Here is a 72,089-nt window from a genome sequence, read left to right on the forward strand (position 1 = left end):
GCCTTTGCAAGTAAAATAATATAATGGATATAAGTATGAATTCAATTGTCCAATTTACTTGCAACAATTTTTTCATAGTTAAATTAATTTGATAATTTATTAACTATTTAATAATTATTGCAATCTGACAAAAAGACCCAATTAAAAATCTAATGTAGAGATATAATTAGATTTCTTCTTAAAATAAATTGACATGATGAAGGGAAATCACTTAATAAAAATATAAATTATATGTCAAGAATTGAGATAAATGATATGAGGCTTTTCAAACAGACCTAGTTAAAACAATTAGATATATGTCAAAACAAACAAGTCTATTAGAATCGATAATTTACTAAGATGAGTTATAGATTTTGGTATCAATACCATATACTGCAGGAACAGACTCAGGTTTTAGCCAATGGGTGCAATCGTCCCTCGAAAATAATAAGTTCTCTTAATATGCTCGATTTAAAAAAATCAAAAAATAAGCCTCTAATGTCAATCTGTGTGCATAAATTGTTAATTTTCCTACCGTAGACATTATGTTTTTGTTTATCTCTTTTATACAAGAAATCAACAAGTAAAATGTACTTTTTAGATTACTCCAATACACATGTGGTGCACTACTTCTCATTTTGGGAGCGCCGTCTCTCACACTCACTTGGATAGTTGATTTCTCATTGTATTTTAGAATTTACAATTATCATTTTTTACGTTCAAGATCTCATATTTTACCATAAAGGCAATTTTCATAATTTACTATTAATTCATACACACGTACTTTATCTTTTAATAAAGGTCTTTTGTTATAAATTTTGGTATTTTCAAATTTAAAATAATTTATGATTTTTTTTATTTTGATAAAATTAAAATTATATATATATATATATATATATATATATATATATATATTATATTTGTGTGCACGCTTTATTGCTAAATTCTTAGGTTAGTATTTAGATGAAATTTAAAAACTTCCTATTCATACTCAAAATATTTTTGTCCCTTATCATTTTCTACTTTCTTCCCAATCATACTAGATTATATCTTAAAATTAATCGACATCATGTAAAGTTGTTTGATACCTATAAATTATATAAAAATTGTGACACACAATTTATAACTTCCCAAAGAGATCCAATTTATTCAAATAGTTAAATAATCTAATCAATAATTAAAAAAACTAACAAATTGATTTAACTTTTTAATTTCTGTACTTGTTTCTTATTTTTCTCCAATCAAACACTCACAAAATTATCATATTTTTTCATCTATTTCTCTCATTCTTATTCTCATTTTGTATTTCTACTTCTCAAATTTTTCTCATTCTTTCTCTCAAAATTTTTCAACTTCTTCTTTAATTTGCTTTCATTCAATGGATCCGAATCAAAATTCATTCAATATGAATCCTGTATTTAATATTATGTCACGTTATCAACAACCCACAAATCCAAATTTTTAAAATTCTTCAAATTTATCCAACCTACAAAATAATCCGAATATAGCAGATTTTCAATATCCTACACTCTCATTTCATCCATATCAATTTTACATGTATCCATCACTACCAATTAACCCTTCCATGGATCGAGAATCTTCAATGGGTACTAGTGACGTCCAATGTAACGAAAAAGAGCACGATACACCATCCGACTTTGCATCAAAGTCTCAAATTCCACCATTTTCACCCAAATTGAGTTGGATATATTGTGGTCAACCAAGAAGGAGGAGGAGAAGAAGCATCCAAAAGACAACAAAGATCATGCTTTTTTGCAAAGGAAGATGGATGTCTGGCCAACGCATGACTAAATATTTTGAAGAGTTCAATTGAGGGGATCCAAAAAAGGTTAACTTTTTGGACAAATATCGAAGATAATTGCAATAAATATCATGAGCAACATTTGAAGAAGAAAGATTGATCACAACTAAAATATCGACAACAAAAGATCAATGAAAGATATAAGCAATTTTTAACATGCTACAAACAAACTTGTCAAAGAAAAAAGAATTGTGGCTCCAAGTCTGACATCATATGAGATGCACATGCGATTTATTTGCAAGATACAAAGGCAAGTTTCTAATTAGAAAATTGTTGGCATATATTGAGGAACCAACCTAAATGATTGACACAATTTGAACAATTTAGTAAGAGAACAAAGGTTTTTGCTTATGGAGCATATTCATCCTCTTCTAATCCGGATACGCTGCCAAGTAACGATCCAACATCACCTATCATGGATCGTCCAATAGGGACAAAAGTAAGCAACAAAGAGGGTTGTAAAAGAAAAAACAAAGGCAAAATCTTTTGATGTTGTTGATTTCACATTTATGAAAGAGTTTTTTAAGACCAAATCAAAACCATTAGAAGATCAAGTTGAGGAATAAAGAGTCCGACATGCAAATTCTCTATAAGAATACTATTGATATGACCGTCGCACAACTAAAGAATTAAATCTTGTGAACAATATTATAGACAAATATGGATTTTAGTAATTGTGCTATTTATTGTAATGTAACTTTTATTAATTATGTTGTTGATTGGGGACGTCATCATCAAATTCAAGCGGATCTTATAAGTATATTTGAGAATGTGTTGGATGGAATAATCAATAAAATTAGTTGTTATTTTAAATATACTTTTGTTATTTTAATTAGTGTATTTGATGTCGTGCTATTTGTGTGAGATTAACTATTTTTATTATTTTAAGTAAAATATAATTTAATTATATTTTTATTTTTATTGTGCCAAAAAATATTTTAAATAATAATAGACTAAAAATTACAATTAAAAAATAAATAAAATAATTATAAATTAATAAATAAGTTAATAATAAAATATGATAGATTTAAGTTTTTTTTTGAGACCTTAGAAATATCCAAAGAAAGTTACTCCATTATAGACATTTAGTACTTAAAAGTACTTATATTGGAAAAAAATAAAATAAATAACGTATACAAACGAATCCCATTAAAAATAACTTTATAGAGTTATTTCATTATAGATGGTCTTTAGTTTCCAACATCTTTTGTGTTAAGTTTATTATTCTCTTTCTCTCTCTCGTCCATCACGTGAGCTACTTTTTGGAGAGAGAGAAAAAAGGACACGCAGTTCTAGAGAGGGACCCCATTGCAGAGAAGAAAGAGCCAAATCAAACAAGGTTCCCTCAACCTCAACTCTAAAGCAAGCACCATTCTCTCTCTCTCGTGTCCAATAAATAATAATATCTTTCTCGGTGTAGTAGCATCATTTGTAAGAGAAGGGAAAAGCGGGAAAAGAGAAAAAACAGAGGGTTTTGTTTCTCTTTTGCAGTTGCACTCTTGCGTTGCAGGCAGGGGCATCTGTTTCCCGTTCTGCTCCGAGCGACCAAGTGAGTGAGTGAGTGAGTGTCATATATATATACATAGTGCGTTCGAGAAATGCAGCAGCACCTGATGCAGATGCAGCCCATGATGGCTGCCTACTACCCCAACAACGTCACCACTGATCACATTCAACAGGTCCTTTACTTTCTTCCTTCATCCATTCTCCAACCCTTTTCTTTCTTCTTCTTCTTCATATTCACGCTTCTTTCATTCTACTTTCCTTCGCGTTCGTTCATGTCCCTGCTCAGGGGAACCTTTTTTTTTTTTCGTCTCTGCGCCCTTGTGCTCTGTGGGTCTTACTGTGCCACTTTTAGCAGTACTTACCGCTCCATCATAATACCCTCTTCCTCTTTTTATTCTTTGTCAGTTTCTGCGATGTTCGCGCAAATGCTCTCTCTATTTTTTCTGTTTGCTTTTTGGAAATTTCGTAACATGTGTTGTTGTTCTCTTCAGACTATTATCTCATTAACGTAAATCCCTGTCTTTATAACTTCACAGGCCTCTTCTCAGCATTTATTAAGCTTAACTAGACTCTTTCTTGGGGCCCCTTTCTTAAGTTTGTGTTTTGTTTTAATTACTTTTTCCAGAGAAAAACAACTAAAAAGGTTCTTCTTTCATCATATCCACTGTTCTGGTGGCACCCCACTTTTAGACTTGGTGGTGTGTTGTTGTTTTCTTTATTCGTTTCATTGAGTTATTAAAGTGTTGTTGGGTATGAAGTTATTACTAGCTTCTCGGAAGTGTTGTCCTTGCAATTTTTGTAGATTGGTACAGGCATGTACGTGTCTGGCTTCTGTGTTTTAGTTTAACTCCTCCATTGTGTGGGGACAGTTTTGAAGGATTTTAAGTTGAATAAATGGTTTGATTACTTCCTGACACTGACACACATTAACATTAATGTAAGATGAGAGGAAGGAATTTGCATGCCGGAAAATGCTAGTAATATTTTTCATCTCGGTTGCATTGTTGGAACATAAATAATTGACACTAATGAATCTTATACTATGGTATACAACTGTTTTTATCCTTTTTTTTTTTTGCATACATACATTTAAAAAATACACCCTAAAATATTTTTGACTATTTTCAACCAACGAAGATATTTTCTGAAATTTATTAAGATCACCATGAATCATAGTGACTTTTAAGGGAAGACAGTCCTTCTTTTTGTTGCTTTTCACACCTCACATTTACTAGGCATCTCTCATATAACCATTTTTCTCTCTCTTTACATGCAGTACCTGGATGAGAACAAGTCCTTGATTCTGAAGATTGTTGAAAGCCAGAATTCTGGCAAGCTGAGCGAGTGTGCCGAGTAAGATTTAGACTTAATTGCAACATCATCTTTTGAAAATTTTGTTTTTCATATCTTAATTTGGTAACAGTGATGACCCCTTCTGGTGGCTAGTTGGAAGGGTTATTGACATTTTGATGCTAGTTTCAGATCATATCTAGATTCCATCTAATGGTGAATGTCTTTGGCAACTAGACACGATACTACACCATACAATTTCCTGATCCCATCATCATCATATCTATATGCTACACCATACACATTATGTGATATAATAATGTGTGAGAACTTAGAAGAATAATATGGCTGATTTAGTGTTATATAATAACTGTAAGGTATAGAAAACTTACAAAATTACTTATATCAATTCCTGTTGTAACGTGAATTTTAATTTTAGTTTTCTGAGAGATCTATACCTTTGGAACATACAAATGAACCTAACACAATAGTTTAATCCAAAATCTTAAGACTTAAATTTATGAGTTATTTTCTCACTTATATGATGCTAAACTTTTTCATTCCTACCCAATATAGGACGACTTCACCTTGTATTTCAACAGATAGTTTACACGCAATTCTACTGTTTGTTGTTATAAACTACTCAACCAGTCAATCTAATGATAAATCAAAGGTAATCCATGTCTACAGTACTTAAAAAATTTGGATACCAATAGTTTTATACAATTATGAAGGAAAGTTGCAAAACATGATGACTTGATGCAAAAAAGTTGTAGCTTTATGTATGTATATTTGACATCCCGTTTGATTGAAAGGTCAATCATTCATAGAAAGGTTGTAACCCTTTTTGGTAACTGCATCATTCATTTTTTTGTTGTCAATGCAGTTGGAAGGCGACAGAGGATGCTCATAATAGATTAACTTTTTTCTTTGGGGGGGGGGGGGGGTATGAAAAAGTTTCTTCTAGAAATCAAAATTCTCCTTGCTTGCCTTGAGATAGAAAGCCGAAACAATTATTGGATTTTGCCCTTAACATCTTAGCATCAGATTCTCGCTCCTCTTCTGTTCCTTTTGCTGTGGTCCTAAAACATCATAATGATCCTCTTGTCATTATTTCAGGAACCAATCAAGGCTGCAGAGAAATCTCATGTACCTAGCTGCAATAGCTGATTCTCAACCACAACCATCTCCATTGGCTGGTCAGGTACATGCCTATTTTCATAATAGTAATCACTATAACTATACAAGTAATCACTTTGAAAGCACTAACTTGAGAAGATGTTGGATACATTTTAATCAATGAAATATTGCAATGATACATAACATAAGCTTCATTTAACATCATACTCTTGGGGATATCACTACAGTATCCTTCTAGTGGACTTGTGCAGCAGGGAGCACACTACATGCAGGCTCAACAGGCTCAGCAGATGTCACAACAACAGCTAATGGCTTCGCGCTCCTCGCTCCTGTACTCCCAACAGCCTTTCTCAGTGCTTCAACAGCAGCAAGGCATGCACAGCCAACTTGGCATGAGCTCCAGTGGAAGTCAAGGCCTCCACATGCTGCAAAGTGAAGCCACTAATGTTGGAGGCAATGCAACCATAGGAACCGGAGGAGGGTTTCCGGACTTTGTACGCATTGGTAGTGGCAAGCAAGATATTGGAATCTCTGGTGAAGGCAGAGGAGGAAACTCTAGTGGCCACTCTGGTGATGGTGGTGAGACACTTAATTACCTGAAAGCTGCTGGTGATGGAAACTGAACTAGCCAGGGAGAATGGTAAAAGTTTCCTTGGCCTTTAGCCGTTTATTGAGTGAATTATGAGAATTAGGCAATGGAGATTAAGTAGGGAAGGGAAGGAGGAAAGGGAAAAGTTGCTGCTTAGATATCTTGTTTGTTAATCTTGTGCTAAAGGCAAACTGCCTTAACGTTTCTGTAGTACTAGTAACTAGTAAGTAACATGATGCATGCTTTATTTTTCTTGTGTAAAGTTCTAGTCATAAATGTCAGGGTCACAAGTTCCTTCCCTTTCTGTTCTGTTTCTGTATGCACACTTGTTGGCCAAGAGGGTTATTTGGTGAACGATGACAGATGTAATTTTGACGATGTTCCTGCTTTAAGGAGTTTGATGCATCAAAGTTCAATTACAAGCTAAACCCATTATGAAATAATGGTAAGGACACACTCTTTCTTTTATTGAATGAAATTAATTGAAAACCACTAAATTTTTTGAAATTCACATTCTGTTTCCTAAATCTCTTTCAAGATTTTGTTGATTATAATAAATTTTACTAATAAAAAGTGTTAGAATATGTTAAAAAGCGTATTGTTAACTCTTTTGCGAACTATAATTATTGATTATTGATTTTGCAACATGGTAGTTCGTGGTTGGTACTGCATAGCACTTTTCATTTTTTAATTAAGCAAATTTTAAATAATATAAATCAAAAGAAAAATATTTGAATTTATATATGACTAATTAATTTATTAAATCAAAAGAAAAATGTGCATATAAATCATATAAATTAAGATATCCTTCTTATGTAAGATAGTAGTATTTTTTAGATGTCAATTTTAATATAGTTAATAAAGAAAAAAAATTCAAGTGATTATATTTTTATAATACCTATTTACAATTTTTTTTGAAATATTCTTGTATGCAAATTATTAGCTAGCAACGTTCATGACTATATGTAAAAGAATAATGTTTATTAGTTATTGAGCTTCTCAATTAAAGGCTTATGTTCCATTAATAGCTATTGAGCTTCTCAACTATAGTAAATAAACAATCATAAAAGTTTTTAATAATGATTAACACCACAATTTTTAGTTTTTTACACGAAGTTCAAAGATACCTGATTGATGTGGTCATGTAAAATTTCATGAGTATTCATTGTTTAAAATTTTCTTAAGTAAAAAATAATCATATCATAAATTAGATTAATTTCTAATCTAACGAGTTTATGAACATTTATGATTTCTAATCCAATCAAGTTAAAAAAATTATCTATTTCTTTTATACGAAGTTAACTAGATTAGTTTTTTTTTTATATAAATTAATGGGTTTTTTTTCTTCTATAATTTTTTTCTCATGGAAAAAATAGATAAATAAAGTTGATGGATATGGTCCATACTTCTTATATAAAATTCACTCAACTTAATAAAGTTATTACAACTTAACAAATTACCAACTAAATAAAAATAGTTAGAGAATACATACATATATGGACGAATTAAAATATATATATATATATATATATATAAAGTAACTTGAATATTAGGTAGCTATAAAAAAATAAAAAATATATTTTTTCCTCTTTAAATATATCAAAGTTTAGATTTATCTTTGTAAAATTTTGTCTATATTTTTTTCCTCATAAAATCATAATGTTATTTTTTAGTTGAAAGTTAAATCCCGATTCATATGAACCTAAACCTTAAAACCTACATGACATTTTTTAATATTTATATATTAAAATATAATTTTTGATGGTTTTACAACCCTCACAAATAGCAGAAAAAATAAAAAAACAAGCAAAAATCAAAATACAATTTGTGAAGCTTAAAAACCTGTCACAAATTGCAGATTTTTTTTTTCAAACACCATAACAGCACAGTACCATCACCGTCAAACACCATAACAGACCCAGATAAAGAAACTTGCAAAACCCTCCTACTCAATTCCTGAAACAACAAGTTTTTTGGCACGTTTTAGGCAATGGTAGTAATTTGGTGAGCAAACTACAACCTCCACAAGAGAAAAACAAACTTAAACAAATTCCTGATGAGAAACTTCATCACAATTATGATTAATTTCGAAACACAGAAGCAACGCGTGAAAAAACAAAGGACATGAGCTCTGCGTTTGTTAACATAACTCATAGGCTTGAATCTGATGGTTCTGTGCACATAACTCACATTATTCTAAACATATGTAGCTTAAATTGTATCTAAAAAATGTGACACATATATAATTTATATGGTAGATATTTCAAAGCTAAAGAAAATAAAATATGCCAGAATCGAAGCCTCTTCAGTCTTCCCTAACACCATCAAACACAATAATAAACTCAGATCAAATACTATCGCCACCTCATCGTTCTCCAGCGGAGACGAGGAGCCGCTACCGCTACCGCTGCCGCCGCCGCCTGAAACCTTCTTCCTCCGCCGCGTCTTCCTCTTCCGCATCAAGCTCACTGAGCTCTGCACCTTGCTTCTCTCCCTTGTCCCTCCCTCATCCGAGTGAGCCAATGAGTCGACTCGGACGAGTCGTCATCAATCCATCACCATAAACCACGCAACACCGCCACCGCTTCTCCTCCCCTTACCCGTCACCACAGACAGCGCACATAACAGAAAACACAAATGAACATCAAATAAACAAAGGAGATCGAGAGAGAGGAAAGCGAAATAGAAAAAAAAAGGAGATCGGTGTCGTTCTGTTTCTTTTCCCCCTTGCTCTTTTTTATTTCCTCCTCCTTGTACGAATTTCTTCCTTCCTCCGCTTCTCCCATCGTCGGAATTTCTTTCCCTGACTGTCGCCTTCGACCTTCAATCGTGCCCAAGAGAAAGAGAAAGAGCCTATACGTGTCCATTTTTTATTGGATAGACATTATACACGTAGGTTCTGACTCATCCAAATTCCGGAACATTGTGACTTTATAATGAAGAAATTCCAACTTTTGTATATTTACATTTTAGTTTAGAAAAAATAATATATGGATATTTAAAACATTTAAAACACCAGGGAGGGGAGTGAGAAGAAATTCCGTTAGACACATAGTTAATTAGGAGCCACGAGTTGGCGCGAAAGCAAAGGGAAGAAGAAGAAGGTGCCGAAGTTGAAGGGCGTGGCGAAGAATGTCTCTTCATGGATCCAAACCCTTGCTCACTTCTTCCATTTCCCTCTCTGTTCATCTTCCCCCAAAAACTAATCAATGTCGTCGTTCCTGTCATCTCACTTTCACACCATTTTCCCACTTTCTTAACGCCTTTCATTCAAATCTCAGCAATAACGCTCCCATCAGATCCCTAACTCATTTTCTTCTCTTTATGAACCTTCTCGTTGAGGTCTCCCTCACCTCCCACTTTACACCGCAATAATGGTACGTTTCTCTCGCCATTTTCACTTTACTTTTTGTATTTATTTATTATGCGATGCGATTTTCTTTCTGTATAGTCGCTTGCACAATCAATGGAAGCCTCTTGTTATTTTTATCTTTTTCCATTCAAAATAATAATAAGATCTCGTTTACGCAATTACGTGCGTTGGAATTGAAAATACTTACGTGAAAGATTGAATGAAACTATGAACTGGATACTGGAGAGAAGTTGTTAGGGATCATCATACTTTGAAGTCAAGTGATTCTTTGTAATGCACACACAGCTGTTTTATGTAGTGACCCTCCTCCATGATCAATGCGCATTGGAATTTCGGAGGAGTATGGGAAAAGGGATTGGAGTTCACTGGTAAAATCAATCCGACAAAACTTATATGCAGTTCCTTAGGTGCTTTTGGGGTTGTTCTCAAATCAGAATTGGAGTTTTACCTTGGGAGTCTATGGTGACATTTAATGTTGGGGAGTATTTAGTATACGGATTATTGAGATGAAACTCCAATTCTAATTGGAGAACAACGTTAAAAACACCGAAGGAACTGTATCCAAGTTTTGTTCAAATCTAAAAGCAAATGATTTATTTGGGAGATGTGGCATTCAAATTAAGTTGGGCAACTCAGGCAGCATTGTCAGAGAATAATGATGCCAACAGTGGATAAATTATGAAACAGAAAGTGATGAATCATGAAATGCAAAGCAGACAAACCACACTTGGTTCGTTCTGTATATAGAGTGGATGGATTTTAGCAATGGGTAGAAGAAATATAGATTTAGTAGGCATATCAAGTTTCAAAACAATATTGAGCTCAGAGTCCTGAGTTGTGGGTTGTGACTCGCATTTGTTTATACTTATACATGAACTTCCACTTTTGAAGAGCATCAGTATACTTGTAGTCTTGTAGATCCTGATTTCATGTGGTATTTGCAATTTTTTCAAGATTCAAAAACTCAAAATATCTCTCAGTCAATAATACATTAGAAAAGGATGTATTAGGAAAGAAATATGATATCTTGCCATGCAGCAGCAAACTGTGATTAAACTGATTTTTCTACAATGTGGTATCCAGTTGGTTGGTAGGCCAATATTCCTGAGAATTATGGTAAAACATTCTGATTTATTTTATTTGGCTGTTAGTATTACAGATTTACAGGCACTGTCTAACTAGGCATGTTTTAGTTTAGTTTGGAATTTATAGATCTTACTAGACGCATGTCATGGGACAAACTTATGTACAATTCTTGTTAGCTTTTCTTGAAGACAAGATAATATAAAAATACATATTCAGAACCTTAATGAAATCTTACATAGATCATTGTAATAAAAATAATGATTCCATATCTCCATCTGCAGGGTACTCCAGTGAATATTGTTGTGGGTTCTCATGTCTGGATTGAAGACCCAGAGGTATCTTGGATTGATGGACAGGTATTAAAAATAAATGGAAAGGATGCTGAAATTGAAGCTACCAATGGAAAAAAGGTTTGTAGACTGTCAGAGTGCCAGTTACTTGGTTCCCTATTTTATAGTATTAGATTTTTTGCCTTTTTATATCCAATCTTTTTGAGAAGAAGATTGATAGGTTTACGACCAACTGTAGTCATTGATGGGCAGTACCCTATCTTGAAAAATAAGACTTTCATTCTAGAATCAATCCATACTGTGTTGGATAGCTAAACATTTGACATAGGCTTATCGTATGACAACAGTTAATACAGAAGAAAGATAAAATAATAATGACTGGTAATAATTTACCTCTCATTTAGGGGATGTGAAATGTTGCTTGGAGGAGGGGATTGTTCCCATCCTTTTTTTCCCCTTTAATTTTTTTTCTTCTTCCCATGTAGCTTTTTTTCTAAAACAAAATTAATTTGCCCCCTTCAATAAAGTAATTTTCATATTAGGTCCCCCATCTTATTTATTCTAGCTTTGTCCCCAGTCTCCTTTGTGATCATCCTAGGTTTATATACATAGCAACTACTTACATGGTTATCAACTAAAATAAGAAAAAGAACTGCTGGAGTGCTGGTCAGCTGTATCTGAGCTTCAAGTAGATTATGGAATGAGTAAAGAAGGACAAAGAAAACACTAAAAAGTAAAAAGGGAAGAGATCCGTAAACAAGAGTTCTTTCTTTCATTATTGAATGTCCCTGCTTGGGATTCAAGTCATCATTATGATCTATAGAAAATTATTTAATTAAGGTTTATTGTCCTGAAAATCCAGTGTCGAGGTCATTGGAGTCTTGAACAAATTTACTACTGTCTTTCTTCATTGTATTCCTGCTTTATCTTAACTCATTAAACTCTGCAGTAAGCAAATTATTATTTTAATTGCTTACTTCATTTCTTAATGCAGCACTTGTTCTTTCTCATGCATGTATTGCTAACTGGAAAATGTGCAAAATGTTGCAGTAACTTATTAAGCCAAAGATTAAATCTGAATTATTTACCTGTAATTGCTATTTTAAGGTTGTTGCAAATTTATCAAAAATATATCCTAAGGATATGGAAGCTCCTCCTGGTGGAGTGGATGATATGACAAAACTTTCCTATTTGCACGAGCCTGGAGTCCTGCAGAACTTAAAAGCTAGATATGAATTGAATGAAATATATGTAAGGCTTTCTTCCCTTTAATGAGATGAGATTCAGCATATTTTATCAGTGAAAAAGTTGTTACCTATTGTTTTGGCAGACTTATACTGGAAATATTCTGATTGCAATAAATCCATTCCAAAGACTACCTCATATTTATGGTGCGCACATGATGCAACAATACAAGGGAGCACCATTTGGAGAATTAAGTCCTCATGTGTTTGCAGTTGCTGATGTTGCATATAGGTAATCCTAATTTTTTCGTAAGATCCAAGTTTCATTTCTCTAAGTGAAGCAAATATTAAATTGATGATTTTATTAATATCAGGGCGATGATTAACGAAAAGAAAAGCAATTCAATTCTAGTCAGTGGGGAAAGTGGAGCTGGGAAAACTGAAACTACAAAAATGCTTATGCAATACCTTGCCTTCTTAGGTGGTAGGGCTGGTACTGAAGGGCGAACAGTTGAGCAACAAGTTCTTGAAGTATGATCCAATTAATTACACTTATTTTTGAATTCTAACAGAATTCCCGCCCCCCTCCCAATGAATAACATTCCATTTTCTTATCTTTTAATATGAACTCATTCAAGATTTCTTTATTAACTGATCTGAGTGCAGTCAAATCCAGTACTGGAAGCATTTGGGAATGCTAAAACTGTCAGGAATAACAATTCTAGGTGAGTCTCTCTTATATGTGGTAAATAAAGGATTCTGTGGGTTTTATTCTCTATGATTTCTGGTATGTAAGTTAACTTTTTATAAGTCTTCCTGACATGTGGGCAACAAAGAATTCCTTGTGCTTCATTCTTACCGCTAGTCTGAAATTATAGATTAACTTTGTTTCCAGTTTTGTTTCATTTCATTAACTTAATAGCACATTATATTGTCAAAAGTCATTCCGATATTAAGAAGGGCAGTTAGAATGATGTCTTTCTTTATCAAATTTTCATTCCAAAAAGGAATTTCTCTTTTTGCTAACATAAACTGCTACATGATACTTAATGTCTAAGCTAATACCAAAGAGTTGGTTTCAAATTCTCCTAGTGTTAATGGTGCAGCCGTTTTGGTAAATTTGTTGAGATCCAATTCGATAAAAGTGGAAGAATATCAGGAGCAGCCATCCGAACATATCTTCTAGAGAGATCTCGGGTTTGCCAAATTAATGATCCTGAAAGGAACTACCATTGCTTTTATCTTCTTTGTGCTGCACCACAGGAGGTGGATTTCTGGCTACGATCTACTTATTATTGATTCTTTTAATTATATGAACTCATTGAAAATTCTGCTAACAGGAAATTGAGAAATACAAATTAGGAAATCCTAGATCATTTCACTACCTTAACCAGTCAAAATGCTATGAACTGGCTGATGTAAGTGATGCTCGTGAATATCTTGCCACCCGGAGAGCTATGGATATTGTTGGGATAAGCCAAAAAGATCAGGTATTTCTTCCACAAGTATGAATGCAGCCAGCTTTTTTCTTGCTAGAATATAGAATGATTGTTCTCTCCCTCTCTGTTTTGCCCTGCTGTCTTGTTCTCAGGAAGCCATTTTCAGAGTTGTTGCTTCAATTCTTCATATTGGTAATATTGAATTTACCAAGGGAAAAGACATTGATTCATCAGTTCCAAAAGATGACAAATCCAAATTCCACCTGAAAACAACTGCTGAGCTTCTCATGTATGGGCATTGTTGTATTATTACTCATGTCTGTATGATTTATAGTTTCCTTAAGATAATTGTCAATATTGGATCAGGTGTGATGCTGATGCCTTGGAAGACGCATTATGTAAGCGTGTCATGATCACCCCTGAAGAAGTTATAAAACGGAGCCTTGACCCCCAAAGTGCAGCAATCAGTAGAGATGGATTAGCAAAAACAATCTATTCTCGGCTATTTGACTGGTAAGATACTAAAAATGGAAACAAATTCATTTTAAAGACCTTTAAAATCTCTAATTAGTGTCACAAATATTGAATATGAGGATACAGGGTTCTGATTTTTATTCCTGGATCATTTATGTGTTTACTAACAGGTTGGTGGACAAGATTAATAATTCCATTGGACAAGACCCCAATTCTAAATCTTTGATTGGGGTCCTTGATATCTATGGTTTCGAAAGCTTTAAATCTAACAGGTAATATATAGTTTTGAAGAATAAACATATATATCCATAAGTATGTCCACAAGAGGGCATTACTGGAGATATTGAAAGCAACTACTTCTACTTATTCTCAAGTTTCAATCTTTTGTAACTTATTTTCAGTTTGTCATGCTCTGCAGTTTTGAGCAATTTTGCATTAATTTCACAAATGAGAAGTTGCAGCAACATTTCAATCAGGCAAAGTCTAAGAACAAATTATGCACTTCAAGTTTGTTTGCTATTTCCATTATTAATATGATGGTGATGATGAATTTCAGCACGTGTTTAAAATGGAACAAGAAGAATATACAAAGGAGCAGATCAACTGGAGCTACATTGAATTTGTTGACAACCAAGATGTTTTGGACCTTATTGAGAAGGTTTTCTTTCTCTCCTTTTTCCTACTTTCTTCAAGGAATTGAGTATAATTTATTCATTTTTAGTTGGAAGCCTTCAACATAGATGGTCAAAACCTTAATGAAACTGAAAGGTAGTGTGCGTTTGATATGCTTAAAGATGATATTTACATTGCTGTTGTTTTTAATCATCCAATATAGGTTCATCCCACAGTCTATTTAGTGTGACTATACCCTGCCTATTAATAATGAATTTTCAATTGATCCCAATCCTCCCAGGTTGACAAAAAATACAGAACAACTACATACATGTAGAAAGGAAGAGAAGCAGGGGAACAGGAACTTGTGATGAAAATAAAATTGATTAATGAGTTTAATTCTTGCTTCTTTTGGAATTGAACCACAAGACCTTTATTGTGTCTAATATACACAATCTGATATTTTGGGTTTTAGATGAATATAAATTTACAATCAAGCAAGTTCCATTTCTGAGTAGTGAGTAGTCTTCCACCAAGTTATTATTTTGGGCCCATTTTACAGCCTAATTCAATCCCTAGTTAGGCTTTTTCTGCCTTTTGTTCTTGTACTATTCTTTTACATTGATTTTGCTTTTGCAGAAACCTGGAGGAATCATTGCTCTCCTCGATGAAGCTTGGTAAATAATTGTTATTTTTCCCATGAACTACTTCCTTTTCACAGCTTGCTTGATGATTTTAACTTTCTACATCTACTTTAGGTTGGTAAAAGTAGACATGATCTAGTTTTTGTCTGGTTTCTTCAAATCCAAAGCTCCTTGTTGTCAATGGAATTGATTAGCAGAATATTAGTTATTAATTGACACAAATTGCAGAATATTTGTTATTATTGGCACAAATTTGCTGGTCATTCAAAACTACATATCTTACATGATTATACAACTGTAATTATCTCCTTAATTAGTGATCCCAGCTTTAGGATAACATTTATTGCAAATTGACTATTTAATGCATAGATGTAGAAATCAAATTGTATGAGCACTATTTAAAGCAGAATTCTCCACAGGAGAACACATAAATTTTTCATCTGCAACTTTCTTAGCTAATATGGTATTAGTCTAGGTTGCAATCCTATCATAGTTCTGTCCAAAATTCCTGGCCTCTTGGTTTTGCAAGACTATCCAGTTCTTGCTCCTTGTTCTTTTGTGATTTCTCTCTCGTGATTACCTTTTTTTTCCCCTTAACCTTATGTCTAGTGACAAGTATGATGTCTTATTCATTTGCCTTAATGGCAAAAATCATTTTGCCTGGGCATTCCAGTTCCAGATATTTGTCAAAGGTAAGAACCTTTGGGGTCATGTTGATGGCACTAGTTCTGCTCCTAACAAAGAAAACCAGCCGAACGAATATGCTGCGTGGGAAGTCAAGGATGGCCAAGTCATGGCATGGATCATAGGCTTTGTTGATCCTCATATTGTTCTCAATCTCTGACCATTCAGCACTGCAGCCAAGAAGATGTGGGCCTATCTCAAGAAGATTTATAACCAGAATAATACTGCTAGAAGGTTCTAGCTGGAACATGAAATTGCCATATTTCAATAGGATAGTCTCTCAAATTTTGAATTCTATTCTCAATTCATGAATCGTTGGACTGAATACACTAACATTGTCTATGAAGATTTGTCAAATGAAGGTCAAATTGCAGTGCAACAAGTTCATGAGACTACAAAAAGAGATCAATTTCTTATGGAATTGAGATCGTACTTTGAGGGTATTTGGTCCAATCTCATGAATAGAGCTCAATCAGCTTCTTTGTGAAAAACAACGTCTCCTAACTTAAGCATCCATTGAACAACAAAAATCTGACTCTTTTCCAGTTGCATATGCTGCACAAAGAAAACCTAAACGTCGAGACTTGAGTGCTATCCAATGCTTCTATTGCAAAGAACTTGGACATTTTGCTTCACACTGTCCTAAAAAGTTTTGCAATTACTGCAAAAAGGATGACCATATCATTAAAGAATGCCCCATAAGATCACCAAGGAAAATTGAAACAGCCTTTACTGCTGCGGCTGGTCCTTCTACCGCTAGTGGTTTGAAAAGTTTCACCAATAGGCACCGAGAATATGGTTTGAAAAGTTTCGCACAACACTACTTGGTTTTTCCTTCATACAAAGCTAGTATGATCTGTCACTTTTCATACAAAGGAGCTTAAAAGTAATTGTCATACTTCTTGTTTATGTGGACGATATTGTGATCACCGGATCTGATCAAGAGGCTATCAATACAATCAAGAGACTATTGCATTTAACTTTCTGCATGAAAGACCTTGGCCAATTCACTTATTTCTTGGGATTAGAAGTACACTTTCGATAGCAAGACATTTTCGTCAATCAACACAAATATATTCAAGATCTAATTCAATTAGTTGGTCTCACTAATTCTGTTCCTGTTGACACTCCAATAGAAATTAATCTGAAATTGCGACGAGATGGTGACCTTCTACTAGACCCAACTTTCTATCGTATGCTGGTTGGAAGTCTTATTTACCTAACCATCACTAGACCAAACATCTCATTTGTTGTTCACACAGTTAGCAAATTCATGCAATTTCATCGGCATTTGCATCTTTCAGCAGTACACCATATTATTAAGTATCTACTTGGTACTTCTAGTCGTGGGCTTTTCTTCCCTACTGGTGCATCAACACAACTTCAAGCATACAGTGATTCTGATTGGGCTGGATGTCCAGACACACGGAAATCCACTACTGGCTGGTGTATGTTCTTCGGGAAAGCTCCAATCTCTTGGAAATGCAATAAACAAGACTCAGTCTCCAAATCATCCACTGAAGCAGAATACTGCACCATGTCTACTTCATGCTGAGAGATTATTTGGTTACGTGGTCTCCTTTCAGAGCTTGGTTTTTCGCAAGCAAAACCAACTCCAATGCATACTGACAATACAAGTGCCATTCAAATTGCCACAAATCTTGTTTACTATGAAAGAAAGGACATAGAGGTTGATTGTCACTCAATCCGGGAGGTGTATGACCATCGAGTTATCACCTTGCCTCATGTTTCTACATTTGTTCAACTTGTTGATATTCTCACAAAATCCTTGACACGTCAGCGCAATAATTTCCTAATCAGCAAATTGATGCCTTTAGACTTACCAACATCAATTTGAGGGGGGGTGTCAATGGAATTGATTAGCAAAATATTAGTTATTAATTGGCACAAATTGTAGAATATTTGTTATTATTGACACATTTGTTGGCCATTCAAAACAACAGATCTTACATTATTATGCAGCTATAATTATATACTTAATTAGTTATTCCAACTGTAGGATAGCATTTATTGCAGATTGGCTATTTAATGCACAAATGTAGAAATCAAATTGTATGAGCATTATTTAATGCAGAATTCTCCAATGGAGAACACAGTTTTTCATCTGCAACTTTCTTAGTCTAATACTTGTTACATAACATACTGAATCTATGTCCATCGTTCTTGCCTTTACCCTCTCCCTTTGTCTTTCAGCATGTTTCCGAAGTCAACTCATGAAACATTTGCAAATAAGCTTTATCAAACATTTAAGAATCACAAGCGCTTTATTAAGCCAAAACTGTCTCGAACAGATTTCACAATTGCTCATTATGCTGGGGAGGTACGACTAATCTCATAGCATTAGCTGCTGCTTAAATGCGATATCTTTGCTTATTCAAATTTACCCTCCTAAATCTGCAGGTATTATACCAGTCTGACCAATTCTTAGACAAAAACAAGGATTATGTGGTTCCTGAACATCAAGATTTATTGAGTGCTTCCAAATGTTATTTTGTATCTGGCCTTTTTCCTCCACTTCCAGAAGAGACATCAAAATCTTCCAAATTTTCTTCAATTGGTTCTCGTTTTAAGGTATCATTCTTTTTCAAGTCTTTATTGGTAAACTTTAGGACTTTGACTAAAAATTCAAATAATGAATATATGAACAAGCTCACCTCACAACCTACAAAAACTGAACTGCATTCTTACAATCAAGAAGCTAATGAAATTTTGAATGGTGCAGCTACAACTACAAAGCCTGATGGAGACATTAAATTCTACAGAACCCCATTACATTAGATGTGTGAAACCAAACAACCAACTTAAGCCTGCAATTTTTGAGAATGTCAATATTATGCAACAACTTCGCTGTGGTGTGAGTATGCTTTTATGTTCTTCCTTTATTTCATTCTTTGGAAGATGGTTTATACAAAAGTATATTCATAGTTTCATCAAGTCTTCACCCCTTCTTCAGCTGTTCCTAACTCTTGTTCCTATAGGGTGTTTTGGAGGCAATCAGAATCAGTTGTGCTGGCTACCCTACTCGCCGTGCTTTCTTTGAATTTATAAACAGATTTGGCATCCTTGCTACAGAGGCCATGGAAGCAAAGTAAGCACTCTTTTAGTTTATCTTCTATGCCTGGGAGGAAGAAAAGTTTTGGCTTGATATGCTCAAATATTTCGTACCAAACTTGGGGATGGTGCTAATATGTCAAAATTTTCACCTGTGAGTAGCTGTGATGAAAAGGCTGGTTGCCAAAAGATTCTGGAAAAGATGGGGCTTCATGGATATCAGGTAATTTGAAATATTTCACCAGCATAATTATTGCTCGTGTTCTTGCTCAGTTGTCCATAACTCTGTTATAAAGCTCTTAAGGCCTTAGCAACAACTATAACCCATGCACATTGCAGCATGAATTTATAACAGCTCTTTCAGACTTAATGATCTAATATCAACAGGGAACTTGTATGGTCTTATAACTTGCATATGTGTATAATATTTATGCCGTGCTCATATGTTCACAAAATTCATTTGGTTGGCTTCAAATGTTGTAGATTGGAAAAACAAAGGTATTCTTGAGAGCAGGTCAGATGGCTGAACTAGATGCACGGAGAGCTCAAGTACTTGGTAATGCAGCAAAAGTTATCCAACGGTGCGTACGAACTCATCAAGCTCGTAAACATTATCTTGCATTGCGAAAGAAGAGCATATATGTGCAGTCTCGGTGGAGAGGTAAAGTTTTTCAAAAGTGAAATAACCTGATTAGAGTATGCTGTCAAGTTTTCATAGAGCATGACTTCCCTGGTTAGAATAATGTATCTCAGATCTGTAGGAGATCTCATTACTTAATAACTCTCCTTTTTCTATATTAAGATATATGATATATTATCTGTAGGAAGACTTGCATGTAAACTCTATGAGCACTTGAGAAGGGAGGCTGCTGCTAGGAAAATTCAAAAGAATGTACGCAGATATGAATCTAGGAAAGCCTATAAAGAACTTCATGTGTCAGCACTTACACTGCAAACAGCTATAAGGGCCGTTGCTGCCCGCAAGAAATTCAGATTTAAGAAGCAAACTAAAGCTTCCATTATTATTCAGGTTTTGGTCAAGTACTATATGATTTGGATTATCCTCTAGGGAAATCAGTATTCAGTATTTCAAATTCCCTCTCAAAAAATTGCAGGCTCGGTGGCAGTGCCACAAAGCTGCCTTATATCATAAGAGGCTTAAGAAAGGTGCAATAGTTACACAATGCAGATGGAGGGGGCGCATAGCCAGGAAAGAACTTAGGAAACTGAAAATGGTATGTTTCTATGTTTACCATGATTCTTATACATTAAGTAGATCCTTAAGAAATAGATGACAAAAGATGTAACACATTCATCCTACATAACTTATGGCACAAAAGGCAAAAGATACTATTTGATAATTTTTTTAATTGTAGAATTGAGTTTCAAATCATACATATATACAAACAATATTCATATTTTTTGTTTCATCATCATCATTATCTTCATGAAGGGAAAAACAATAGAAGAACTTAAAATTCTCTTCTGATTTGCAAAGATTGCAATTGGCTTTAATTTTTCACTTGTGATAACAGAAGACAAAAAAATCTTCCCTTTTTATTTTGATTTCTTAAACCACTACCATATCTTTATTTTGAAAGAAATGAAGTAGATACAAAATAAACCTTGGAGAAAACTACAAAATAGAATATTGCATCCAGAATGGCCTAAATTGATAGTCATGCAATATTTCTCTTTCTTTGATGTTTCTTTCCTTTTTAGTGGTATGATGGATCAAATCTAAAACTAACCCCACCTTGATCCAACTGATTAAGTGGCTTGTACCTGACTCATTCTGTAATATATAAGTAGCTTGAACCTCACTTTTTTAATTTTGTTTTCCTGGTTTCATTTTATCTTTCTGTTTTTTTCTAAGTTGACATATGTTTCCATTTGCTTTAGGCTGCAAGAGAAACTGGTGCCCTTCAAGAAGCAAAGGATAAACTAGAAAAACGAGTGGAGGAACTCACTTGGCGTCTCCAACTAGAAAAAGGTTTAAGGGTAAGATACATGTTTTGTGGATAAAATAATTTGGAAGGATTTTGTTGTTCTGATCTCTTACACAACCATGCATTTTGAAAAACATTTTTGCACAATTAAGAAATAAACAGAAGGTTAAAAGACCAATGTTTGCAAGTTATTAAATATCCTCTCAACTGGTAAGGCCTAAAGTAAGCCATGTGGAATCATGTACAGACCAATCTGGAAGAATCCAAAGCACAGGAGATAGCAAAAGTGCAGAATTTATTGCAGGAGATGCAGAACAAATTTGAAGAAACTAATGCTCTGCTCATCAAAGAGCGAGAGAATGCGAAGAAAGTTGTTGAAGAAGCACCTCCTGTCATTAAAGAAACACAGGTTATTGTTGAAGATACACAGAAGATCGAGAAACTGAACGCTGAAGTTGAGAGCCTAAAGGTAAGAAAGTTCAGTCATACAAGACCAAATCTCCTATTAGGTGAACTTATTTCAAAGATGCGTCTCTTTCTATATAAAATGCTTCTTTTAAAATTGATAGCTTTTATGACAATATTTCTTTCACTAATATATGACCTATATCATTCTTAGAATGGTACATTAATTTTGTAGCCTCTTTTCCTTCATTGATTAGTTCGTAAAGGTGAAAAAAAAGACAACAGATATGGAATTTGGTATATCAGATTGAGGACCATAAAAAATTTCAATGTGAAGAAGTTATTTAAATAGTATTTTTTTCTGGACAACATGTATCCAGTTATGTAACCTAGCTTGTAAACAGAACTATGGCCTATCTTGGATAAATTTATTCTTGAGTACTTATAAGAGAAGAAAATGAGAAGATAAAATGAATTAAAATTCTCTTAAAGTTAAAATCAACTTATGCACCTTAGCTCATCTTAAGTGATTTTGCCTTGGCTGTATCAACACAGACTTCACTCAAGTCAGAGAAACAGAAAGCTGATGACTTTGAAAGAAAATACAACGAAACCCAAGTTTGTAGCGAAGAAAGAGGTAAAAAACTAGAGGACACAGAGAAGAAGACACGTCAGCTTCAAGAATCATTGACTAGGTAATATGTAAATAATGAAAAGTATGTCCTGATGTAATTGTTTTCCCGTGATAATCAATGATGTCTTGCAAGGGAGAGCCTTGTCACAATGTTAAGGTTGTTACTTGTAAGTTGTAACCAAGAGGTCACTAGTACAAATCTTGGAAACAGTCTCTCTGCTTATGGAGTTACAGCTGTGTACATTTACGATTCACCAAAAAAAAAGCGGTGTACATTTACTATCCCAGACCCTACTTGGTGGTGGGAGCCTAGTGCACTGGCCACTGGGTCACCCTTAAATCAACAATGACCTGCTTTGAAAATATTGGATGACTTGTGTAAACTTCTGTGCCAAATTCCTTGTTGTAGAGACTTTCTTTCTCTTGAAATGTGTGATAATATCATTGGCTAGCTGTTAAAACTTTATCTTTCTTTATCTTCTTTTGACATCTCAATAATTTATAGCTAATTCAAAATTTCATCATATTATGCCTGCTCTTAGCTCACTGAGATGGTTGACTGAAATCTCATGATTCTATGATTAGGCTAGAGGAGAAGATCACTAATTTAGAATCGGAGAATCAGGTTCTACGTCAACAAGCTGTGTCCATGGCACCTAATAAGTTCCTTTCAGGACGTTCAAGATCAATTATCCAGGTAATCCTCAATAATGAATATTATATGCATGAAAACAATATAATTCTTGACATTGGTTTAAAGGAGTTTTTTGTCTGTCAACAGAGAACTGAAAGTGGTCATATTGTACAGGAAGCAAAGACAACTCTGGTAACTAAATCTATTATTTTATACTCTTAATTATTGCTTTTGGATATGTCTATATGGATTTGACTCTTTCTTGGTCACCTAATAGCCTAATCAGGAAATGCACAGCAAATCAATGCACCGGAGGGAACCCTCTGACGGCTTGGACGATAAACCACAAAAGTCACTAAATGAAAAACAACAGGAGAATCAAGAGTTACTCATTAGATGTATTGCGCAACATCTAGGCTTTGCTGGGAACAGACCAATTGCTGCCTTTATCATATACAAATGCCTCTTGCACTGGAGATCATTTGAAGTTGAGCGTACTAGTGTTTTTGACCGTATCATCCAAACTATTGGCCATGCAATTGAGGTCTGAAAAATGCAACTTCCTCATGCTAGTAGTCTCTTTTTCTTACACCTCTTTCTTAGCGTCATACTTTCAAGTTGCTGATATATTTCAATTTGGATTTCAGACCCAGGATAACAATGATGTCTTGGCTTATTGGTTATCCAATGCCTCTACACTTCTCTTGTTACTCCAGCGCACACTCAAGGCTAGTGGTGCTGCTGGAATGGCTCCACAACGCCATCGTTCTTCAGCAACCCTGTTTGGGAGGATGACTCAAGTAAAGCATAGCTTCTGATATGAACAAATTAATTCCCAATGAAAATCTTTTATTCTTCAGATAAGCAAGTTCCCCTTTTTTCCCAGAGTTTCCGTGGAGCACCAGCTGGAGTCAATGTTTCCCTAATCAATGGTAACACAAGCAGAGGAGTAGATACATTAAGACAAGTTGAGGCCAAGTACCCAGCTCTGCTGTTCAAACAACAGCTTACAGCATATGTGGAAAAGATATATGGAATGATTCGTGATAATTTGAAGAAAGAAATTTCTCCCTTGCTTGGATTATGCATCCAGGTATGACAATTTATTCATTAATCTTTAGTAGGATTCTACAAGCTGGTCTATTATGTATGCTTTTTAAAAATGATCAATTTTTTTTTTCCAATTTATACATTTTCATAGAAATTCATTCATTTAAAACGTCACTGTTATTTGGTATGTGACGAGATAGGCACCGAGAACATCCAGAGCAAGCCTTGTTAAGGGATCATCACGTTCAGTTGCAAACCCCGAAGCCCAACGCGCTTTGATTGCTCACTGGCAGGGAATAGTGAAGAGCTTAGGAAACTTTCTAAATGCGTTGAAAGAAAATCATGTTAGTATAATCTCTTTTGGCTTCTTTCTTTCTATGTTTTTGCCTCCGTATTGCAATATGTGTCAATAACAATTCTGGCTCTTTACATATATTTTTGGATCATTTACATTAAATATATTGTTGTAATAAATCATGTATACACTTCTATCGAAATTTAATAAAATTACATGACTTCCCTTATTGATTCTCAAGTTACATATATTTTCTTTATTTTGGTTTTAAATAAAGGGGGATTTATATTAATAATTAAATATGGGGGGTTTCTATAAATTTGAGAACGAAAAGGTTGATCTACATAATTTGGCCAAACCTCAGAAAGGTCTTCATATTATATTCTTCCAAATTATTTTATTTGCCTTTCTTTGGCTAGTTGTTATGTTTCCATTTATTTAGTGTTGTAATGTTGTGATTTCTCCAACTTTGGCTTAATTTTGGCAGGTTCCTCCATTTTTAGTTCGTAAGGTGTTCACACAAATTTTTTCTTTCATCAATGTACAATTATTCAATAGGTTGGTTTGTTCTGCACTTCTAATATTCCGTTTTAAGGGCTGTCTTCTGTTCTGTAAATTGGAAGTCTCATTGTAATCATCTCAATTTTTTTTGTTACAGTCTTCTTTTAAGACGGGAGTGCTGCTCATTTAGTAATGGAGAATATGTCAAAGCTGGTTTGGCTGAATTGGAGCATTGGTGTTATAAGGCAACTGATGAGGTGTATTAACTTTGCACTGCTGTTGTTATTCTCTTCAGTTCTTTTAATAGGCACATATACTAACCCTCTCTTCTCCAAAAAAAAAAAAAAAAAATTGCAGTATGCAGGTTCAGCCTGGGATGAGCTCAAACATATTAGACAAGCTATTGGATTTCTGGTATCTATCTATTTTTGGCTACATAACATCTGACACTATTTTTTCCCCTAATGGTCCTAGATAAGAAAATATGAAGAACTGATTTTTTCCTTTGTGTAGGTCATACATCAGAAACCAAAGAAAACATTGGATGAAATAAGCCATGACCTGTGCCCAGTAAGTAGGAGAAATCTTTTTCATTGAAAGATTTGCTATTTAGAATAGTTACCATTCTGTCTCTGTGTACAGGTCCTTAGTATACAGCAGCTATATCGGATAAGCACCATGTATTGGGATGACAAATACGGAACGCATAGTGTGTCCTCCGATGTAAGTTTTTACATAAAAGTTTTACTTAAACTCTCCATGTTAGAAAGCAGTATGATAACTTCAAATATAAGATGTGCAGAAAAACTATGCTGAGCTCTGCCATATTAATGTTTTCATCTAGGTAATATCCAATATGAGAGTGTTGATGACTGAAGATTCAAATAATGCAGTTAGTAATTCTTTCCTGTTGGATGATGATTCAAGGTCAGCCAGATATCATGATAGCTCATGTGATAATTGTCCTATTATATTTAATATTCTTGCAAATAGTTAAGTTCACTCACATTTTATTGGGTGCTTCAACCGAATAATTCTTACTAATTAGTTTAACTGTTTAACTATGATGCATGACAACCAAATACAGAATAAACATAAAAACTGAAATAAGCCTGTGGCAATCCTTAGAGGTTCAGGGCTGTTTTCAGTTTGTGATCCCTGACTTTTATTCTTCTCAAATTTGTGATCCCTGACTTTCCCAGAATAACACGCACACGCTCACACAGAATATAGGCAGCTTTGTCATGTTTCTATATAACCTACCAAGCTTACTACCACATTCATTGGACTAAACCCATTTCAAGATTACATTGTTGTGTCCTGAGACAAAAAGCATGGGAAAGCTATATTCAGGAAAAAAAAATTCTTTCCAAAAAAGTTATAGAAAAAGAAAAAATCAAGTTCCACAATATGCTAATCTGGACATGTAAGTGAAGACCAATGCCTAGTTTGGATTAACTTGTGGGAATTTTTTAATTAAGAAACCCTACTATTATTATTTTTCAAAGGCAATAATGCCAAGTTTTGATAAATTTACTGGTGCTTATGAACAATTTGGACAAGGGAGCTTCTGAAAAATTATAGTTGCATAAGTTTTTTTTTTAGGTTTAATTACGCATTTAGTTTCTATAGTTTTTAAACTTATCCCTTTTAGTCCCTATAGATAATAAGTGGATTTATTAGTTCTTAAAGTTTATATTTTAATTTTCAAAAGGTCCCTACTGTTAAAATTCTTTAACTAATGGAGTTAAAAAAATTTAATGGGAGGGACCAAAGAATTAAAATGTAAATTTCAGGGACTAAAAAATTCACTTATTAGACTTCAGAGACTAATAAATTCACTTATTAACTATAGGGACTAAAAAAGATAAGTTTGAAAACTATAGGGACTAGATGAGTAATTAAATTTTTTTTATTATTAGTGTTGATATATATTTTTTTATTAGTGATAGTTGCATAAGTTGATTTTATGTAGGAAGTTTAATTTATTATACATTCATTTTATATTTTACACTTACAAGTATTTTGTTGAAAAGTTTATCCAAATTGACTTGAATACCAGTTTGAGAAGCTTGTATTCTTATTTGCAAATTTATATCGTGATATTGTAACATTAACCATATGAAAGCATCTATTTGGTGCAGCATTCCGTTTTCTGTTGATGACATATCGAAATCAATGGAGCAGATAGATATCGCAGATATAGAGCCCCCGCCTCTAATTCGTGAAAACTCTGGCTTTAGCTTTTTGTTGCCACGCCCAGATTGATAGCTTTTGGTGCAGATTTGATCCACCGGTATTCTTACCCACCTCCATGGTATTACCAAGTCACAACAAGTCAGTGCTTGAAATTGTTGACTTTGGTTGTGTCAAAAACAAGTCAGTGTATTAAACATACCAAATTTACATCTCAGTGATGGATGACAAAAGGTAGATAGATCATCACGTCGTGCAAGTAGATTTTTGGGCTGACAGTAAAAGGAATAATATTGTTATATGGCCTTTTTCTATGAAGTTTTCACTCATTTTTTTACGAACCTTGTTACTTCTGAGCACAACGCTTTGTTTGGAATAAGATTTTGTATCTAGAAAGAATTATAGGAATTTCATTAAATTATAGTGGTGAATGTAAGTCCGTCAGAATATGTGGCAACAAAAGTTCATTATTTTATTTGGACTTGTTCTGTCGTGCATTTTCATTGCTTTCGACTTCGAGTTTGCTACTTTATCCTATCAGTACAAAATTCTCGAATAATGAATCCACCTCCCACGATATCTTTACTAATTACTAGCTCATCGCTTCGTGGAATGGGACCTCATATAATTGCCAAATATATCTCGGTCTCTCCATGTAGCTAAAAATTTGTAAACAAAATATCAAACTGCTCTCAATCAATATTTGAATCTTCAAAGTTGAAATTTGGTAAGATTCCGAACAGTTTCAAAGCTTACTCTTTTTGCAATGCATGCTCGAGACTGAGGCATATGCATGGATAGAGAAGATGAAGGAAGAAGGATGTGTGTAAAAATAAAAATATTTTTTAAACCTCTAATACCCCTATCATGATTTAAGATCCGTACACGTTAGATCATTAATTTTATTTTTTTTTAAAATTCAACATCGGTCTCTCAGAAAATCTGACGGGCTTCATCCAATGCTACTAGGCTTGATGAAAAATTTAAGGTATGCTTTACTATTTGCAACATCTTTTTTTAATTTTACACCATCCTTCCTTCTTATTTTTCTATTAAAAAAATACCATTATCCTGTTCTGAAATTGAATTTCCAAATATAATTTAATGCACACTGGGTGTTAAAATCTGGAATATAATTTTAAAAAAATTATCAATATTCTAGATTTTAGTTTCAGAACATATAAACATTTTAAAAGAATTTCAATACTTCAAAATTACAATGATATTTCAAGAATTATAGTGATACTAAAATATTGTACAGAATAAATATTTATTTTATAATTAAAATAATTTATAATAAATAAATATTTAAAAAATAAAAATTATATTATAATTAAAATTTGTAATAAATAAATACTTTCAACATATAAATTATGTTTATGATAAATAATTTATATTATGCATATTTTCATTATTAATTATTAACGATTTATTTAAAAAAATATTCAAATTAAAGTTAGAAGTAAAGATTTTGAAACTAATAAATTGAAAGAAATAAGAAGTTAAGTTAAAAACCGCTTAGTTGATATTAAAAGCATAATCACAATTTAAATACATTTTAGGAGTGTATTTCAATTTTTAAGATGATATATATATATATATATATATATATATATATATATATATATATAACTATTTTTTTTTATATTTGATCACAAATTATTAACAGTTAAGTTGATATTAAAAATATAACATAATATGATTTATCATAAATAATCTCAATTTGGGTGTAATTACTTGTATTTGGTATGATGGTTTAAAATAATTTTAAACATTATTCAATTATAATTCATCATTTATAATAAATTTAAATTTTATAATAATTATCTTAAATATCATATATTAATGATTATTTTATATATTATTTTATACTATCAGTATTCATGAGATTAAACAAAAAAACACATTTATTACGGGCCATGAATATCTTTAGTTGGGCTTGGCCCAAACTGAGAGGTGGCAAGCCAGCCCAGGAACAAGAGTAGCACTCGTCTCTTTCTCAGTCTCACTCACTGTGTAGATTGTAAAACAAACACACAGGACAAGAAAGAGAGAGAGAGAGAGAGAGAGAGAGAGAGAGAGAGAGGCATCGGCGTCTTTGTAATTGTTGATATTTGATTGATGCGCATGCGGTGGTTCCTCCGAAGCCCAATCATCAAAACCTCGCTGCTGAATCTGAGCCCTCCAATTTCGTTTAGACCTCACTGGGCGAGGAGGACCTTCACTTCTTCGAGATTGTCAATGGCGGCCATCCACAACCACAGCAACAGCAACAGCGAAACCGGACTCGCGAGACGGTTTTGGATCAAGTTCACTCGTGAATCCATCTTCGCCATGTACACTCCCTTCGCCATCGCCTTGGCCTCCGGTAATTTGCACATTGATTCCTTCCACCATTACATCGCCCAAGACGTTCATTTCCTACGCGCCTTTGCTCAAGCGTGAGTTCACTCTCCTCCTCCTCCTCCTCCTCCTCAATACCTTAACCTTGCTTTGCTTTTCTCTTCTATTATTATTATTGTCCCCAGTTTGGTTGCTGAGAAACTTTACAACTAGAATAGAACAATTATTATCTTCTATTATTATTAATTTTAATTTAATTTATGGTTGTTCCAAGTTAGTGCCACTCAATTCATGTCTTTGGAATTTTATTTTATGTCTTTTTCCTTTTTGTCAGTTTTCTCAGCAACCAAAACTGGAAGGTTAGATTATTTGGTCAAATTGTATATGCATTCATTGAGGTGAGTTTCGGTCTTTAAATCTAGAAAGAAACAAAAAACGCCGTGCAAGACCTACTCTACTCCTCCTACCCTTTCTTTTTCTTTAAATATAAGAAAAAATTGTTTTAAGGTTGTGCAAAATAATTTGGTTGTTTAAAGGTTCTTCTTTGTGTTTAATTATTGTTTCGCAGGTATGAGTTGGCTGAAGAGTGTGCTGATGACGACGATGCGAAACTTGGAATCTGTGAGTTGAGGAAGGCAGTTCTAGAGGAGCTGAAGATGCACAACTTGCTGGTACAGGTAAGACGATTTTCCCCGTAGTGTAGGCATGGACTAGATCAGGGTCCTCAGATCTTACTCGTTACGATTCTGTAACTTATATTTCTGAATTGTGACTTAATTATGAAGCATTCCAGGGCAAGAATGTCATTTTCCATGATTCTCAACTTGTAATAGGCCTCGCGATTAGTATCGTAGGCTTTGTGTGCAAGTAGTAAAGGAAATAAATCTCTTCTATATGCTGATTGGATCCCTTGTTTAAAAAACTCGAGCAATTTGCATGCATAATAATTAAGTTTTATATGTTGGAGCTTGATTACGTGGGACATCCATTCCAGTGGAACAGGGAACTGAGTGCTTGTAAATTATTTCTGGGAAGGAAAAAAATGTATGATTTTTGCCTGAACTTCACCTCAGTTAGTCTATTATTATTATGACAATGTGTGTGAGATTAAGCCAATCTTTGAACTTCAAATGTATGTGATGTATGTATCATATTGTGCTAACTTCATGAAATTTTCAAACTGCCAATTTATACTTCACATGCTTAAATTTTTTTTCCTTTTACCACCCATTTAGCCTATATTATTTTGGTTTTTCGCTAATGGTTTGTAGGAACGGGAGTTGGACCTTGCCAAAGAGCATGGTATTAATTCTGCAACTGTTAAGTACACAGAGTTCCTGCTGGCTACAGCCTCTGGGAAGATTGAAGGACTAAAAGGTCCTGGTAAACTTGCTACACCATTTGAGAAAACAAAAATTGCTGCTTATACTTTAGGTGCCATGACTCCTTGCATGAGGCTTTATGCCGTTATGGGAAAGAAGTTCCAGGAACTTTTGGATTCCAATGAAAGTACTCACCCATATAACAAGTGGATCAACAACTATTCCTCTGATGGTTTCCAGGTTTGTCATATTGACAGTAGAGCCATACCATATTGCCCTTGTGGGTGCTTGGATACTGTTTTGAATCTTGGTCAAATATACATTTTAGTCATGGCATTCTTGCACCCCAACTACTCAGTTATTCTTATATTTTAATTTAGGCTACTACTCTGCAAACTGAAGATTTGCTCGACAAACTAAGTGTCTCTTTGACTGGTGAAGAACTTGATGTCATTGAAAAGCTTTATTACCAAGCAATGAAGCTTGAAATAGAGTTCTTCTCTGCTCAGCCACTCTTCCAGCCAACTATAGTACCCTTGACTAAAGGACATAAGCCTGTGGAAGATCATCTCATTATTTTTTCTGATTTTGATTTAACATGCACCGTAGTTGATTCGTCCGCCATCTTGGCTGAAATTGCCATAGTGACGGCACCAAAATCTGATCAGAATCAGCCTGAAGATCAAATTGTTCGGATGTTATCTTCTGACCTCAGGAATACATGGGGTTTTCTATCTAAACAGTATACGGAGGAGTATGAGCAATGTATAGAAAGCATTATGCCTCCCGATAGATGTATGGTGTTTTTGTGTTTTCTTTACAGTAGTCTTAAATGATTAGGCAGAGCCTGTTTTCCTCAGACTTAGTTAATTGGATTTGATCTTGTGTTTTGCAGTGAACAATTTCGATTACAAAGAATTGTCGATGGCCCTTGAGCAACTTTCAAAATTTGAGAACACTGCAAATAATAGGGTTATCGAGTCAGGGGTACTCAAGGGTATAAGTCTAGAAGATATAAAGCGTGCTGGAGAGCGTCTGATACTACAAGATGGTTGCCCTAACTTCTTTCAGAGCATTGTTAAGAATGAAAATTTGAATGCCAACGTGCATGTTCTTTCATACTGCTGGTGTGGTGACCTCATTAGGTCTACTTTCTCTTCCGGTACATATTCCTTTGCATGAGCTGTAATTTCAGTACTCTTTGCTATCACTTGTATTCCAGTTGTTAATTTTCAGCAACTTTTGCATTTGGAATTAAAATCCTTTTCTGTTGGGACTTCTATGTGAATCAATTATTGTTTGCACTCTAGGACTAGGAGTCCTCCTAATCATGCTGTGTTGCATAGAGTAAATTGCTTGGGTTGTTGATGAACACAGATGGTATTGTGAGGTTTATGCAACTTTCTGATGCATTTTGCTGGAGAGTGACCATGTTTTCTGTTTTTTTATCATTACTTTTACTAGGGGATACAACTTTTGAATGCTTCTCATTCCTGCTCTACCCATGGTTATGGTAAGGGAACTTTTGTTACTGTTATGTAACAAAAGTGGAAAGCTCTGCTGGAATTTTTGACCCACTTTAGCTAGCTTCTTTTTTGCTACTTTGATATTTTTTTTATAACTTTCAGTGATTTAACAACAGTTGATGTTTTCTTTTTTTTTCTCTCTATAATTTTAATAGTTGATGTCTTTCTTGTTTACTCAAGTAGTTTATATCTTTTGTGGTTTCATATTATATTCTTTATGTGTACTTTTTGCTGAGAACTTACCAAATTGATTATATTTTAGTTTCCTATTGTCTTATAATTTTATTTTTCTAATTTTTGAGCAGCTGATTTAAATGAGTTGAATGTTCATGCTAATGAGTTCACTTATGAGGGATCTGTTTCCACGGGTGAAATTGTTAAGAAAGTGGAGTCTCCCATTGACAAGGTTGAAGCTTTTCGTAACATATTGAAAAATTGCAATGATGACAAAAAGAAATTAACTGTTTACATTGGCGATTCAGTGGGTGATTTACTTTGCCTACTTGAAGCTGATGTAGGAATTGTGATTGGTTCAAGTTCAAGCCTTAGAAGTGTAGGGACGCAGTTTGGTATTTCATTTGTCCCATTGTATTCTGGCTTGGTTAAGAAACAGAAAGAATATGTTGAAGGAAGCACTTCTGATTGGAAGGGTTTATCTGGCATTCTTTACACAGTCTCTAGTTGGGCTGAAGTGCATGCTTTTATTTTGGGTTGCTAGTCTTATTTTGTGTCTCTCGCACCCAAATTCATGCTAGGCTAAAAGAAAGAAACATATATATAGTGCAATACAAATACACAAGCAGGTGGCTAATTTTATAAGCGGCCACAGATTATCTGCTGTCTCATATTTCTCTTACAGGATATTGCAATTCAGAGATATGGTGTCATTCTGATTAGTGGATATGCTGTAATCAGGGTATCTGCGATTTCCTGGACTTTTCTCATGTGTTTCTTTGACATTTGTGTTTGCTCATTGTTATTGATATCTTCTTTCCCCTGAAATCTTGTCAGGTATGAGAAATTCCAGACAGCAATAATACAAATGCTTGTTAGATCAGGACATCAATTCAGGTTTTGAAGTGTTGTACTGGTATTTTGTAGGCTATTGCCGTTCCATAATTTTAAGAATTCGGCAGAGATCCTGTGTATTTTCAGTTGACTCCTTGATCATTTATGAATGCACATGCAGAAGTGATGTTCATGTTTATATTGGGACACTTGTTTTATTTTATTTTACTTGATTGTTTTTCAAATAATTTTTGGCAGATTTATGAAGTTTTTCTTAAATATGTGGGGGAGGTTAAGAATGCAATAGCTGATGGCCTTTTTATGTATGTTCTGAAAATACATAATTTATCAAACTCGAGGGAATTAATTTGCATATGAATAAGAAGAAAAGGTTAGCTAAATGGAGAAAGGAAAGAAAAGTTGAAAGATACATCATTTGAATTAATGTGGGGAAACACTATCTGCTTAATAATCATTAAAGAGTTGTATAGAATAGAAAGTTTTTATTTTATTTTATTTTTATATACAGATAACTGATTTTTTAAAACCTTTTAAATTTTTAGAAAATGATATGAGTTAGCTGTACCTTCAAACTGAAAGGATTTCAACATAGAAATAAAAAAATGGATTATGTTCAGAAACAAAATGGGATAATGGGAATAAATTAGCATTTTTTTTCTTAATTTTTCCATTCATTAGAGAAAACAAGTCATGACTAATCTAAAATTCAGTTGAGAGATAAATAAAATCTAGTTAAGAATTATTTTTTCAAGAATTGAATTCAAGTAGTATCTGAATAATTTAACTTTAATTAAAACAAATTAATCACTTATATTTAATCGTTTTTTTTTTATAAAATCGGGTTTTTGTATATGAAAGTTGTTATTTCAACTTATATCTTGTTTCCCTTTATTTGGTGGATAATAAAATAAAATTAAAACTCCATGAAACACATTAAACACTTCCGCATTTCCTTTACTTGGTGGGGGCACTAAAGTGGGACAAATGCTTTCTTTTTATTTATTCTAGTGCATCCACATAAGGAATCTTTTTTATTTGCTAAGTTAACATAAGAAGTCGAAAAAATTCATTATTTTATTGGGATATTATTTTTCTTCTTTTAAAGTGGTTTTTTTTTCTTTTCTTCAAAAGAACTGTCACGGACTTGATCAACTGTCAAGAAAACTCTTATAGCTCACACGAAGAAGATCACGTTCCCACAATTGAACAAATAAACTTGATGGGACTTCAAATGGAGAAAATAAGCACGTTTCCACAAAATCACACTGTCTCGTTTGCACAGAAGAGAGTCAAACAAGAGTGTTTATTTATTAAATTTGTGTTGCATTTGTTTGGGATGTACGGGTATACCGAGAAATTGGGATGAAAACAAGGAGTAATATAGTATTTTCTTCGGTAATAAAAAATTAGGGGGAGAGGATGATGCTAAGTCAAAAATAGGGAAAATTTCTAGACTCAATAATTTTACCTCATCCCAAAGAGACAAATAGAGATACCAACTTGCAACTTGTGAGAAGCCTGAAGCCTTGTCTTAGTCCAATCAACCAACCTGTTAGGTTACTAAAAAGCAATATTTTCATGAGAATTTTTAAAGTAATGAAAAAAGAAAAGAAAAAAAGGGAATGAAATATAAAATAAATGACGTAATAAATAGAGCTAAAAAAGTTATAATAATTCTAAATGAGTGCAAATCACCGTTGAAATTATTTTCAAGACAATTATTATAAAAATCAATAAAATTATCATAAATAATTATTTATGATTGAATTATAATATAAAATTATTTTTCACTATTTATAAATGACCTATTTTCTCATATAAAATTGCATTGTAAAAATTATAAGTAACATTATTTAAAAGAAAATAAAAGTGAGGTCTAATAACAACAAAACAGATAAATTTTCAGTTGAAAGAAGAAAACTAATTACTTTAGGAAGCTGATTCATCTAGCCATCACCTGTTAAATCCACAATTTTAGCCATATAATATACAACTTTGTATAATAGTTCCCTCTGCCTCAAAATGCACTAGATAGAGAAAACTTCGACATTAAGAATAAGAGCATCCTAATTATAGTGAGACTATAAGACATATAAAACATCACTGGTATTATTAAATAAAGATAAATTACTTTAATAGATATATAGTATTATGCAAAACATAGAATTTAAATTAAGATACCAAAAGTCATTTGGTACAAGTAGTTTGATACTTATGTCCCTTGATCAATGTAAGTTTGATTCTTAATTTGAACATGAAATTACAATTAGAGACATCACTTTACACCCAAAGTGGTTCAATCCTTCGAAGTTAGGTGTAAATAGAAGCTTTATATATTTCTCAGTTAAAAAATTAAATTAAAATTGACTAATTTAAGTGATAACATTTCGTGTGGGTTCCATTTATGTTAAAAACAAAAAAAAATGTTTTTATTAAATGATGAGATGACAATAAGTGCATAAAAAACGTGAAGTGAAAATATAGAAACTATACCAAGCAACTTTGCTGTGAACTGAGAAAGTTTAACCCGAGTTTGTTCAACTTGATCCAAAACCAAAGGAACCAAACATGTTGGATGCGTTGGGAAAACCGTTCCAACTACGTTGAATGGATGTTTCCCACTTTCTCATGCAAAACAGAGAAGCCAGGAGAGACTTGTTTTGGCGTTCACTTGGACTGGACGTGGATACAAGCATGCACTTAATAGTTAACACTCGGATTACAGTACTCGATTTGACTAAAATAAAATCTACACTTCTGAGATTAGTTAACTTCTACCACAGGGTAACTTTAGTTTATGGTGCTTAGCTCTGTATTTGAATTGAAAAAGAATCCATTATAATGCCGGCTAAAATTTAAATGCCCCTTACTTCACAAGAATTAAAGAATTTAAATAACTTATTCAGTAGTATTAAATTTATCAATAATTTTATAGTTTATATAATATTGAATTTAAGCAATGGCTTATGGAGTTGTGGTTATTATTTTTGTCTTGAGGCAGAGTATCACAACTTAGAAAATTTTTTGGTGCTGTAGGAGTAATCTCATGAGCTAAAACAAAACACAGTAGTAACATGTAAAATTGAATTTGCTAAACCTTGAAAGCGTGCAAAAATTTCTGAGTCAATTTGTCTTGAGGCTTGAGCCTCGGCCTCGAGAATGGTGACCAAAAGTGGTCGCACAGTTGTGTGAATAGCACTCACCAAATAATACAAAACACAGAAAAAGTCGTACACTTTTTTGTGTAGGTAGTAACACTGGGGACAAGGGGTGCTCTTGCTTTCTTTTCCAGTTACTAACAAATTTCTTAAACAGTTTTAGCTTGAAATTTGGGCCGGTTAATTGCGAAAATTCTTTGTTTCCCAAACTACAAGATATTAGATATATATGGTTGAGTACAATAGAAGAACCTGGAAAGCATCCACCAAAATCATGGGCACAACCAATTATAGATTTTCAAGTAAAAAGATAAGATGTATGTATATTGAGAATTGAATTTTTATCACTAAGGTTTAGGTGATTTAAATATAAAGTGTAAGATTGCATTTTAATATATGAACCTTAGTTAAATAGATGCATTGGAAGTTGTTTTTGTTTCAACTTCCAAGAGAGTTTATTTATTATATTTGATAGCTATCTTCACTATAAATAGAGAAGATAATTAATAGTGAAACACAACACATGAGGAGAGAGTATGTGAGAAGAGAGATTGTGAAATAAAGTCATTTTGTTGAGAGAAAAATATCTTTGCATGACAGTGTTATCATCATTTCTTGTAATCTTTGAGTGAGATACTCGAATTTGTAGAGTGATACACTATTTGGTGTGAGTTACAATCTTGTAATTTTTCTTATAATGTAATTTTTGTTGTATTCTCACGATCCTCTTTGTGGGGGTCGATAATTTTATTTGTGAGAGAGTTGATTACCCAACACAACCACACAATCATCTCCAACGACTTTATCAACCTAATCAACAACCCTAGTTCATACTTTATCTAAAGCTTTACTTTTTCATTAAAGAGAAAAAACAACCTCACTTGACCTACTTCAAAAGGAAGGATTAATGCGAGGTTGCATAATTTGGACTCATTTACTTTACAATTAATAGAATTTTGTCCTGGTTCCAAGCCTTGTGACAACTCAAATTGTAAGCATTAATAACATACACTAACTGCCAACACTGGATAACCTTGATAATTAATTAGCTATAGGAAATAAACTACTTGGTTGTTCAAGTCTACGATTGAAAGTTTTAAGGCCACGAATATTTTGATAGCCATAGCTCAATGAGTTTCTTTATTCTGTGAGACTTTGTTTTGGTACAATAGATGACAAAGAGATTCAAACCCACCTTGTATAACCCATCTTTTTTAATCATACATGCTAACAAAATGAAATTAGTGTCATATAAACATTGCATTGTTCATCAGCCTGCTATTGATGGAAGAGCTGGTTAGGTCCACCATATAGATAAACAAAACCCCTCCAACTCAATGCTCTACGCACAAATACAACAAACAAAATTATTCTTCAGTATTAATAATTTCTTTAAGTGACATCTGATTCCACAATAGTAATTTTTGAAAAATCTTAAGTAATAGAATATTCCTTCTTTGTCAATATTCGTACAAGAAATTATGAATAAATCCAAGACACGGGTGAACTAGATAGACCCTTGGCATTTGTGTGTATTAATATAGAATATTGTTCCATCCATCTCTCGTGTTCTAAGAAATATATATCCTCTTGAAAGAATAAGTAGCAACTCTGTAGCCTCTTTTCCCACAATCTCCTTCTCCAAATTAGTCCTGCAGAAGAAGATCATCATGAGGGGCTTAAAGACGAGAACAACACCAATTTTGTCCAAGTTCACGCCTTTGTTGGAGCCATGGCCAAATGATGCTACAAGAATGGAACTAGAAACCTGATCAGGACATTTGACCTGAGGAAACCTGCCCTCTAGGCAAGTCTGATGCTTGGCTTTTCATCCCTGCTGTTGAGAATCAAATAAGGCATGGCTCATCTCATGAGATTATTTAGCATATTATATCTGTTTGATATTATTATAAGTTTTCTGTTTACCACTCCTCCTTCCTTTCCCAGCTGGGACAATGATATGTTATGTATATCTTTCTCTGCTCTACAGCAGCTGCATTTGTAATACTACTTGTATGAAAGCTTTATTATACCTCATTTTTTTTTTCCTTTCTTTTTGTTCAATTGGATTCTTAGTTTATTGTATTGATTATGTGCAACTGGCATGGCCAGGTAAGAAAAAGAACAAAAAAAGCTTACTGGTTTCTCTAAATTAATTAATCAAAGATATATATTATTTGCTGGATTTATCATAGCTCTTCCAATGAGAATATAACCACATGACATGATCCTTTCTGACTTTATATTATTGAAAGTAACTGCTACTTCCCATATGAGATATTCAGTGTGTGTACACTTCTAACGGCGAGGGATTAGTGTTTCAATTGTACAAGCTAAAATGATGATTGACTTAAAGCAAAGTAATAAAATGAGAACATGTTTAGGAGAAGAAGAAAAGAAGGAATATATTACTCAAGCAGCCGGCCATGACTTATATGTATATTGGTTAATAATTGTCAGGTTAAAAACCATGCTATTCCAATTGCAGACTCTTCAGCACGCACAGATATGTCAATGATATATGAATATAAAGCATGTATCATGCATCTACATCTTGTTTCAGATCTAATGAAATAATGTGATGATTCTAAGTTTAAAGGAAAAATTGGATTGTTGACGGAGGACTAAACTCTCCAAACAGCTGGAAACTGGAAATATTAATTCTTGTGGATGAAATGTATTGAACATTTGCCTACAATTCGCAGCTGCAGGAAAGGCTTTTTAGTTCCATCAGTATCCAATTGATGAAGTTAGCTGCAACTAATATATTGCTGTGATAAATGCTATATAGTTTTTTGACCCAGTTTGAAATTTCATGTGTATGTCTTATTTTAATAATTTGATACTTCATATTATTACATACTACTAAGTACGGTCAAGAGTGCACTTGGTTTCACGTTCACTTTTTGATCAACAGTCCTAGCGTATACCTGAATGGTATTATGCATCTTTAACTGAAGTCATGAAAGTCTTTATAATCATCATTCTCCTTCTTCTTATTCAAGATGTTGATTAGGACAAAAATCAAACTAGTTTACCTGGTCAAACTTCTAACAATTATACCACTTGAGTTCATATTAAGTGGCCCCAAACAATCTGTGGTAAATCTTCATCAAAGTTTATCATTGGATTTAACGTTAGAATGTGCATATCATGCCCCACTCAAAACTTATATGCATAGGAGGGAAATAAAATATATAAATTGAGCAAATTAGTAGTTTTCATCTACCACACCACACTTTCACTTTAGGATAAGCATAATAATTATCGTCAAGTCTAACCTCAATTTGTCCATTATCAACTTTATTTTTTCTTTATTAAATATGAGTTAGTCGCCATGTGTCCCACCTGGAAGAAAGTGATGCGCACCAACAAGTATAACTATAACCTGCCTAAATAAATAAATAAATTTGTATTGGCTTTTGAGTCATCAAGGGCAAAAACGACAAGCCAAATATATATGATTAACTTTGTTTGATAATTGATACTTTGATTAGTTATCGAGGATAGTTCAATTATACTGAGAAAATCCAGAATCCAACCTAAGAGTAGCACCTGCTTCCAATTTAATCAATTTCTACCTTTTTGATATTTTCCATTCTCTGTTTTGGCTTCTAGTGGCAAAAATTTATGTCCATTGTGAATTTATTTTTTTTGAGTAATTAACCACTATGATTAAAAAGATACAGACTAATAATTAAATAGTTTGTCTCTTTATAAGTGCTACTTACACTCTAATAGAAAATAGATCTTCTATGAATAAAATCACAACTAGATTTTCTTGTGCGAGTTCCACTATCACTGGGAACAGGTATGGCAAGTCAAGACTGCTATGAAATCTAGCATAGAACTTGGTCTTGAGTTAGGCTTTGCTTTTATGGAGCAATAGTTTATTTTTTTTACTAATAAATGTTAGTTTGTTAGTTGTGATAGAAATTTCAGTAGGGAGATTCGAACCCACCATTCTTCCTCCTTTTTTTTCTTCTTCAACCATTAGTTCAATCTTCTGTCACAAAAAAAAAATGTTTATATGATGTTTCTACCTGTTTTAGGGTGTAAAATGTTATTTTTCCTTGGATGCCATTGCTACCTATTTTAACAAAGTTAACACAAAAAACAGTGAAGATATCATTCTAGTAATTGCCATCTCTCATAGAAGTGGATCCCATACCGAAGACAAGGACGAAAAGAAAAGTATACTGAAAGACACAAATCGGCTCTCTTTATTATTAAGAAAAGCAAGGAAGAGAGATGAAAAGGAAGAAAATGACAAAACTTGAGCTTTATATCTCTCCCTCTTTTTATTGTGCAAGATATGGATAATGTATAAAACTTAAAAAGGTTCTGGGTTGTAACCACTGTGCACCTCTCATTATTTGGTCAAGACTTGGTCAGTGCCTTGATATTTACTGCAATACTGAGTTCAACTCGGTGCCAATGGGCAATTGGCATCATTCAACATCCACGGCAGAAATTGAAATTATTGTTAATGCGAATTGATAGAAGTGATTAAAGATTCAATACAAATTCTCACCTTTTTCGTAGGCGTGAGTTTGAATTCCTGTGGCATTACTTTCCTCGCTCAGTGGATAACCCTTCACAAGGAATTTTTCTGGTGCCATAGAACTAATTGAATAGTTACAATTGAATGAAACTTCTTGCAATTCAAGCCTATGTAGTTAATTCTTTAGGTGGGTCTATGCTGAGTTGCTGACAACCACTATATGTCATCAGCACCCTGCTAACAGTATTGGAGATGCCTCTCCAATCTTAACAATTTTTTTCCAAGAAAAAAAAAAGAGAGAAAATCATCTAGCAAGCTAAATTTTATGTAAACAACGTATTAATCTTTAATGTTAAACAAATTCAACTAACAGTGCAAGAGTTCCGAATTTATAAAATATCTAGTGATTAAAGCCTATGAGGACACCTCATAATCTTGAACAAAAATGAAACTAACTCGAGCAAAAATGTTCGATTTGTAGTTTGACAACTGTGCAAGTGGCATTCTCTTCCTAGCCTTCAAGAAAAGGATGTTTCAAGAACAAAAATACAAGTTTCACTAATCACATAGGTGCCTACTTTTATTACGCGCAATTTCGACAGCCATTTCACATCAAGCAAGCACGTTCTTTGAAAAACAAAACACGTTTATCTTATTCGCGACTCAGTTGTAATTTCAAAGGAGCGACGCCATCTTTTACAATTATAATAAAAATGTAACAAAATGGAAACAAGGAAAAATACATTATGATTCATTGACAAAATTAATGTTACATTGGTCACTAGAACAACGTTACCCGTTAGTTGAATACAATAATAACCATCACTAAGTCTCAACATGAGATAAGTTAGATGAATCAAATGATTCAAATGTTTTTGGGTTTTTATCAAAAACTAAGCTTTAAGAGTTTTTCCTAAGATTTTTTTGTGCAGCCTAATATCATGCTTTTTTTGCATTAGCAGCCCAAGCTCGGTTGTGTATGGCAACGTATCCCAATCCTCAATGACGCATATTTTCTTGAAGTAGAGGTGAATAAAAAAAAAATCTACCAGAGTTTGCACCAGATCAAAGAATTCAATCAACAACAGAAGTTTGCATTGCGTGCAACATCCCTCTCTTCAAGCCCTTTCAGAAATGATCTGATTGCAAGACGTTCGGAGGAGTATGTCAAGAAACATGCTAATATTGCGCCCCCAACAACCATCAAAGCTAACCTGTTAGAAATATAAATCAAAATATAAGTGTAAATTCAAAGAGAAAGATTTGAAAAAAAAAAGTTTTTTCTCTTAAAAAAACTACTTAGAATTAAAGGACAGAACACACCACTTCAAGCTGAAAGCATATCAAAAAGAGAAGATTATTTTGGTAGGTTCCATTAAATTTCAATTTCATGGGTACTATAGAGGTGGCAGTCTATGTGCTAAAAATAGGCAACAAAAAGCACCAGAATACAACAGAAGACAGAAAAAGAGAAACCCTCCTGATTCAAGTATGTTGCTCTCTCCAAAAACACATACCTATCTGTTAAGAATTTACTTCACTTCTTCCTCCCTCTTAAGTAAACAAGAAAACAACAGCAAACAAAGTTACTAAAATCCCTAATTGTCTCCAAACCACCATTCCAGCTTAATGAGGTAGAAGAAGAACTGAATTAACATGTGAGCCAAAAATATGCTAAGAATGACCAATGAAATGGTCAAATAACCTTACAGTTCATGATTGCACCTCCGTTTCTTAGGGTGGATGAAATCACAGGTTGAAAGCCTATCAGATGCACCATGCACGTGACTATATGTTACCACTCAAAAGAAGCCATTGCAGACTGTAGTTTCTTTTAAATTTGGATTTTGAAGTTAAATAACAGACTATAGTCAATGATTAGAAACACATACTGAGAACAGAGTGCTATTTTTAAAATTTAAACCATGAAGACGGATAATGAAATCACACCTAAATTCCTAAAATAAACAGAACGTCTATAACAAGATCAAGCATGATGGCAAAAGTGCATATTTCAATATGATATCTTTACTAATAAATTCAAAGGAAAATTACCGTAAAAACAATGCAGTGATCCCAAAAAGAAAAGGCAAAGATGGAGTAGCAATGGCCAAGAAGGCCATCCCTAATCCATAGAACCAAGTAGCAGCATCACATGATGACATCTGACGCTGATGAACTGCTAATGCAGATGAGATAAAATTAAGGACGACAATTTAAAAAAAAAAAAAGTCTTGAGGAACAGTTAGATGAAAGACAAAACCCCCCAAATAAGCTCTACTCTGGCAGAACATACCTTTTTCAGAATCATCATCAGAAGATTCAGGATGAGACAACGAGGAAGGCATTTGTGATGCAATAATCCTTCCCCGATGATAAATCAAATTTAGATAACCTCCAAATAGTATAAAGAAGATTGTGAATGTCCATTCATACATCAAAAGCAAACCAATCCATGGAGCCACTTGTCGTGGTACTATAAAGATAGATAATCCAAGAGACACCACTGCAACCAATAAACAGCCACAGACAGAAATACTGCCCAAATATGCAGGCACCTTGTACTGAACACCATTTATGAGCTGTTTAACACCATAAATAATAATTAGTATTGCTTATAAAAAAATGCATAAGCATAAGCAGCATGAATATCCAACCACAGGATTTGGATCCTCTAATGTGAGGACATCACATTACCCAGTCATCTGATGAGTATGCAAGAGCCTCACATGATCCAAATCCCTAAATAAGAAGATATAGAAGCAAAAAATGACCTTATGAGGGGAATTGAAAGTTGAGGTAGAAATGGTAGTATATGCAAGTGGCACCCTTGATTTAATCCTGTAATAAAGGTGTCTGACATGATCGCATAATGAATTTCTACAACAGGAACCAAAGTACCTTTGATTCTGCAGAAAATACAACATTATGAGGCACACGGAATTCCTAATGCTTAAAGAATAAAATCAATCCATGATAAGTACTGACCTTTAGAAACAAACGACAACAGCAGAACAGCACAGCACAAAATGGTAGCAGAAAAAGAAACTTCACAAGATAATTATCTTTAGGATTTTGGCCCCCTCCAGTTCCAGGAAGGGATTCCTCCAGCTGTTCCCTTACATTCTGCAGCACAAACAAGGTAAAAGAAAATTATTTAACATTTGTCACAAACTTCAACTTAGTCACATGACTACTTAAGCAAGATGGCCTTTTAAAAAATTACTGGAAGACAAGTTTTTGAGATATTGCTAAAATAGGATAATAAGTTGCACAAATACCTGCCAGACATCAACAGGTTTCACAAGCCAAGATGTCCACCAGTCCCAAGGCTTAAGAGGACCTAGTGTATAATGAATTACACGGAGTTCATTCTCATCCACCATCCACTGGACAAATCAGAATGAATATTTATATAATTGAAGTAAAAGTTGCAATGAATAAAAAAGACATATTTAAATGCATATATTTGGTATGTATGTGAGAGAATGTGCGAAATATTCAAACTTAGAAAATTAAGTACAAGAATCTGAGTTTCAACTCCTGAAATGTTCATCCACCTCCCACCATTTCAAAATCAGCTTCAATTGATTGAAAGGCAAAGGTTACCTACTGCATACTTGCCCATCAATGTTTGCATCTCCAACAAAATCTTCTCAAAATTTACCAATTTCTCGTCCACATTGATCCAAGCCTCAATTATGGCTTCCATCCCCTCCAGTTTCTCTTCCAATTCATTCAATCTCTCTATCACAAACATCATGATCTTAATTTTTATTACTTCAATTAAAATATTGTTTCCAACTATCACAAAGAATATCTGTTAAGACAGTAGGTGTTAAACTAATTGCATCATGTGAATTGGAGCATAAACTAAACAACGAACATGTAGGACTATTAGCGGTTAAACATTAATCAGATAAGGCAACTGGATCTAACAGGCATCCATCTGAACTCAAAACTCAAATAAGGAAGTTACAAAGGGAAGTAACAAAAAGGGAGATGTATCACTGTTGTATTGCCCCTTATTATGTAAAAGTAAGGAACCATCCTCTTATTTACCTATATTCCAGTACCTTGTTAGCCAGCATGTAAAGACCAACGTCTGCATTATAAAGTGTGGAAAGTCGCTCCATTTCAGGAACTGGTCTAGTATCCAACATGTCTGGGGACAAATTTGGCTCAAAAAGATGTGCGTTGGGAAATCCAGAGTAATATGAATTGAGAAATCCCTGGTCCCCTGTGAAAGCAGGAAGATAGATGATGCAAATTGTTCAAACATGTCAGGTTCAAATCCTCATCTAATACAAAATGCATATAATATTAGTACAAAAAGGAAGAAAAAAAAGAAAAATGATAATACCTCCAGTGTAAGATGGCAGAGTTTTTACTTTGCTCATCATGTCATTGAAAATGGTAGCAGATGGCTGCACCACCATGACTCCCGAATTCAACCTCTCAGAATGCTTTAAATTAGCACAGAATTTTCCACATTTGAGAAGTTCTTCAATATTCTTAACCACTATAGTATCAGCATCAAAATAAACAACTGCAGGAAAACATTCAAGACAGCCAATAAATCATAGTGCATAAACATGAGAAGCTACATTCCATTTGAAAGGCAATAACCTAAATGGAAAGTTTGAGTATCCTCCACAACTTCCATAACTCGACACAAGAAAACATAAATACTTTACCTTTCTTGTAGTCAATCATGTTAAATATTTTGAACTTTCTTTAGACACCCCAAAATCTCTTTGGACGTACTTGATTAGGATTCGCCAATAAACTAATCTTCTCAACTATCCACCCATCAGCCTACACAAAAACCAATCATAAAACCCTTTACCCTATCCACGAGGTCTATAATCAACAGTATCACTTAATAATAAGTTATAACTAACAAAATCTAGGATTCATATAAAATGAAACACTGATATTAAATTTAATATAAAGTGATCACAAAATTTCATTTCTGGTTCCTCGTTAATACATTTCGCAAAGGAAAAGAGTACCTGGAGATGGGTATTGGCATAATCAGAGACACCATCAGAGACCAAAACGACCATATCTTTGTTGGATCCAGTGTCGCGTATCGATTTGCCGAGAACTCGAACGCCCAACAGGAATTCATCTCCGTACAGTAGAGTCACGTATGCCACATCAGTCCTCTCAGATCCCAATGATTGAACTGAAGCCAACAAAAGTATCAGCCATAACCATATACTCGGACACAATTTCATCCTAACTCTCCTCGCCTTTCATTCCAAGCTTACATGACATCGTGCAGATAAAAAGAAAACACATTTTAATTATGTTTTTATTCCATAAAAAAAACGTTGATCCGAGTGTATAAAATTTGATTCCCTAGGTCTCGGTGGTGGATGAAAAATTTGGGGGTGATGCTAGCTAGGTGCACCAGCATTATTGTTTGGGCACCCAGCATTTTTTGGTAATTCCAGAATTACCCTTGAGTCTTTTTCTTTTTTTTTTAAGTTGTTTTTATTGATTTGTGGCATTTGCGCTTCGTTTTCTGCCCCGTTGGTTTTTTTAGTTGAGTGAGGTGCTGTTTGGGTGGAGGTGAAAGTGTTACTGGTGGGTGGTAATTGTTGTGGTGGTTGGTTCGTCGTCGAAGGTACATCAAGTACGCGAGTTGGTGTTGCTAGTTTTCCTAAGTGAGTTGATCCGTATGTTTAATTTCAACATACGGATCAACTTGATCCATAAGATTTATATGGATCAACTTGATCCATATGGTTTATACGGATCAAGTTGATCTGTATAAACCATATGATTTAATTTTTTTAATTATAAATATGTTTATATTTAAATTTGTAAAAAAAAATATTTGTTTATACGTGTATTTGAAATAATTTGTATGTAGATTGATATAGAGTTTTTTGTTTTTAATATATATGGTTATGAATTGTTGTATTTATATAATGGTATGCAGTAAAAGATTATGTTGAGTTTTATATGATATTATATGTATAGTGCGGTTAGGTGTTGTATGTTTGTCATGTGGAAATTTTTAATTTGTTGTTAAGATGGACGAATATCAATGGATGTATGACAGTATAATGTCTGAAGAAGTTGATATGGATGATGAAAATGAACAAGAATGTGGTGTGAATGAACAATATGTTGATTGTTCGGATGCGTTCAATACTTATCAGGTAATAATCTTCATTATTGTTATTAAATTGATAAGATAAAATCAATATCCCTTTGAAGACTAAAATTGTGTGAGTTGTGTTGTAAGTGTTTGCTACCCGAGATGATGTTTTGCAGTGGGCTCAATCAGTAGCTCATGAAAACGGATTTGTGGCGGTAATTATGAGGTTAGACACAAACACTAGTATTAGAGGAAAGACTTCATTTATGTTAATTGGTTGTGAGAGGAGTGGTCAATATAGGTCTAGGAAGAAAGATTTTGTTAGAAGAGATACTAGGAGTAGGAAATGTGGGTGTCCCTTAAGGCTTCGTGGGAAACCAGTGGTTGTAGGGCAAGGTTGGATGGTGAAGTTAATGTGTGGGAGTCATAATCATGAATTAGTCAAGTCATTAATTGGGCATCCATACGTTGGACAATTGATTAAGGATGAAAAGACAATTATTGTTGATATGACACCACCTTCTGGTTCGTGTCTGACGACAACGGGATCCCATCATATATGACCTGAAAAGCATGAAATCAAATCAAAATCCTGCACTACACAGTGGTCATCGTAAGGCATCCAACAAACATCAGCAATCGTCAGTCCATCTAGACGTTACTGGTACGTTGATGCTGGTAATGACTTCGAAGAAGCCTTCGTAGCAATCCACCGACAGACACGTGGTGATGTAACCAGTAAGCTGTCGGTTACCGCTCTTACAAGCATCATTCAAATGATCATACATATGAACTAGGGCAGAAGCTCCCCGTCCGTAGCTTCCATTTTGACTCAAGTCTTGGAAAGCGTTTAAAAAAATGACATGAACATGTGTTGCACTCTTGTTAGCAAAAAGAATGCAACCTAACAAATGCAACAGATAAACACAAGCTGCAATAGTCCAATGTCCAACCTCACATTTACTCTAATAAATATCTCATAGCCACGATAGGTGTACGTATGCCCCATGACATTGTGTTATCTCAGCTCTAGCTTCCTCTCTAGAGACTTCAAGTAAGTCCACCAACATTAAGATCGCTTCGTCGACATGTAGAGTCTCGAAGCTGTGGAATGTGCCTATAATAGGAAGATGAAACAGAGAGATCACATCATCCAGGGTGATGGTCAACTCTCCAATAGGAAGATGGAAACTGCTAGTTTCCTTATGCCACATCTCCACAAAAACAGATATAAGTCCCTAATCGCCAGTGTTCACTGAACATGCGATTAAAGGACTTAATCCTGTGGCAACGACTAGTCCTTCAATTTCAGGAGCAAGCCTCCCAAATTTCTGAACCTTCCTTCCATGGGAGGATAACTCCAATTCAGGATGTTCTTGCAAAAAAAATTAAATGTTTCAACAACTTATAAAAATAATAATTAAAATTATGACAAATTTAAATAATAACAAATACTTAACAATATAAATTTAATTAAAAATTTTAAATACCTCTTCATTCCATACGATGACTGCAACATGGTCACCGTAGTCAATTAGCATTGATGGGTCACGCGGCTCACCTGGAAATCCCTCAGCACCATCAACAACTTCTTTAGCATGTGCATGTATGTCTTCGATCACGTTAGAAGCATCCTCAGCAACAAGGGCAGCTTCCCATTGCCTACGTGTGGATGTTGTAGGCCTTTGCTGCTAGAACATCATCTGAATGATGATGATCCTCTCTCCCTAGGACTCTACCTATAACCCTGTATAAGGCACGGCTTAACCCTCTAATTCTAATCATAATCTACAAATTTTGACACACATGCATTTTTTTGTCAAATTCAATATTTACTATTAAAATAAACATAAATAACTACAAAATTTATAACTACAAATAATATATGAATATTTTTCATTGAAATAAAATAACACCATTTAAAACTATTTCATAACAGCATATATGACTACATAATTAAAACACAAAATTCATAAATAAAATAACAACTATATTATTAAATAATATATGACTATTTTTCATTGAAATAAAATAACACCATTTAAAACTATTTCATAACAACATATATGACTACATAATTAAAACACAAAATTCATAAATAAAGTAACAACTACATAATTAAATAATATATGACTATTTTTCATTGAAATAAAATAACACCATTTATAACTATTTCACAACAGCATATATGACTACATAATTAAAACACAAAAATTCATAAATAAAGTAACAACTACATAATTAAATAATATATGATTATTTTTCATTGAAATAAAATAACACCATTTATAATTATTCCGTAACAACACATATGACTACATAATTAAAACATAAAATTCATAAATAAAATAACAACTACATAATTAAATAATATATGACAATTTTTCATTGAAATAAAATAAACAACTACAAAATTCATATATTTACTATTAAAATTTATAACTATTTCATAACACCATGCAATCATACATATTATTTTTTAAAACGCAAACAATACCTATTTTTAAAACAAAACTAACAAATAAACTACCTATTTAAAAACATTTTTTAAAACATAAATACCTATTTTTAATTTTTTTTATTTGGATTAAAAAAGGTCATACGGATCAAGTTGATCTGTATGAGTCATACGGTCATGTTGATTCGTATGAGTTATACGGATCAACTTGATCCGTATGCGTTATACGGATCATATAACACTTATGGATCATGTTGATCCGTATGAATGCACAAAAGGTTCGTATGACTCATACGGATCAACTTGATCCGTATGCGTTATGCGAATCATATAACACTTACGAATCATATTGATTTGTACGAACACACAAAAGGAAAAATGAAAACCCAACCATTAACGGAGACGCAAAGTTTACCTCGACGGTGGAACAACAAAACGAAACTGCAGGTCTTTAATGTCCACAACGAACCACCCAATGCACGGCAAACGAACCTCCAAGGAAAGCAAACAGTGCCAAGAGGAGAAGAAGCTCGAACGTCGTCACGAAAACAACCAAACGACACAGGAAAGAGGAACGTACGAAACGCGTGAATAATGTTGGATGTACAGGTTTTATATTTTAAGTGAATGACATTTTCGTCCATTCACTTAAAATGCTTGGTGCACCTAACAACATCCAAAATTTGGTTAGGATGGGAGATTGCCACTAAAGTGGTAAATAAAATTGTTTGGACGAAAATTAATTATTGATATGATTAATAGATATTTTTTTATTAATGATATGATTAAAAAAAACATATATATTCTCTCATTTTCTAATTATAAGATCCAAAATGATGAATTTATATTATTTTTTCTATTAATTAATTTCAACTTAAATACTCTTAACTAATTATACTAATAAACAAATGATCAGAAGAAAGACAAGAGTCCATAAAAAAAAGTATTAATGATATCAATAGATATTTTTGTATATGAACTTTAACTTTTTGAGTCCATTTAAACTGTAATCTTTTTATCTCAATCCATTTAATTAGCTTAACGACATGCTTCATGGACTGTTCTCACTCCATGGGCTTTTATATCTTAAAAAATGTATTTTTTATGGTTTAATAAAAGTAAAATAAAAATAATAACTAGACTAATAAAATAAAAACAGCATGGGTCATTTTACTTGAAATTAACTACATTTCTAAATAGTCAACAACAAACCAAAACCATAAAGAATGATTCTCATACATTGAGTGATTAATTTGGACTATAAAATGATAACAAAGGATACATAAAAAGGGTTTTTAGTTTGATTTTTAGTCACTTTCTTAATTTATCTTTTAAACAAATATTTGTTTTTAAAAATGTTTGAAAAATAGGTTAAATTTCATATTTTAAAAAAAAAAATTGAACCTGGACTTTAGCTCACGGGCTAAATGATGCGATTATGACCTTACTAAAATACAACTCATTTAAAATGTGGACTTTGTGAGATGGGTTGTGCAAATTGTGGGTGTGAACTTAAATGGGCATGTTTACCTACTATCTAGCTCTAATTGAGTCTTATAAATAAAAGCAAATGAAGTAATAATTTCTAAATATTCTAAAACAAAATAAAATAAAAAGCATGTATCTATATAATTAAGTCAAGCTTGTAAAAAAAAGTCAATATTGTTATAAGAAAATTTTAACTGAGCTTCTAGGTTTGAAATTTGGCCTCTTTTCTCACTATGACATTCCTACAATGGTAAATGATCACATCTGAAAGTTAAAAAATAAAATAAAATTAGCAATCAAATTTCAAATTTTCAAAATATATAAATTAAACTTATTTCAATATCTTTTGAGAAATATGAAGAGTTACATGTTAATTTAACCATATATATGTTTTATACGTATAAATCATATTTAATGATATGCTATCAATCTGATAGTTTTTTTTTTTTTTTAGAGAAGTCTGATAGATTTAGTAACCATTTGTCTTGAAAAATTATGCCAACCTAACTATGGGGCCGGCTAAAAATGAATAATTATTCATTCAGCGAAAAAAAATGAATAATTATTGGTAAGATATTTTTTTATAAAAGTGGTAATAAGGTTTTAACTTAGGACCTTGTATAAATTATTTAAATCCTCTTATTACTATGTCAACTCTAGTAAGTTACTGAGATTTTCCCTTAAAAAAAAGTTAGTGTGATTTAAAAAACACATAAAATAATAAATAACTTGAAAATTTATTAAATTTTGTTTAAAATCTTTAAATTGGCAAAATTTCAAATTATATAATTGAAAAAAATTTCCCAAAAACATAAAATTTTATTTCAATTATCCTTAATTATTTTTTATACTCTGACTATCTATTGAAGGTTTATTATGAAAAGAAATTGACGTTCAATAGTTGATTATTTAAAAGAAAGCAAGAGAAAAGCGCAAAGAGCTCGCTTTGGCTCCTCTCACACTTGAACAATTAATGCCAAAGGTTGTTTTATTATATACTATTAAATTATAACTATTTTGTAACTGGCTTTCAATTCCAAAATATAATGTATGAAATAGTTGTGGAAGGAAACAAAATCATGATAAACTTTCATGTCATCGAAGATCTGCTAGTTGGCGAGTGGTGGCTGACCTTTCTTCCCCGTTGAAGAACCTTTTTTTGTTACATTCCCCGTTGAAGGACTACAAACTGTATTTTTTTATGGATAAAATATATTAATTTTTGTGAGTGAAAGAGATTCAAATTTATATTTTTTTCATTTTTCCTTATCCCTTTAACGAACTACAAACTATATATTAAAACAAAATATTTATAGCTTAAAAATATAATAAAAATCCTTAAAAAAAATAGTGTATACTAATAATAAAAGGTTTTTTTAATGAAAAAAAATGTTAGATATTTAAAGTGCGTTTGACAAGGTAAATAAAGTAGCTATTAACTTATTTAATTAACTAAAATACTTGGTTAACAAAAATATAATTGTTTAGTAAAATAAATTATTTCACTAATTTTAACATTTTTTTAAAATGCGGTAGAGTTTAAGCTTAAGGTCTTGCTTTGATTCTCAATAAATATTTACATGAGAAGAAAATAAAAATAATAATCATTTTTTTCCACAAATTAAAATCAACCTATGTACCTCAGCTTTTGAAAAAGTTAGATAAAAGAAGCTTTTATTAAATTTGAAGTTCATAAATTTATTTTGACTTATGAAATAAATTTATCTTATTTACCTCCTTACTTTCTTCCTGTATAAGTATTTATTGAGCAACTTATCAAAACAAAACCAAATTATAACTTCATAATTTATTATTAATTTTTATCCTGATTAACTTATTAATTTTTATTTTGCATTATCTTTGCTTACATTGGTATCACAATTTATCTTATACAGGGCACCTTATGTTCTATTCTAAGTTTAAATATCAATAATTTTCACTTGGTTTTTCAAAAATAATTTTTTATTAACTTATTAAAAAATTCCTTTACACTTAAAATTATTCAAAAACTCATTAATCACTCTCTCCTACTCTCCCGGTCTAATTTAATTACTTATCTCTTGGTTCAGATAGTCAGAGTCTTTTTTCTTAATAAATCGGGGGTTAAGACAAAAATAATCACTCTCTCCCACTCTTCCACTTTCATAAATATCATTTTTTTAAATATATATATATATATATATATATATATATATATATATATATATATATTATTTAATTTCATTTAATGATTTTTCCGAAATAAATTGAAATAAAATAAATGATAAGTATTTTTTTTTGAAAGAAAATGATAATCATTTAAAAATATATATATTTACCAAAATTTATGTTATGACCAATAAATATGACCTTTTATTTAGCTCCACAATTAATTTTGTCAAATATTAATTCAATAAACTAATTTATTAACTTTCAATTTACAGTTAACTAACTTATTATGAACTAATTAATCATTTCAAACAAACCTCAAGTATATTTTAATTGGTATAATTTAATTAATAGAAAACAAATTATTAGCATATAAAATATAATGCATTATGTCAATAATACTAGTAGGACATATTGTTGGTTTATATCTATCTTTATTTTTCACCCAAAAACAATATCTATCTTTATATTGACAGAAATTTTTTGTTAATATATAATATATATCATATTATTATTATAGACTTATAATTGTATCCATGCCATCAATTTAATTTTAATTAAACAAAAAAAGGATATTGTTAACTTACAACACTAATTAAGAAATTTAAAAAGGGATTTTTTTTATTAAAAATTATGTGAGAACACATTTAAAAATCATTGAAGCATATTTCTACACATCTCAATAAAAAAAAATTATTTTTACTTTCTTAATCAGTAACTAATATATATGTTTGTTTAATAAAAAAAATTGATCTGACGATAGCTCATTAAAATTGTTACGTACACATATTAATTGATGATCTTCTCATATTTAACACAGTTTGAACTCAAAACTATCGGTTAAGTTAGTGTATTAACCTCACATTGATGCATTCCGTATTTAATGGTATCATAATATTATTAATGATGCACTATATATTAGTGCCTGCTCTACCCAACTGAAACTACATTAACTAATGCATAAAATATCTACTTTCACGATAATACAAATAGTTGAAATTTTAGTACTGTTTTAGATTTTATATATATATTATCAATAAAAAATGCCATTAAAACAAAATATATATGCATGTCTGTTTGGAATTGGGGTTAATTAGATGAGATTCGCCAAGTTTCTCCCTCCAAACTTACAGGATATTATTGCCAAGAGTTGGCAAACTAAGTGACAGTAGGCCCTCTCCCCTCAATAGTTGCACCACTATGTCAAGCCGCACAAAGACACCAATAAAAAAAATAGGAAATCTATTTACTTGCTTCAATTCCCTTGTGTATAAATACACCTTAAAACTTTGTAAACTTCCTCTCCTCCTTATTCTTTCTTTTTTTTCCTTCCTTTTTCCTTTCTTTTTTTAGAACGTTAACGTTTTTAGATTATGGTTTCTCAAAGCATGTGGCTTTGGAGGTACGCTAAGATTGTTGTTTTAGAGATGCTCAAAGGAGAATTACGTACCATCCACAATTAATACTTATATGTCTTTCGCTGAAGCTTGCAATCTACTGCAAATGCATGCCATGAGGCAAGTAAAGTGAAATGACCAATTGTCTACATACGGCAAGTCTGGTTCTTGGCTCTTTTTATTTAGTCTTCAATCTGTATGATCATTTGGTTTAACATATGACAAAGTCATACAATATATATATATAGAACTATGATCATATGAAATTTGGTACCAAAGTTACATGAATATCTCTCAGTTTTCAGGCCTCTTGGTGTTGGCTAGTTTTTATTTATTTGTTGGGTTTGGTTTCATTTCTCTAATTATTTTCTAGTCATAACTTTCATTCATCTACTTGATTTCATTAATATGCCACCTTCCATAGAAAAGCTTTCAGCATATATCCTACATGTGAAGCAAGAATAAACAGACCACTAAAGGAAAGAGGAAGAAAAACAAAAATGTATTGAATCAACAAATTCAGAAAGAGTTGAGTTATGGTGACAGAGAGAAGATAATGACCAAGCTCTATATTCTTCATTCCTACTAGGAATACTTGTCTATATATGCGCCAATTTATCTCAGACACAGTGAATTGGATTTTTGTCATAATAGAATGAGCTGTGTTACACAAAATTAAGTTTTACAACATAATGAATATGAGACAAAGCCCGATCCATTTTCTTTCTTGTCCATGAATTCTAACTACAGCGATATAATCTTGTATTCTTGTATTCTTATATCCCTATCCAAAGCTATGATTTTAAATCATATCAACCACGCGTAGCTGTCATCTTGTTTACCAGTATGGATAAGTTCGCCACGGTTTTCCTCGATCTTTTTAAATTTTTATGTCATGCATGTCCTTTAAATTAATTTAGCAAAGGAGAAATCATATTCTAAACATGTAGTCATTGGAGCCCTATCCCATAGGATTCAAAGTGCTATCTCCTTCCTATAATCACTCCAAATGCCTAAAGAGAGAGAGAGAGAGAGAAATCATATATATTGGCATAAAAATGAATTGCATTATAATTAGAAGTCCCACATTAATATATAGGGCTATCTAGCAGCTCCATCTTAATATTTTAAATCCATATTTTAATTTCTTTTGCTAAAAGAAGTTACTCACAGTCACATCCCAAGCTAATTAACTTTTAATTCTCCCAATTCTTTCGTAATCATGTAAATTAGTTAAAAGGTAATTATTTCAGTACATACATAGTTGCGGGATGAATTTAATACATTGCAAAATTTGTTCGGACATAATTTTTCACTAAACTTTCGTGTGGATGCGATGAAGGATTAAGGAAGCAAAATTTTGAATACGTCTTACCCTTGGCAATACCTGCTTCAAATTGATTTTATCTTGGCTCTGCTCAAGGACTATACGGTTTATGACTTTTTTCTAACATTTCTATCTATTTATTTATTCATTTATTTATCTATAAGAAATATATCAAGTAAGCATATTTATCTATAAGAAATATATCAAGTGAGAAGGACGGATCCATGAATTGATTTTTTTTACACAATTCTTTAAATACTTAACTTCGAATATAATTTAATAAATAATAAGTTTTAAAAAATATTTATTATTAATTTTATGGGTAAATTTGAGATGTGATTTACTAATAGAAAAATTTTAAGTAAATATCAACTCAAAAACCTATTTTTTATAAAAAAAAAATTATATTATTTTATTTTAATTTTTTTCCATGTATACATAAAAGATCCCAAGGGAAGAAGGGTCAAGCTCCTTGCTTGCCCCCCATCAGCTGCAAGTGATAACAATTTTAATTTTAAAAATAGAGGGGAAAAAAGATATGCAATGATAATGAATTTTTTTTTAGTCATCAAATCATAAATTATCATATTTTTTTTGTATAGATCATATGTATCTTAATTCACTAGATAATTTTATTCAAATTGGATATGAATATTATTGATGACAAAATTTTTCTTCTAAGTATTAATTTAATGCAATGATACATATCTAGAATTCGAACTTGAGATTGTTAGTTAAGTAAGAATAACTCTATGCTAGTACTTGCAGATTAAGCCCAAGACATTTCTTCTCGTGTTTATTATTGTTCATGAGCATTATCAACACAACTAAGTCAATACAATCAAAGCATCATTTTGATCTTTAGTTCAAAATTCAAATTTATGTGTTTTTAGTTGGAATGTTATATTTACTCATTTTGTCATGTCATGTTCAATTTGTCATGTCAAATAATTCCATTAATTCATTAAATATTGGATGAAACTAGACAAGTTCTAAGGTGCTAAGGGAAAACTCGGTTTGGTAGGTGCAAAAACTAACAAGGTTGTTCAATTTACTTGTCAATAATCCAACAGTATGTTTTGGGTATGCAAAACTAAAAATATGTGTAGATCAGAGTGGGAGAATCCACATTAGATAAAATTTAAAAACTCCTTGTTTTTTTTCTCTCTCACCGGAACTTTTCCCTCACAGTCTGCAACCACTCCTCCCTCTCTGACCCACCCCATCATCGCCACCACAAAACCCTTTGTCGCAACCTGAAAGATAGTCATTATCGTCACTGTAGAATAACCACTCGCTTCCAACACCCCCGGTATCGAAATTGGACCACCCGCCTCGGGTTCATTTTCAAATTCGATGGCACTCAAGTTGCAAACAGAACAAGGCGTAGACACTAATTTGAAGCAGATGCACAAATCTAGTTTTATTTTTTTTTGCAAATCTAGTTGAAGTGACAAAGGTTCTCCTCTCCTCTTCGTCATATGCTCGCCTTTTCCCTCATCCTCTTTGACGACTCACAAGCATCTTAGAACAATGTCAGGCAAGAGCCAAACCCTTAGGTAAAAATACATTTTCAGAAAACTCCAATGTCTAGTAACATCTCACGTGGGAAGAATCGATGCCATGTAAAAAATTCTTGAGGGTTTCCTAGACTAACAATTATAGAAAACCAACAGGATCTTGAAATTTATGGTTCTCACAAACAATCAATAAAGAATAATAGATAATGATGTGTACCTTTCTCCATAGGAACTTCTCTCTGGTGCACTTTGATTTCCTTGATCTTGAGAGAAATAGGATTTCACTTCCTTTGGCCTTTCTTTTCTGTCTCTCTCCGTTCGTGATGGCTATGGGTGAGAAAAGAGCACTTTCTGGTCAGGAAGGGGACCTTATTTCACGTTAGTGGGTATTAAGCCCCTTTTATAACCACTACTCCCATCAAGTAGCAGTTAACCTAGAAACTTATCCTATTAAACCCAATTACAATTTAGCCCTTAATTGTTAATTATTTATTTATTAGTCCCTACTAAGTCATATATCTCTCACATGAGACATTAATTCTAACATGCCAATCCAGATGCCGCTATGAGGTTTGATCTTTTCCGTTGACGAGAATACAAGATGCAAAGCAAGAAACAGAAGGAGACGCACCTGACCATGAACAGTGCCAACATCACCGACAACGAAGAAGATGAAAGGAAGACTAGAAGAGGACAAGGACAGATTCTACTTTTTTAATTTATTCCGGTATAAACATGTATATTGTAATCCTCACTTATTTGAAATGTTGATTGTATCTAATGTATCACATTACACAATATTTTTGTTTTGCACCTACCAAGTTCTACCTTTCGAGGCTAGTCTTCATCAAAATACAAATTTTAGATGATGATAATGGCTATTTTAGTGTGTCACTATCATCTTTTTTAAGTTGATAGTAATATGTTTGCAACTTTGCATCAGTCAAAAAATTTAAAGAAGTAATGTTTAGGAAGTTATTATTGGTCACATTCCCCAATTGGCCCCTACTAAGGTATTGACACTTTTTTATTCCAAAAATGTCATTTTTACATAATCATAATTTTTGTTGTATAACTGCATATAAAATTCACGATAAAAGCATGTTTTTATTGTGTAATTTTTTCGTAACCTCTTTTTATACCATGGAAACATGTTTTTGTTAGTTATTTTTTCATGAAAAAATAATTTCAAAATTTAGTTACTTTTTTTACTTGAATTAATTTTGATACAAATTATATTAAAGATGACACACATTACCTTTTTTAATTATAGTCAAATTTATTGTTACATAAATTAATAAAAAAATCATAAAAACAAAAAAAAAAACACAACAGAAATGTGATTTTGTTGTGTTTTTCCTAAAACAATAAAAATACACAACGAAAAAAGATTTTGTCGTGTGTCTCAATAAAGATCACAACGGAATTGTGCTTTTGGTGTGTATTTATTTGTGTTTTAAAAATACAAAATGAAATGTTGTGTATCTGAATGAATATTACAATAAAATTGTGTTTTCTTTGTATATTTAGCCAGAGATGAGGAGAAGGAGGATAAAAGAGGAAGGGGTAGAAGGAGAGATGAAATGTTTGAACAGAAATATAAAATAATATTTTCCAGGGGTTTTAAAGTTTTATAAGGGACAATAACAATTTTGGTAAGAGTCAATTTCAACTCCCTGTTTAATAATGTCAACTAAGCTGATTGAAAATAAAAAATAGCAATGTCAGCTAAGCCAACGGCCCAACGCTAAGGGCTAGGGCCTATTTCGAGCAACACACCCGTTCCCCTTTTTCCTTTTCCTTCCTCTACTTTTTTCTCTTTTTTTTTTTCTTTTTTTCCTTTCAGGTTATTTTGCATTTTAGTGGCATTATTCACCTAAATGTATTGTAAAAACTGCTTGTCACTATGGGTTGCTGGCTTTTTCTTCTATCATTGTATCAGTTTTTGGGGTATCACTTGTCCCCGGTTACTAATATAGTTGCATTGTTGATCCATAGGAAAAAAAACGATAAATAATTATTTTTATCCCTAAAAACATGTAACACGGATAAATTTGATTTTGGAAGATGAAAAAGTAAAATTTAATTCCCAAAATTATAAAAAGTAAAATAAATTCGTCTCACCATTAACTATCATCAGTCACCATTAACTCTCATCAGTTAATGTTAGAAAACTCACGTAAAACGTAGGAACAAAAAATATCATAAATTGATGCTCACATGGACATAATAAGGACTAAAGTTACTAATAAATAGTCCCTAAATTTAATAACTTATTGACATTTTCATCCTTCAAAAATACAACTTACAAATATATCCACGAAATATATAAACGTAATTAGTTGACATAAGTAATAAGATACATGCATCAACATCACATTAGACTTAAAAGTTTTTGATTTTGTTATTGCAAAAATCTATTATAATATATTAAAATTATAATTATATTTATAATGTCAACTTATCATAGAGGAATCAAGACTCAAGAGAAAATAAGACAAGAATAAGTTCTCAAATAAAAAAAAATCAATTTATCAAATCTTAAATGAATCATCCACAAATAGAAGAAAACAAGCATTGTAGTAGATCTAGCAATCAGAATTACAATATTTTTATAGATTTCTCAAGCTCAGTTAATGACCACCTATAAAAGCATTGTAGTTTTGATTACTAGACCTCTCATGTTTATTTTATTCTACTTATGGATGATCCGTTTAAGATTTGACAAACTATTTTTTTATTTGAGAACATACTTCTTCCTTGCATCCTCTTGAGTCTTGGTTCCTTTGTGATAAGTTGACATTATAAATATAATTATAATTTTAATACATTATAATAAATATTTACAATATCAAAAACTTATAAGTCTAATACGTTGTTGGTGCATGTATATTGTTACTAGTGTCAACTAATTATGTTTATATATTTCGTGGATATATTTGCCCGTAAGTTGTATTGTTTGAAGGAGGAATATGTCAATAAGTTATTAAATCTAGGAACGTATCTGTCAGAAACTTTAGTTCCTAGGACTATAAGCATAAATTTCATGACATTTTCATTCCTAAATATCACGTAGGCGAGTTTCTTAATGTTAACGGATGAAAGTTAAAGATAAGATAAATTTGTCTCACTTTTTACATTTTTAATGACTAAATTTTATTTTTTTTCATCTTTTAGAAACATATTTGCCGTACACTTTTAAAGACAAAAATGATTATTTACTAAAAAAAAATATTTACTCTTGATTGACATGCACTAGCAGTAAATTTTCTATTTTTTTTAGAAATTAAACTTTCTAATCAATAATTGAGAGTATACTTTATTTTCTAAATACACCTTCTCATTTAAAAAATAAATAAATCCTAATAAATAAGATGATGCGACAATATAAATTCTTATTAGATGTCTTTGTAAAAAAGTTTGACTCCAACGATGAACATAAATTAAATTCATATTATTAAAACATTATTATGAATTAGCCTAATTTAATAGTTTCTCTCTTTTTTTTTCACACTTATGATTATGAAATAACTTTCAAACTCAGTCACGTTTATATTACTTTTGTGATTATATTGTTCTAAAACAATACAACTGTATTAACGTATTCGTCATAATTATTGAAATATATTGTACGAGCTACAAGAGTAGCCAAAATTTCGAGTTGGCTGCCCATAAATTCTAATTATGCAGTAAGGATATGAATATGATTAATGGCGGTGGTGGGCCTAAGTCTTTGTTGTGGAGCCATGTGGGGAACCTAAGCTTTCACCCTTTCGTGGATTCCAAATTGGGCATAAAAATAAAAATAATAGTGTATGACATGGTTGTAAGCATTAAGCAGCTTCCCTTTTTCTTTTGGTGCATAAATCAGTTCCAATAATGAGGAATCAAGTACTATTCCTCTTCCCCTCAGGAATTTGCCCATTTCACATGGCTTCCAGCCCTTCACCTCTCATTGTTTATGGGTCCAATTATTAACCTGATTGGAAAAGCAGAATGAATAATACATTAATACTATGTTATATCCTTTTTATGTTACACCTTCATAAATTTTATACATTATATCTATCATAATCTATAATAATTAGCATATAGCCAGATGTACCCATGTGGTGGCCATTGAATGGGACACAATTGCTTTGTGACAGGGAATGGGGTTTGGTAGTTGCAGACAATGATTGTCACATGACACATTCCCTATTAAAATACACATCTCTATAACCCCGTTACACACTAGAGAAGAGAAAGTTCCAAACTGTGTTGTTTCCGCGGTGGATTTATTACATACGGAGTACTAGCAATCCCTTTTTTTATGATTAACTGAATATTATCTATCTATATTAGCTTGTCGTAGATAAATAACTAGTTTAATTTTTAAGTGATTAATGATACAATTTCGCAATAATAAAGCAAAAAAAATGTTAATTGCATGCATTTTTATTATGTCTGACCACTTATGCTAAGTGGTGAAAAATTAATAAAATTCAACTCCTTTTACTTAGTGAAGTCCATCATACAATATTTGCTTAAAAGTTAAAAAAGTGGTATTGTACCATTGGTAATATTTCTCAGTTCACCAATGCATATAAGTATATGACTTTCGTCTTGTTATAATTAGAAGAAGAAAAAAACTATACCCATACCCATCTTATCTTACCTCAAATGGGATATGAAAAACTCAATTTGACTAGGCAAATTCGAGATATAGATGCTCTATTACACATGATAATAATGAATTTATTGCAATAATTAAATTATAAAATTAAACAGATATTATTTTTTAAACTTTCTTTCTTGATCATAACGTTTATTTTTGTGCATTATTTAGTTCAAACTTTACTTTATAATACATAGTATAATTTATTTAAGCAAAAATGTGAAAATGTACAAAACAAAATAAAAGGAGTGGGTGAGGACGGATTCAAGAAAAGGTTTAAAGAGATGAAATCAGGGTTGGGAAAGGCGAAACCTACCCCCACTTCCCTGTGCTGCCACCCCTGAATACAATATCCATTCATGATTTTATATTAAAACATACCTTATCTCAGTAATACTAAGTACTAACATAAGAAATTACTTTTGCATAATTGCCAATATGCTATGGCAATGGACCAATTAAAGTTCAACCAACATTTCTTTAATCATCTGTCTCTCACATAGAAGAGTGAATTATGGGTTTAACAAGTTAATCATTATTTCATTAATGTGCTTACTATTGAACACTGTCTTGAAGTACCTTAAAGAAAAGAAGAGAAAAAAGAACTGCATATGCAAAGTTGTGGAATGCCTAAATAAAGAATATTTGGACAAGGTAAATTACTCACTTCGGTTGACATTATAAGCAGTTCTGGAACACATTCTGTGCATGTTATGATGTCTAGGAGATTTCAAATGAGTCCAAAGATTGACAGTGATCAGTTGCACATGATTAGGTGGTTCAGATCCCAAGTACCCACGTATATATATCCAATAAAATAATTGCCCTTTGGCTTATCATGTATCTGTCACTCATTAGATTAACTATAAACTAATTTGTCCCTCAGAACTTCCTAGTTCCTATAACCTTCCCTTCCGTCCCCTTCATTCCTTGTTCCCTGCTATGAAAAATGCAACAAGATTAAGAGGAACCAAAGCAAAGAGAACAACCACCAAAATGCAAAGCCACCTGCTGTTCTTCTTCTATTGTTACATTGGCCTTTCACTTATTTTTACTAAAGCTGCAGCAGATGATGAATTGTCAACTCTTCTCTCAATCAAATCCACTCTCATTGACCCAATGAAGCATCTGAAGGATTGGCAACTACCAAGCAATGTGACACAGCCAGGTTCACCTCATTGTAACTGGACTGGAGTTGGTTGCAACTCTAAAGGCTTTGTAGAGAGTCTTGAACTCTCCAACATGAACCTCAGCGGTCATGTTTCAGACCGCATCCAATCTCTTTCAAGTCTGTCTTCATTCAACATAAGCTGTAACAGATTTTCTTCATCACTGCCCAAATCACTGTCCAACCTCACCTCTCTCAAGAGCTTTGATGTGAGCCAGAACTACTTCACTGGCAGCTTCCCCACTGGTCTTGGAAGAGCTGCAGGCTTGAGATCAATCAATGCATCGAGCAATGAATTTTTGGGTTTTCTTCCTGAGGATATTGGAAATGCAACATTGCTCGAGAGCCTTGATTTTCGAGGGAGCTACTTTGTGAGTCCAATCCCCAGGAGTTTCAAGAATTTGCAGAAGCTCAAGTTTCTAGGCCTTTCAGGCAATAACTTCACAGGGAAGATTCCAGGATATCTCGGGGAACTCGCTTTTCTAGAGACATTGATTATAGGATACAATTTGTTTGAAGGTGAGATCCCTGCAGAGTTTGGCAACCTCACCAGTCTTCAATACCTTGACTTGGCTGTAGGCAGTCTAAGTGGACAAATACCAGCTGAATTGGGTAAGCTGACAAAACTCACCACAATTTATATGTACCATAACAACTTCACAGGAAAAATTCCACCTCAACTTGGCAACATTACTTCTCTAGCATTTTTGGACCTCTCTGACAATCAGATCTCTGGAGAGATTCCAGAAGAACTTGCTAAATTGGAAAACCTGAAGCTCTTAAATCTGATGACCAACAAATTAACTGGTCCAGTACCAGAGAAGCTTGGTGAATGGAAAAATTTACAGGTGCTTGAGCTATGGAAAAATTCTTTTCATGGTCCTTTGCCACACAACCTTGGACAGAACTCTCCTTTGCAGTGGTTGGATGTATCCTCCAACTCACTATCCGGGGAGATCCCTCCAGGTTTGTGTACTACAGGCAATCTCACTAAACTAATCCTTTTTAACAATTCCTTCACTGGTTTCATTCCAAGTGGACTTGCAAACTGTTCATCTTTGGTACGTGTTCGGATTCAGAACAATCTTATTTCTGGAACTATTCCAGTTGGCTTTGGAAGCCTCCTTGGCCTTCAACGGATGGAGTTGGCAAAGAACAACCTCACTGGGAAAATTCCTACTGATATTACCTCATCCACATCACTCTCTTTCATTGATGTATCTTGGAACCACCTTCAGTCCTCTCTACCCTCAGATATTCTTTCTATTCCATCCCTTCAAACCTTCATTGCCTCTCATAACAATTTTGGAGGAAATATCCCAGATGAGTTCCAGGACTGTCCATCTCTCTCTGTGCTGGATCTTTCAAACACCCATATATCCGGCACAATCCCTGAAAGCATTGCTTCTAGTAAAAAATTAGTCAACCTTAACCTTCGAAATAACCACTTGACAGGAGAAATCCCAAAATCGATCACAAACATGCCCACCTTATCTGTTCTTGACCTGTCCAATAATTCACTGACTGGTAGGATACCCGAAAATTTTGGCAACTCCCCAGCTTTGGAAATGCTTAACCTGTCCTATAACAAACTTGAGGGTCCAGTACCCTCAAATGGGATGTTGGTGACTATAAATCCTAATGATCTTATCGGCAATGAGGGTCTTTGTGGAGGCATTCTCCATCCATGTTCTCCAAGTTTTGCTGTGACAAGCCATCGAAGGAGCTCACATATCAGACACATCATTATTGGTTTTGTGACTGGCATTTCAGTGATTTTAGCTCTTGGTGCAGTATATTTTGGTGGCAGATGTTTATACAAGAGATGGCACTTGTATAACAATTTCTTCCATGATAGGTTCCAGCAAAGCAATGAGGATTGGCCCTGGAGGTTAGTAGCATTCCAGAGGATCACCATCACTAGTAGTGACATCCTTGCATGTATAAAGGAATCAAATGTCATAGGCATGGGGGGCACTGGTATTGTCTACAAAGCTGAAATCCATAGACCTCACATTACTGTAGCAGTAAAGAAACTATGGAGGTCACGGACAGACATAGAAGATGGCAATGATGTGTTGAGAGAAGTGGAACTCCTAGGGAGACTTAGGCACAGGAATATTGTTAGGCTGTTGGGGTATGTACACAATGAAAGGAATGTGATGATGGTTTACGAGTACATGCCTAACGGGAATCTCGGAACAGCACTGCATGGTGAACAATCTGCAAGGTTGCTTGTTGACTGGGTCTCAAGATACAACATAGCTCTTGGTGTTGCACAAGGGCTTAACTATCTCCACCATGATTGCCACCCACCAGTTATTCACAGGGATATCAAGTCTAACAACATACTCCTTGATGCAAATTTAGAGGCAAGAATAGCAGATTTCGGGTTGGCAAGGATGATGATTCAAAAGAATGAGACAGTTTCCATGGTGGCTGGATCATATGGATACATTGCACCAGGTTAGTACTTAGCTCTCGTTATTTAGAAGTTCATTTACGCATTATGTTGTGCAAGCAAAAGATGATTAACATCATGCTTATGTCTTTGGGTTTTAGAATATGGATACACTCTGAAGGTTGACGAGAAGATTGACATATACAGCTACGGAGTGGTGCTTTTGGAGCTCCTAACTGGCAAAACGCCTTTAGACCCTTCGTTTGAAGAATCAATTGACATAGTCGAATGGATAAGGAAGAAGAAAAGCAGCAAAGCCTTGGTAGAAGCACTGGATCCTGCTATAGCTAGTCAGTGCAAACATGTCCAAGAAGAGATGCTGCTTGTACTCCGGATTGCTCTTCTGTGTACTGCAAAGCTTCCCAAGGAAAGACCACCCATGAGAGACATCATCACAATGCTTGGAGAGGCAAAGCCAAGAAGGAAAAGTGTTTGCCATAATGGGGGACAAGACACCAGTAGCGTGGAAAAGCCAACGATCTTTACCACCTCCCCAGTAATCAGTCTTTTGTGACAAGTTGTTTAGTAATTAGCAATATATTTTGAATTTTGAATTCCCTTAACCTCTGAATTGGACGTCTGCTTTGCCTACGTCGACCAAATTTTTATCAAATAGTAATACATGTATTCTAGATAACATTTTGTTTCTTTCCTTTTCAATTGAGGAAGAAACGGTGATTTTTATAATCATAATCAATTCATCCTCAATAAAAGTAGCCAAAATGTGCATAAAGACTGTATAATGAGTAATCGACTATAACACCATTTAATTACCGTTTGCCATCTCAGCAAAGACATCTCTAGCATTTGCAAACTTTTTTTCCGGCCATTTTCCAATTTCCACTGTTAACACGATTATTCTCTTTCACAATTGTCTTACTGCACCGATAGTTTCTCAGCTCAATATTCTTTCTTCGCTAGTTATTTATAGTTATACCTTTTTAACTAGTTCAATTGTCGCATACTAAATGGCGGAAGAAAGAGCTTCGATGCCTACCATGTGGCAGCGAGACAAGAAAACAACTCCATAACAAAAATTAAGCTGCACTCAGTTCGAAGTTGTAAAATTTTCTAAAATAAAAAAGCGAAAGATTATCTAACTTTGTTGTTTTTTCTTCCAATTCTGAATGTGTCCTTATAGATACTCCGAGTTAATCCAAATAATATGGAAGAAAATGCAATCACAACCATTACATACAGTTCCGCTGCTAAGTTCATGTCTTCAAAGTAAGAAAAGTAAGTTAATCAAGCAGAAGTGTACAAGATAAGAAGTACAATGACATTAAATTAAACTATTCGTGTTACAATGGTAAGGAAAAAATATTGGGATCTGGCTGACATCAAGAAAGGAAGACCAAGAAGGAAAACTGTTATCTCTTCTCATCCCAACAAATACGAGCATGATATTAGTGTATCCTGTATCCTAAACTATACACATTTATCCAAGTACAAATGAACAGATTGCCCTCCAAAAAACAAAAAGAACAGGAGTCTCACCTCAAATTGTCCCATATCCAATACTATCCCATTAATCTAGGATGCTAATAGAGCACTTCCTGATGCATTTCCTCTTTCAAGGAAGCTGCCAGATGTTGGCTGGAAAACAGTAACGGAAACAGTAGTGAGATTGGTCCATATGTACAGAGCAATTGGAATACTGGCTAAACTATACGTAAAATACAAGTCATTATAAATAAAATTATATGTTTGCATACAAAATTTAAAATATCATTGTACATATGGATGCGGGTTTGAAAACTCAGGTTGACATGCAATTCAATCCATAATAACACTACAATACATCCGAAGAACCCATAGGCTAAACCCAACTGCTACCAATAAAACCAAAACCTTGTAAAAGTTAATATTGGCTCCTTTTCATATAAAGTGACAAGGTAAAGTAGGAAAACAAGAGTATACACTCCAGTAAGATTGCCAGAATAACTGGAAGATCCAGAGTATTCAGAATAAAGTTCTTAAAACTGAATTTCAAAATTTTACTCATTCAATCAATTCTTTCAACTCATTTAGAGATAATACTCATATACCTCACTAGCTTGAACTTCACCAAGAGTAAACGGCTCTTGCTCCCTGATTACACCGTTATCTTTAGTAATTCTTTCTAAATCCTGCCAGAGGGGTGATCAACCATGTTATGAACAATCAAGAAATAACTTCCATCAGGTTCAACATGAAATAACAGATTGCAAGAGCAAAATGTGTGGGTGGGGGGCAGTAGAGCCATATATCCCTAATTAGACGAACACCAAGTGAACTCATTGCACAGGCACTTCAATATAACTGGAATTTTGATATGATACATTACTGCTACTTTCAGTATTTTAAGCACAACATAATGAATATTTATAATCAAGAGATCAGACAAATTTTGATAATAACTATACAAATGGAACCAACTGTTCATTGAACATATATTTTAGTATATTAGTTAATTAAAAATATTTAGATAAACTAAAAGAATGTATCTTATGAGTAACACGGGTTGGTTAATACTCCCACCAAATATAAAAAAATTGGATTTAGCAAAATAAATAAATAAAACCAGACTTAAAAGTACTGTATCATGTCTTGCAGACCTCAATAATAGATTTCAGAAAGGGGTTAAGAGATTGCAAAAACCACGTAAGATCAAGAAATTAGGCTTTCAGATGGGTAATTTTTCCTATATCCATAAAAACAGACCTTCGTAGGGGTCAGAATGAATCACAATTTGTGGTAAATAATTTAGTCACTGCATTCTCTGTATTTGGAATGACATACTGAAATTACAACAAAAATGTGCACTTTCATCAAAATTTGGAAAATACATGCTCATGTTCTTTAAGATATTAAAAGAATTTGTATGGCATACAAGTAGACAAAATACTAAATACAGCATCTCAAACACCAACACTCATTACCTTTCCAGTCAAAATTTCAAACTCGAGTAATTCCTCCACAATCTTTTCAAGTACAAGGCGGTTTTTCTGCAGGATTTCTCTTGCTTTGAGATATGCCAAATCAAACATCTAGGAATATCACAAAAGATTACATTAGATCTTTCTGTATAAAAGAAGTTAAACTTCTATTAACATATGGCTACCTTTTCAACTTTAGCTGCCATCACATATTCATGGTCATCCCCCATGCTTAATGCCGTAACCTATGTCAACAAAAAAAAAAACATAAGAAAAGACCTACAATATACTAATATTAAAAAACCAAGGCCAATAAACATTTCTCCTTTATTATGCAGTTGGTACAGAAACCTTCCATTTGTTCATTTGATCATAACTCCCTCAAGATAGAGTTTTGCTTATCAGATTCAAAAGGCAGTGCTCTCTACTCATGAGGGGGGAGGGGGGGCAGATTAAAGAATCACAATCTCCGCCAATATTCTGAAAACTGGACTGCTTAGTACTAGCCAAACCAGAAGAGTAAGCGGTTCACAGATCATGGTTAAATGTGTGTGAGGGGATCAGTTGACACTGTAGAAAGGTATGAAACACTTATACCATCCAATAACTCTTCACAAAAAGTGGTTTTCGTCAATAAAACCATGGAGCTATAAGGGACTATCATTATTCATGCCCATCTTACACCAAATTATGAAAAATATAAATGACAATAAAGTATGCTGGTATTTTCATTTACTTGAAAAGTATGTTGCACCTTAGTTTTTAGACATCTTAATGGCACATGAAAAAATATTAGATTAATGAGATATTTGACAAACAAGTAATGCATGACACGTCTATATGTGGCAATTAAATCATGGATTCACCAAATTTCACATGGAGCTTGAAGCATTCAGAATTTGTGGACTACATTAGTTCAATCTCAGATTCCACAACACCTAGCTCTTTTGGGAGATTGTCTATCTATCATTTTATGTTATTTTTCCTCATTTATAAGTTGGGCAGCACTTGCTCAACTAGCAGCACTTGCTCAACTAGCAGTTCAACAAATTATTTTCATTCAAAAAATAATAATCTTCTTAACCATCTTGAATATTAATATATTATTAACGCCATTTGAGAAACACAGACACGTTAGTGACGTGCTATGTTAAAAGTAAGCTTCAAGCAACACCCTACTAAATAATTCAATCTAACTTTTCAATGCCACACAATCAACATGGAAAAAAAAAAACAATTCAACAATAGTAGTTAAGATGCATGTAAAAAGGTCTATACCGCATTACTACGGTAATATATTGCAGGACTGTCATCAGGTCCCCACCCATACTGAATGACCATTCGTGTAGCTATCTGTTTTAAAGAAAACAATGATCAGAATTTTATACTTGCAACATTTTTTGGCTAATATTATTATTTCAAGGAAATTATAATATAAAAAAAAGCAGATATTAAGTAAAATATAAACCAACCTCTTGTGCCTGCTGTATCTCAGATGTAGAAAGTAAGTTTTCTTCCCCAAAAGGAAGTAACATTTGGGATGCAACATAAGAACCAAAACAAAACACAAGCTTCTTTTCAAGATATGATCTTGATTCTGAATTCCCATTGATGGAACCTTCATTTCTTGCTTTTGTGATTTTTGTACATCCTATTCCCTGTACAATTGTCAAGAATCTATCATTAATCAAGTAAATATGACAAATCAACTTTTTTTGGTAATTAAATAAGTCAGTTATATTTTTCCTCTATTGGCCTTTAATAACAGAACTGTAACAATGACTAGTAATTAAGTTTGGAGAATACAGGCTAGCAATAGGCTTCATATAGAGCCACTTTGTCAAAAATCAGGTTACTGTAGTCTTTATTAAGTTGGTATACAGCAAAATCACAACATAAAGGGACAGGCCACTTCTAGTAACAAATGGCAGGCTAGACAACTGAAAGCAAACATAAAAGGTTGGAGTCAAAGATACCATATTTTACAGTTAAAAAATAAATAAATAAGCAATGCTAAAGAAGCATAAAAGGAATGGAGGAAATCCTAGAATAAGAAAGAAGTGTTTTTCTATGGGAGTCTTTAAATTTAAAGGTCACAGTATATATAGAATACAAAAGCCAGCTCTTATCAGAAATACTTCATTTCCCAAAAATTCTGCTACGGAATTTACGCTTCCAAAATCATTATATATAAATACATACATATATATATACATACATACACACACACACACACACACACACACATATATATATATATATATATATATATATATTGCTAAATATTTGCATTCAAAGCATTGGCTAGTCAAAGAATGCTACAAAACATTCTTTAATACACTCTTCACTATTGAGTGAAACTCATGTGGGTCCCACTAAATAAAGAACAAAAGTACTGAAATGGAGGCCGGGACCCACATCATTTAGTAAACCTCACATGAATTTTACCCAATAATCAGTGTGTTGAAGAATGTGTTGCCAGTAATCAGTATTTGTCTTGGCCAGTTACTCCAGATTATATACTTATAATGTAGATCTCATGGCATTCAATCATCATCACTTGATGGGGCAATAGCAAATTAGCAATAACAAAAGCCAAAGTTAGATAACTAGAAAGCATTGCTATAATATTGCCAGGTTACATATAGCAGACCAGGAATGAGTATGACTAACCTGCCAGGATAGAGGTTCAAGCCAAAGATTATCAACATCATCAAAATTTGGTAATAAAAGAGCAGTAAGACCACGACCAGCTGCCCAGACAGCATGTGGGAACTTGGTTTCCCTCGTCCACTGAACAACAAATAAACTTCATTTAGTTATTTTTTGTAGCAAGTCAATTATTTTTCAACTTCTGAAATAGAAAATACTCAGACTGCAACTACGTTCAAATAAATGGAAGAACAAACTCAGTGATTATACATATGAAAATAAGTATAAGGCAAAGTTGTGCTTTGACCACATAATAAGCATTATGCAGATAATAGTTTCTTACATCAAGTGGAGGGCTCAAATACTCTATCCCATTGCTTATTTGCCCATATGGCTCCATCAAATCAACAACATTCTGCAGATCTTCTTTTGTCAATGTCAGTCCAAGATGATTCACCAATCCTTTGCTAAACTTATTGAAAATTTTGGTCTTCCGCAGCCATTGTGGAATCATAGAACTGAAAGTCTAAGCAAAAATAATAAATATATTTCATTTCATACAGGAAAAACTATATGAATATTAAATTAAATACACACAAAATAAGGCTGTATAAAGAAAGTGATCCATAGCAGTCTCCAGATAACAAAAAGTAGAAAGAACAGTTATGCGATAATATTTTTTTTTTTTGGTGAAGCAGGATACTCCTCAGCCAAAAGCCAAAGACTAATCCTTCGAGGTACTGAGATCCATTTAAGGGGTTGACCTCTCCCAACAAATGTTTTTCCATACACACGGGTTAGGGATCGAACCCATGACCACATGTTTAAGGGACAAATGCAATAATGTTTTCAATTTGCTTATTTGTTGTACTTCTCGTCGAAAATTAAATAAATGGAAATTTGTGAGAGAGAGCGAGAGAGAGAGAATGACGTGTCAAATGAAGAATTATTCATTATCAGATTATCTTATTACTATAAACAAACCTAAGAATCATTTCCTCTTAACTTGAGAAGGCAATTCACGAGAACTAACTCCTGTTGTGTTACCCA

General features: G+C 33.1%; 5 protein-coding genes and 1 pseudogene across 8 annotated transcripts in view; 4 read left to right on the forward strand and 2 right to left on the reverse strand.

Annotated features, from left to right (window-relative positions):
• Window positions 1-3,223: 3,223 nt before the first annotated feature.
• Window positions 3,224-6,766, forward strand: LOC114369858 (GRF1-interacting factor 1-like). Its single transcript, XM_028327126.1, has 4 exons — window positions 3,224-3,480; window positions 4,584-4,660; window positions 5,717-5,801; window positions 5,965-6,766. The coding sequence occupies exons 1-4, from the start codon at window positions 3,400-3,402 to the stop codon at window positions 6,358-6,360; spliced, it is 639 nt and encodes a 212-aa protein (XP_028182927.1). The 5' UTR covers window positions 3,224-3,399; the 3' UTR covers window positions 6,361-6,766.
• Window positions 6,767-8,522: 1,756 nt separating this feature from the next.
• LOC114369518 (myosin-11-like) lies at window positions 8,523-27,350 on the forward strand. Its single transcript, XM_028326753.1, has 38 exons — window positions 8,523-9,703; window positions 11,067-11,195; window positions 12,183-12,326; window positions 12,406-12,551; window positions 12,634-12,790; window positions 12,926-12,984; window positions 13,366-13,525; window positions 13,600-13,749; window positions 13,851-13,987; window positions 14,065-14,211; window positions 14,343-14,444; window positions 14,591-14,648; window positions 14,729-14,830; window positions 15,424-15,461; window positions 18,327-18,453; window positions 18,534-18,704; window positions 18,856-18,987; window positions 19,112-19,221; window positions 19,347-19,407; window positions 19,668-19,845; window positions 20,009-20,214; window positions 20,300-20,419; window positions 21,087-21,185; window positions 21,381-21,602; window positions 22,094-22,233; window positions 22,758-22,869; window positions 22,954-22,998; window positions 23,084-23,350; window positions 23,454-23,606; window positions 23,693-23,899; window positions 24,057-24,200; window positions 24,639-24,709; window positions 24,810-24,909; window positions 25,010-25,066; window positions 25,166-25,222; window positions 25,295-25,375; window positions 25,497-25,579; window positions 26,797-27,350. Exons 1-38 carry the CDS (start codon window positions 9,701-9,703, stop codon window positions 26,918-26,920), a joined length of 4,599 nt encoding a protein of 1,532 aa, XP_028182554.1. The 5' UTR covers window positions 8,523-9,700; the 3' UTR covers window positions 26,921-27,350.
• Window positions 27,351-28,858: 1,508 nt separating this feature from the next.
• On the forward strand, window positions 28,859-33,246 carry LOC114371168 (bifunctional TH2 protein, mitochondrial-like). 3 transcript variants are annotated; one of them, XR_003658025.1, is made up of 8 exons: window positions 28,859-29,289; window positions 29,526-29,589; window positions 29,760-29,868; window positions 30,463-30,753; window positions 30,894-31,308; window positions 31,409-31,675; window positions 32,345-32,955; window positions 33,051-33,246. XR_003658025.1 is itself a non-coding variant. In XM_028328606.1 (6 exons), exons 1-6 carry the CDS (start codon window positions 28,970-28,972, stop codon window positions 32,755-32,757), a joined length of 1,815 nt encoding a protein of 604 aa, XP_028184407.1. In that variant the 5' UTR covers window positions 28,859-28,969; the 3' UTR covers window positions 32,758-33,246. The 3 variants fall into 3 exon arrangements, 1 of the variants encoding a protein (XP_028184407.1); XR_003658024.1 differs by lacking the exon at window positions 29,526-29,589; XM_028328606.1 differs by lacking the exon at window positions 29,526-29,589 and having other exon boundaries at window positions 32,345-33,246.
• Window positions 33,247-41,683: 8,437 nt separating this feature from the next.
• On the reverse strand, window positions 41,684-46,132 carry LOC114369242 (annotated as a pseudogene).
• A 16,433-nt stretch (window positions 46,133-62,565) lies between these two features.
• On the forward strand, window positions 62,566-66,202 carry LOC114372167 (leucine-rich repeat receptor-like protein kinase PXL1). Its single transcript, XM_028329603.1, has 2 exons — window positions 62,566-65,474; window positions 65,571-66,202. The coding sequence occupies exons 1-2, from the start codon at window positions 62,783-62,785 to the stop codon at window positions 65,981-65,983; spliced, it is 3,105 nt and encodes a 1,034-aa protein (XP_028185404.1). The 5' UTR covers window positions 62,566-62,782; the 3' UTR covers window positions 65,984-66,202.
• A 523-nt stretch (window positions 66,203-66,725) lies between these two features.
• The window catches only part of LOC114372166 (probable inactive ATP-dependent zinc metalloprotease FTSHI 5, chloroplastic), a 14,421-nt gene continuing 9,057 nt past the window's right edge, over window positions 66,726-72,089 (reverse strand). The window contains exons 12-19 of one of the 2 annotated variants that reach the window (XM_028329600.1): window positions 71,383-71,565; window positions 71,061-71,180; window positions 69,860-70,045; window positions 69,666-69,740; window positions 68,573-68,632; window positions 68,391-68,498; window positions 67,518-67,598; window positions 66,726-67,065 (exon numbers count right to left, since the gene is read on the reverse strand). In XM_028329600.1, coding sequence (XP_028185401.1) covers window positions 67,003-67,065; window positions 67,518-67,598; window positions 68,391-68,498; window positions 68,573-68,632; window positions 69,666-69,740; window positions 69,860-70,045; window positions 71,061-71,180; window positions 71,383-71,565 — 876 coding nt within the window. In that variant the 3' untranslated portion in view covers window positions 66,726-67,002. Of the gene's footprint in view, window positions 67,066-67,517; window positions 67,599-68,150; window positions 68,250-68,390; window positions 68,499-68,572; window positions 68,633-69,665; window positions 69,741-69,859; window positions 70,046-71,060; window positions 71,181-71,382; window positions 71,566-72,089 lie in introns of those variants that run through there. The other variant, XM_028329602.1, reaches the window with a different exon arrangement.

This window comes from Glycine soja, chromosome 10, assembly GCF_004193775.1.
Source record: "Glycine soja cultivar W05 chromosome 10, ASM419377v2, whole genome shotgun sequence".
Classification (NCBI taxonomy): Eukaryota; Viridiplantae; Streptophyta; class Magnoliopsida; order Fabales; family Fabaceae; genus Glycine; species Glycine soja.

Coding starts and splice junctions, on each gene's coding strand:
- LOC114369858 (XM_028327126.1), top strand. CDS start 3,400: ATGCAGCAGCACCTGATGCAGATGCAGCCCATGATGGCTGCCTACTAC. Junction 3,481..4,583: donor CCACTGATCACATTCAACAG/GTCCTTTACTTT, acceptor CTTTACATGCAG/TACCTGGATGAGAACAAGTC. Junction 4,661..5,716: donor AAGCTGAGCGAGTGTGCCGA/GTAAGATTTAGA, acceptor TCATTATTTCAG/GAACCAATCAAGGCTGCAGA.
- LOC114369518 (XM_028326753.1), top strand. Junction 23,351..23,453: donor CTATTGGCCATGCAATTGAG/GTCTGAAAAATG, acceptor TTTGGATTTCAG/ACCCAGGATAACAATGATGT. Junction 25,376..25,496: donor CGCATAGTGTGTCCTCCGAT/GTAAGTTTTTAC, acceptor GTTTTCATCTAG/GTAATATCCAATATGAGAGT.
- LOC114371168 (XM_028328606.1), top strand. CDS start 28,970: ATGCGCATGCGGTGGTTCCTCCGAAGCCCAATCATCAAAACCTCGCTG. Junction 29,869..30,462: donor TGCACAACTTGCTGGTACAG/GTAAGACGATTT, acceptor AATGGTTTGTAG/GAACGGGAGTTGGACCTTGC. Junction 31,309..31,408: donor CATTATGCCTCCCGATAGAT/GTATGGTGTTTT, acceptor TGTGTTTTGCAG/TGAACAATTTCGATTACAAA.
- LOC114372167 (XM_028329603.1), top strand. CDS start 62,783: ATGAAAAATGCAACAAGATTAAGAGGAACCAAAGCAAAGAGAACAACC. Junction 65,475..65,570: donor ATATGGATACATTGCACCAG/GTTAGTACTTAG, acceptor TTTGGGTTTTAG/AATATGGATACACTCTGAAG.